This window comes from Ptychodera flava, chromosome 8 (assembly GCF_041260155.1).
Source record: "Ptychodera flava strain L36383 chromosome 8, AS_Pfla_20210202, whole genome shotgun sequence".
Lineage (NCBI taxonomy): Eukaryota > Metazoa > Hemichordata > Enteropneusta > Ptychoderidae > Ptychodera > Ptychodera flava.
The window spans coordinates 39,871,398-39,932,345 of NC_091935.1; the positions used below are offsets into that span (position 1 = coordinate 39,871,398).

General features: G+C 37.3%; 2 protein-coding genes across 2 annotated transcripts; both read left to right on the forward strand.

Moving 5' to 3' along the window:
- Nucleotides 1–24,668: 24,668 nt before the first annotated feature.
- Nucleotides 24,669–28,985, forward strand: LOC139139324 (arenicin-2-like). The gene is made up of 5 exons (XM_070708202.1): nucleotides 24,669–24,790; nucleotides 25,150–25,290; nucleotides 25,853–25,969; nucleotides 26,170–26,317; nucleotides 27,719–28,985. The coding sequence occupies exons 1-5, from the start codon at nucleotides 24,728–24,730 to the stop codon at nucleotides 27,790–27,792; spliced, it is 543 nt and encodes a 180-aa protein (XP_070564303.1). The 5' UTR covers nucleotides 24,669–24,727; the 3' UTR covers nucleotides 27,793–28,985.
- Nucleotides 28,986–49,040: 20,055 nt separating this feature from the next.
- On the forward strand, nucleotides 49,041–59,618 carry LOC139139325 (leptin receptor gene-related protein-like). The gene is made up of 4 exons (XM_070708203.1): nucleotides 49,041–49,555; nucleotides 50,179–50,254; nucleotides 50,797–50,986; nucleotides 54,797–59,618. The coding sequence occupies exons 1-4, from the start codon at nucleotides 49,525–49,527 to the stop codon at nucleotides 54,911–54,913; spliced, it is 414 nt and encodes a 137-aa protein (XP_070564304.1). The 5' UTR covers nucleotides 49,041–49,524; the 3' UTR covers nucleotides 54,914–59,618.
- Nucleotides 59,619–60,948: the final 1,330 nt, after the last annotated feature.

Sequence of the window (60,948 nt, forward strand, 5' to 3'; positions counted from 1 at the left end):
TCTACTTCCAGCTCGACGTCAGAGAATTTTCTGTCCAGAATTTTCAACGAACATAAAGAAATTAATTACTCCACGCACATAGTACAGTTTTAAATGTCTGCTGTGATGATATTATAAAGATATTCTTCTTTTTGAGAATGATGTTGTATCCCTCGCTCAAATAACATCCGCCTTTCCGTCCTTTGTAATTTACGATAGGGAATCAAGCAAGAGAATGGATACAATGAGTATTACACTCTGGCAGGTGGTCCTATCAAGAACTCAATGATAGTCGGAGAAACTATCGAACAGGAGTGTGAAGGCAAGGCTATCTATTGGTTGAAATCTGGACAGGCCACTGATACCGGTAAGCAATAGTCTACCTTATGGCATAGCGACGTGTGAGGTCAACTTTAGCTTTGTAAAATGACTCAGGAGAGTTGACAGGTTAGAGAGAAATTAGACGAGGTGATAAAACTACTCATCGATCTGGGATAAAATTATACTTGTAACTTTTGGGAAAGTCTTCTGATACTTCGGATATGAGGAGATATTTTTCAATTTAGTGTCAAATTATTTTGGTGACAAGAGCAACAACAAAGACAGGCTGAACAAAGATGGCTGAACAAAGAGATGGGCAAATAAAGGCTGTCCTTCGCTTAGCTATCCAACGGATTGGAATTGAAAAGAACATACCAGGGGAGGCGAGGGGGCACAAAGCAGTGACGGCAGAGGGTGCCAAGCTGGCCTCAGAGATAACGATTTGCTTTTGTGAGAGAGCTTTGCAAGTTCGTCAGAAGAATAAGATTTACTATGGGGAGGGATGATGAACTTAGTCTGCACGAGAAACGAAAAGCTTACTTTAGGTAAGATCACGAAGCTAAGCTCGAAAATATGAAAGTTTCCTCAAGGTAGTGCGCTGTATTAGAACTTTAAGTTTGCTTTAGGAAGAGCAAAGAGTTTGCCGTTGAGATATAAATAAAAAACTTCATTTTAGCAAGTGATGCCAAGTCAGCTTTTATGATAAATGAAAAGTTAAGTCTTGTCATTGAAAATAAAACTGTTTTTGGGAGATCTAGAAGTGTAGAGAAAAATTAAGCCAAGGAAAATCTTACAAGATTTTCGTCATGGATATAGTCACTACGGTTATTAAGGTTGGTGACCCTATTTGGTGACAGTGACAAACACAAGACTACATACGAAGTTCAAATAGGCTATCATTTCAAATATACATTTCAAGAGTCATTTCTGCATTACAAAGCACAGTAGGCGCAGTATTTGTCAATGTTGGTATAAATTTGAGTCAAATGAATACTTTCCTGTATCATTTTGGTCAACTTAAACCTTACTTGAATTGCACCTGATCAGAAGACAACGTGATCATGTAGATGTCTTAGTATGTAAACAGTAGTTGGTTTTATACATGAGAACTTAAAACACAATTAATGCGTATTTTATTCCAGTTTCACCTGCCAAAAGGGCTACTTGCTGGGCTGTATGCATCGCGTTTGTCTGTGGAGTATTTGTGTCTAGCTCAAAGAAGACCGGCATTCTTCCTGAAAATCTTCCTAGCAATCTCCATTTTAATTGACTTCATTAAGATGTCATGTAACTTATGATTTGAAGGTAATGATTTAAAGGTAAATACAAGATATATTATAGCATAATGAATTGTGTGTTTGATTGTTACTTGGTTCTTTCACAGATGAAAGCTTCATACTGATAGAATGACGGGGTGGATTTCAACATGAAAACATCACATATGACAGCATATTCTACACAATATACTTTCGATCTTGAGAAAAAGGACAATGATATAACTTGCCCATCAGTTGTCAATATACTTAGAATGCTTATACATGATCATTTAACGTATGATAAAGAGTAAAAATATCGCATAATATTCAGCTGTGTCAGTACACTAATCTTGGGTTTAATCTGATCAGTTGCTATAAAATATAGTAAAATTCTATTCATCGGAAGAAATAGATGCTGCGAACGAGGATTAAGGTAGTCTGATCACCAGAAGGAAAAACTTGTTTTAAGCAGTGCCTCATAAACATACGCGGCGTGGCATGTAAAAGGTATCCGAGAAGAAATGAAGAGGATATCGCAAAAAGTACTTTCAAGTCCCCCTCCAAACGTGTCCTCTTCCCGTACAGATATACAGTCAGCAGCAAGCTCGTATGAAATTTAAACATAAAGTTTGGCCGAATGACAGATCAATTTTTAGACACGTCAACGAAAGACGATGGATATGATTTCTCCAGAAGAAGACAATATGGATATCTTTGCAGCATTAAATTCTTGATCCCCTTACCATCATGACGTCAGAGCAGCCTGAATGCGGATCGTCATTTCTTGGTTGTGGATGTCCGTGTCCTGCCCCAATCTTTCACTTGAGCGTATGTGTGACAAAAGTGCGAAATTTCAAAGATAAATTTTCTCAAGTTTGTCTTGAATCGGGGATACGGGTTACTGGCTTCCGAGATGGCTGCATGCTGTTGATCCCCCAACCAAATAAATCGAACGACCCATATCCCCCCACGGCAACCAACTGTCTTGTCAGTATTTCTCAGCGTCTCCATATTCCTTCGATAGACCATTTTCATCGTTAGTGGATGCGATGTTCTGAGATATTATCAAGTATTCCTATCAAAACTGGTTAAGGTGGACTTTGCTTTCAAGACAGATTTTTTTAGACAATGAAAAATAGTCAAAATATTTTTTATTTTTCTTTTGGTAATACTTGCTCAGAGTCATATTCGGAAAATCAGGGAGGACAGTCATGGCATGGTATGTCAGTAAAATCACCGTGTTAGGCTATGGCCAGTTTGAATTTCAAGTTTTCATAGTCTTAGCGATTTTGTAAGTGTCATCAAAGTTGGCAATCTACTCTCTGCATAATGTAAGAGAAAAGAATCAATTGTATTCAGAGATTTATTAAAAATAAGAACTCCAAATTTAAAGTCTTTGCTACATTCATTTGAAACGTTTAGACAGATTTCCTTCAACACGTAACGATATTGCTTGACAAGCACTCCCCAAAGGGTTACAACATGATATTCAGTGGCAGAGATTGGTAACTCTTTATTGGTTTTCCATGATTAAAAAGTGTTAACTTGAGAAAAGCTTCTCATTATTTTTTTCGTATTGCGCTACACACTGTACTGACTCTGGGCGCGAGCCGACGTGTATTGCGTTATTCTGCAAGTGAACCTTTGAGGTCTGACTTTCTCTTAACATACCGGGTTTGCCCAGAGAGAAAAATACAGTCCCTTGTGAATCCATACACAATGCCCGCCGTGTGGTATGCATTAGAAAATTAGGAAGGTGAGAAACGGAATGGCCGCTTTGCGTAACGTATAGCCAAGTTCGGAGACGGATTTTCCTCACAAACAGGCAATTTATTCTATAAACCACAGGTGCCACCAACTGGTAAAGTTTGTCACTATCACTATAACCGGGGTTATGATGGTATTGTCGGTCACATGGTAGCGTGTCGGGGCCGGCCAGGCTAGCATTCCGATGTTCAAGGGATGTCAGGAAGACTTGAGGCAGCGAGTACTGTAATCTAAAGATACTACGGTGCATGTATAGCTATAGGTGAGCTGGAGACCAGTGTTCACGTTGGCCAAGACGTATATGCATGCCCTCATGAATAGTAATGACAGCTCATGAATAATAATGACATGACACTTTGTCACACGAAGGCTGATACACGGATTTTACATATTTTCTGACCTTAAGCAAAAAATTTGGAGGGAAAGTAGAGCTGTTCGTAACTGCCCTCCCATTGGTACATGCTGAAAATATGCCCACCCACTAAATTGCGTTGCCGAATGCCCCTCCCCGCCCACTAACTATGGTCTGCCCACTCCCCATAACAGTTCAGGCTCCTTACTGGCCTCTCCCTATCTCAAAACTCCCTCTGCCCACTAAATGTACATAGTCCAATATATGTGAGCTATATTGGACCACAGTACCTCTCTAGAGGGACTGGGATTGGACAGATCAGGATCAAGCGTGTGTGTGTGTGGTAACCTAGACTTGCTCCAAGTATGTTGGCATATAAGTATCAAAACATACTAAATTGAAATGAAGGACTTAACTTCAGCAGAGTGTCGCGCTAAGTGGTAGACTGTTGCGTAGATTGTGGGTTGAACGCCTCTGCCCACAGAACTTCTTGCCAAAAAAAGCCAGCCACTGGGATCAGTCTAGTCATATCACCTCTTAAACGATGAATTGTTCCAGGCAGTTAATTCGAGTGAAGATAACCTTTCAAACTATGATTTGCCTCTACATTAACGGATAGACTTGGTAAAACGAGCCTGAACTTTCTCCAATAAACGTATATCCTTTAATTAACCAAGGAGACCACGCTTGAACAGCATACCCCAGGTGAGGCCTCACAAATTGCTTATAAAGCCTGAGCATGATATCTCTTGTGTGTGAAGGGAATATCTTGATCGTATACCAATTACACGATTTGCCTTTTTAACTGCCTCTGAACACTGACGACTGGGTTTTAAACTTCTTCGCACTATAACTCCAATATCTTTTTCTTCATCTACTTCTTCCAGAGGGACTTTCCATGACATAATTACACTTAGGATTATTTTTATGTGCAACATGGATTATTTTGCATTTGTCAACATTGAATTTCGCTAACCATTTGTCAGACCAGTCAACAAGACGATGCTAACCGTACATGGTCATTGGAGCTCTGAATGTCTCTATAAACTTTTGTTTCATCATCAAATTTCTTGAGATGCGCTTGGATACTGTTATCAATATCATTTATAAAGATTACGAAAAGAGCAGGCCCCAGTACGGATCCTTGCAGTACACCACTGGATACTGTGTTGATGGTCAGTGAGCCATGTTGCTGTATCCATCCAGAGATGTCCTCCACTATGCCGTGTACAATCATGTAATTTGTGCATCAGCTTCTTTATTTATGTGGAACCTTATTGAATGCCTTGGTAAAATCTAAATATATGAAGTCAACTAGAGACTCTTTTATCAGCAAACTTTGTTATATCCTCAAAAACTCAAGCAAGTTGATCAGGCATGATTTGCCAGATACAAATCCTTGTTGAGATGTATTAGAGAACGATGAATTTTTGAAAGGTTAAAGATACTGTCTCTTAAAAATGATTCCATTAGCTTGCAGACAACTTATGTCAAAATCGCTGGTCTGTAGTTACCCGCTTTTTTTCTTCCCCTTTTTGAACATTGGACATGCATTAGCCATCTTCCAATCTACTGATATGTATCTTTCCTTTACAGATCTGCTGAATAGTATTGACAGTGGGTGTGTTAATTGTTCCTTACACTCAAACAGTATTCTGGTGCTTATTTAGTCTGGACCTGCAGCTTTTTTTGCCTCCATGCTCCTAATCTTTGACCATAACATACTCTCTTCAATTACGATGGTAGAACCTGTTTCTGAGCTGCATCTACCATTTATGCACTCATATTTTCTTGAGAGGGTGAATCACTTTCACGGGTGTACACTGATGAGAAGATACCATGCAACAGTTCTGCTTTCTCAATGCTTGAAGAAATCACTTCTCCATTATCCTTTGTTAATGGTCCAAAGGTTTCTTTTGTCTTTTGCTTTGAACATACATATGAATAAATTAATCTGGGATTCTCCTTGACATCAGACACCAGCCTCTGTTCAAATGTAACCTTTGCCTCTTTCACTGTTCTTGTCGTTACATTCCTGTAAAAATAATCAGCAGGCGGGAAGAAAAAATCAAATGATATTTTCTGTGGGCGGGAAGAAATTTCAGGGTTTTTTTTATCATATGCTCGGACAAAAATACTGGTGTTTTTGAATAACGTTTAATTATTTCAAACTTGGCACATTGCTTTCTTGTAAGTTAAGAGCTTAATCTCTCCTGAAGTTCTAGACATAATATGCGGACATCATTAAGTAAGGCTGTGTTCACAAATAACGGTTAAGGGGGGGGAGGGCCTGGAGGAATTGCGATTGAAATATCATTTTTTTCAGATCTCCCCCTCAATACCCTCACACATTTTCAAGTCCCCCCTCTATATGATCAAAACTTTTCAAGTCCCCCCCCCCAATTATCATCAATGTTCTTCCTAGGATTTTCTCGTAGAGTGGAGACCAATTTGCATTGCAATACATGTAATTGTTATGGTAATGAGTTTCTATTGTTTACCAAAAATTAAAGAGTGGTGGCCACCACTCTATGCTCAGGGGTTAACACTGATCATATAGCTGCATATGTATTAGGGATGCACACAAAGAAAATATAAACATCTATTGGGCTGTTCTTCTTGGAAATGTTCAACACTACCTGTTATTGGCAGTTTGTAGCGCCATATTCCAAGGCAAGTTCTTAAATTGATTCATTTTTAAAGACATCAATAGACTTTTTTGATTTATCTGCCAAAGTCGACTTAAGTTAATCCGACTCGATCTGGCCACAATGGCACCTGCTGAAGAGCACACAACATGATGACCATGAAAGAGTATGCAAATTGTGAATTCCTGGCTACATTAAATGCTTATTGTAAGTTGTACAAAATTGACAATACCAATAAGGAAGGATGAAATATTCAATCAAATAAACGTTTCATCACTGAAATTTTTGGTGAAATAATGGTAAATTTGGTAAATTAAAATAATTCCATCTAGTCACGAATTTTTCATTTAAGTTAGAGTCTTTACTGTGCAAAGTTAGTGTTATTTTAAAATGAGAATATGAAAATTTAGAAATAGACATCAAATCAGGTCCAATAATCGTTATCATTCAAGGTAACTAAGAAAGTTACCAGGTCCAGGAACATATTGAAAATGACAAAGGCAATCTCAGATAACTTTCATGTCTCCTGGTCTTACATGTGTTGCTTTCTGGCCTGATCTTGTGTACAAGTATGTTTCACCGTCATGAGCGTCACATTACCCGAACTCTTCTTCAGCTACTTCATAGTCAGTCACTATTGCTCTAGTATACATTAACAGTGACACTGCCTGTAGGCAGTAGCAGGGCAGTAGCTGTATTAACTTTGATAATTTTGACAATAATTTTGTTCAGTTTATACAACTGCATTCTTGTTCTACTCCCTACAGTATGTTGAACTATCCAGTATTCAGCTTGCCAACACAGCCTGTGAATATGTATCCCGCATTTGTATCATTGACAAATGACTTTCAGTCTGGACTCTGATTCAATTATCACCGGGGTTTTGTCGACAAACTGAATAATATGTGTTTCAGCATACTGTAGGGAGACAGCAAGCAACTGTATTTGATATATTGCATAGAACTATTGAAAACTTATCAACAGTTCCAGCTTCTGCCCCGATACTAGGCCTACTTGTTTGCTTTTTAACGGAAATTCATACATTTTAAAATTTTTTTGAGACAAAAGTAATGAAATGATACGAAATGGTTCTAGATCTTTTATAATTATTACTAACATTAAAACAATTGAATTACATTAAAATGTTATTAAATTTCATTGAATTTCCAACCAAACCTTGGAATCGTAAAAAACGTGAACCAAAACATTTTCAAGTCCCCCCCTCTCCTACCCCCAAAATTTTCGAATCCCCCCTGAATTCCTCCAGCCCACCCCTAACTGTTTTTTGTGAACGCAGCCTAAGTACTGTAGTAGTAGTAGTAGTAGTAGTAGTAGTAGTAGTAGTAGTAGTAGTAGTAGTAGTAGTAGTAGTAGTAGTAGTAGTAGTAGTAGAAGATGAAGTTTCAGATTTCATAAACAAATTTAAGACTAAAATTTAGTTCCGAACTGACAGTTTATCTTTGACTGGACAAAGACTTGATGGATTTCCGAACTTTGATTCGGGTTTATTGCATTGGCTACTACAACGAGTAACGAAGCACGAATGTGCACTCTGAGATATGAGTAATGCCATCACCACAAGTATAATCGAGGAGGAAGTAAATATGGAGACTGCGCAAGAGCGTGTTCGTAAGAGACAACTTTTTTTTCGCCACGAAACACACAACAAGACAGGAAGCCTCTCCTCTTAACGACTTATTTTTACCCGTCCTATCCGCTGCCAATTTACTTTGATTCCAAAATTCACTGCAGAGGCCAATTTCACATTTTATATTCGAAATTTCCAATTTCCTCTTTTGCATACATTTAATCATGTTCTTTGTAGAAGTCAATATGGTATACGGTATAAGGTCTACTATTTCTTAGATCAGTAGCTTCGATCCCATGGAAATGCATGTAACAGTATCAAAACTGAACGGGACCAATATTATAGGGGACGTTCGTGTTACGGGAATGGTCTAATTAACCTATCTCACCCTGTGTCAATAACCAGGCTAGACCCAGTGACAAATTTGTTGATAGTGACGGGTGTGTCGATCACTCAATGACACGTTCGAGGAACTGTTAGCAAATTTGTAAATACTCAGTTGCACTTTGTGGGCAATGCAAGTACTCAGATATGCCAGTAACTGATCAATAGCCGCAGATGGCAGATGCGTGATGTGCTAGTATATGAAGTGGCATTCACCGGCATATCTGATATCATTTTCTTGTCTCCTTCCCCATTTCTACCGTTGGCTGCGCTGTTCACAAAAAATATAATTTCTCTCGGTTCGATAGTATAGAGAGAAATTGATATCTTCAAGTTGCGAGAATTTAATACTTGGCATTGACAAATCAGGGCTCGAAATTAACTTTTTTCCCTGGTCGTCCGATTGGGCTACCCTTTTCTGAAGATGGTAGCCCAGCGACAAGGTCTGGTAGCCCATGCATGAATACAGGGGTTTCTTTTTGTAAAGGATATTTTTATTTATATCTAGACAATGAATGATTTATTTTGCATGATTCTATCCATGAAGTGAATTTTCTAGTCATTTGACATCAATACCTGCAGATCATAGCCTCAGGAGTATACCATGTGCAGTGGATAACGGTGACGCCTCAAAGTTGAAACGCATGAGGGGAGTGGACGCGATGAGTGGGGTGAACGCTATACAGGAGAGTTTCACCCGGAATCACAGACTTGGCTTTCTTGCTAGGTCTGCGTTGCTATAAATTATTCATGAGATGAAGTTTTTTTTTTACGTACATATTATTCATAAGATGACATCTCTGTACTGGGTGAATCCGGCAGAAACTAATTCACTACTGCGCAGTCTAAACTTAACGCGTTCAATCGCTTGGAAAACCTGGCCAGGCCTGCCAAATTCGGAATAGGTTGTACGAAATTGGAGAGACACAAGAGAAACTAATATAAATGAGTTTCTTTTTTAAAAATTCACCGACTTGAACCAAGTCTAGTAGAGCAGTCTCTGTACTGTGAAACTTTCTGTGTTTAGATTACAAGTTTCCAGTAGCAACTTGGAAGTGAGGAGTGACAGTGTTTGCCATTATTTTATGAAAAATGACAAATTTCATACGATAGCTTTTTAGGCCATTGCTTACTTGAATAACGTAATAAAGGTACTTTTCCAATACGTGACAAAACGCGGCCAATCTGTTTAACGCAACGAAATTTTAATAAAGAAATTTGAAAATAGATTTTTTGTTGATTTTTCTTGTTCGCTAAAATCTATTGAATATTGAATATACTCATATTTCTATTTCCTATTTCTAATATAAGCGTATGATTTAGAAATAAGCATAATGGTAATTCCGGCTAGCAGATTGCGGCCAACGCGAAGCCTAGTTCACTCACCAGCCCGACGTAAATTGAAAATAGGAAATGCAGGCTATTTCCTATTTCCAATTTGGTGCAGACATGCGCAGTGGCATGCTGTGTCGCTCACGCAGACGTCAGAGACGGTGCGGCGTCGCAAATTGTTACACTGTAACACAGCCCCTCGGAGGGACTGTGACTGTAAATTACATTCATCGAATCATCAGCCCGGAAGTGGATTCGTATTTGGTGCCAGATTTGCTCTTCACCTGATGTGGTTCTCTAGTGGAAATTTGGATGTTTACCCACGCGTATTCTCAAAATCATCAGTGGAAAAGCGGAAGTTTTTTGTTCACCATCTAGGCCCGTGAAAACACGTACTTTTAGCAAAGGTTTATCGATGAAGGATTAGAATAACACTTTGAATCTGGTAAACAATGTTCTTACACGTACAACCATTTCAGCGCTAAGGTGAAAATGTGACTATTTTAATAAGGGCATCATCATGAACATTTTTTTCCGTAAGTTGTCTTGTTGCCCCAGACTGTAATAGTGGTGGTCAGCTGTCAGACAACAACAAAGATTACACTGATGTGTCAAGACAATGTTATTGGTCTTGACATGGTTGTAACTGTATCTGCAATTATTTCACTGACTCTTAATTAATTAGGTACTTTTTTCTGGTTCATATTTCTCCTATATTTCGCACTATTATAAGGGCGTCTTTTTCTTGAGAACCCCAGATCCAAGTAAGGAGTGTTTGAAATTTTGCGTAACAAGCATAGCTACCCAGCTTTTCCTGTGAGCGCAAAGACATCCAACGCGTATGCCAAAATGGTCTGCTATGTACAAGTCAATAAATCTTTCAAACCAAACAAATGCCGGTAGAGATGTTTTCTTCTTGGTACAGTTTGTCAAAGCGCCCACCTGTTGCCAGGGCCTGGTTGGGACGGGGCAAACAAAACTTAGACTATCGACAGCCCATTGTGCCTTTCCTTTTCTATTATTGTTGTCTCTCGCACATACGGGTCTGGGTGGGGCCCGGGACTGGGGCCGCAAGCGTAGCGCCGAAGGCGCGAGTCAGGAATGCACCCGGTGGTGTCACTGTCGGGGGAAAAGGGTAAGCTTATCCATGCGTGGTCTAAAATCACGGGAGAGGAGTCACTGTTTTTATTCCCTATCATTTGTCCGTGAAATAGAGAAAAAAGGGGTACGAAATGGCGCAAACGACTATCGACGGTCTCAGACTTAAGGAAACGTTGTTTCGTTCAAGAATGTCCGATTTTGGGGTCCATTTTTTAGTGTGTAGCGTAATTATTACTTTTCGTGCATGCAATGCCTGTACGAAATTTAGTTTGGCGGTCCATTAAGGGGAAAAGATCACGTGCCCTAGACGGTCATTCAAGTTAGAATAGTAGATCTGCCTTCTCTCGTTTCAAGCTAATTACGCCATCAAATACCACAAGGGTCCATCTTGACGTCAAAATCTGTTCAATTCGCGGAATACATTTTTGTTACAATGTAATCATTATTTAATTACGTCGGACTCCCTCTGCTGTCTGGGTTGGCGCCACTAAATGTCATTGCGCATGTCTGCACCAAATTGAAAATAGGAAATAGCCTGCATTTCCTATTTTCAATTTACGCCAGCCGGATAATAAACTGGATAGGGCGATTGGCCGCTTTCTGCCACGCAGTAGCACCATAATGCTTATTTCGAAATGGTAAATTGATATTGAAGATAGAAAAAAGAAATAGGGTATGTTTCAATATACGACAGATTTTAGCCTAGCATGAAAATCAACAAAAAATCTATTTTCGAATTCCTTTATTGAAATTTCGTTCCGGTAAACAGATTGGCCGCGTTTTGTCACGGATTTTTTCCAGACTGTGGGGAGCGATTAACGTTTGTGTACAGAATTAAATTATTCAAGCATTTCTACAGCAAGGCTGTGGGAAGGGGATCAAGACAGCTTGTTTGACTGTATGATGAGAGATAGTTCTTCGGCTCTGGTCGTATGGAAAGACAAGAAACTGAATTTACCAACGATATGAAAATTTAAGAACTAAGAATCTAGTCTATACAAGGATTTATATTTATCTTTCTTGCACACTACAAAGATTGAGGTACAAGTGAGATTACTGTATTTTCTGGTTGGCAGTTTCACTTGTTGTCGTTGTTATACTCATTTTAACACTTCCTTTGTTGTGTTTCGCACCTCCTGCACCTTTTTGTTCTCCTGTGTACATACCTTTTTACAGTGAATAATGTTGTGGGTACGTTTGTTTTGGGCCACAGTCCTGTGATTCAGTTTTTGCACGGAGCACGGTTACCGTACCCATGGATGTAAGTCTATTTTTTACATCCATGCCGTACCCAAACGTGCATGGGGATACAAGCAAGATGGTCTTTGCTTAGATTTCTAGTTTTCGAAAACTGATACTAAATACCACTGATCGAATTTAGGAATACAATCTATTCTTGTAATGTTAACCATTGAAAATGAAAACGGCGGCTACTGTCTTGCAGTACCGACACTGATAGTTGCAAAGGCGCCTGATATATTCATGGAAGCAATAATACATTACATTTTGTGCAACAACTTCTTTAGGGCTCAATGTGTTCAACTTGAATTGTGACAAATCAAAGACTTTTCCATCATCATACCGTATGGTTGGAATAGTGGAATCAAATGTAAGCATTAATTTGTCAAAATTGGTTAAATTGTGAATGATTAAGGGTGGAGGTGGGCTGAACCATCTTGGCGCAGTGGTAGAGTCCAAGCCTTTGGAACCATAGTAACTAGAAATCAGGCCCAATGAATAGAGTTCAATACCCCCACAGGTCCACCTTGATGCAGAGACACTTGGCACACCTCTACTTGTACAAGCTACCAAAGACAGAGCAAGGCGAAAACCAGGCCCGAATACGGCCCCGAGTCTGCAAAGCAGTCTGCAGTCATTTATTTTTATTAAAATGGAGACAGTGGTTTCCATGGTTGGTATAGTGTATTTTTTTTCTTTAAAAATATAACTTTAATAAAAACTTTTGCTTTTATTCTTTGGAGGTAGAAAGTCATAATATATACTTTGTTCTGCTTTCATGACCCATTATCATTATAACATTGAAAATGTGATGGAAAAAATGTGTGCAAAAGTTGGAACAACCAGGAAAACTCTTTCCATGTAGGATATCCCTATCTAGGCTAGCTATTGATTAAACAAGAAAGTACTGTTACTGTATTACTGACATCAAAGACATATTTTCAAAAAAGCAACATTTGAAAATATGACCAAAAAATATACCAACATCACTAGTACTGTTGTGTAAATCAAAGTCTTGAAATGTAACAAATAAGTCTACTTGTATGACTTCAACAGGACTGTCTGTACATTAATTGCCGTGCCTGTTAATTGAACTAAGAGCGATATATGTGGAGAGTGAAAACACTTCATTATACAAGATATTTAGGGCTACAGTTCAACTTGGGAAAAAGTCTCTGCGATAGTGTAGTCCAGGCATGCAGTGAAACAGAAAGTGTGACACGGTGATATATTCAATTACATCATATGCCATCATCAGTTCGTATAGAACTTGAAGATGAATTCCAACCTATGATTAGGTTGGCCCTGTTACCATGTCCTAATATCTATCCAACAGTAGTAACAAAAATGAATAAAGATAGAAACATCAAAGTAAGACTAAATTAAGCTTCATTAAACCAAGGTAAGTTTACTTCAAGTTGAGATCGATGCGGTCGTTGAAAGTAATGCTTGAGTCAAGGACGATGTTAAAATCCCTGATAAGTTAAGCGTCTAATTTTCGTTGTCATTTCTGTTAATTGCCCTCCCTGATCCCCTTCATTAATTTGTCCTACCGATCACCGATGTGGGGACGTATAGCCTTGACCAAATAACTCGTTAGCAGCTCTTATGATATGCTAACGAGCGATAACGAGAACATATTTGGTCAGAGCGATAAGCCCCACGTTAATGAAGGGGAACGGGAAGGATATAAACGGTTTTCTTTGAAATACTATGACGAGTTAGCGATGGTAAATGTGACACAGGTAAGGCTTATATAATGAAAAAAGGTCAAATACACGACATTTATTGATCATATTCATGACTTCTAGACGAATAATGCCTGCAGTACCCTGTGGTCTATGTGAGTGTTTTGCTTACGCCGCTGGCGTACGTAAGGGAATCATACACAAGTAAACTTAGTGAACAGTTTGACTTTTGACCATATGTTGATCATTTACGTGAGGGTATGGAGGTCGTAAACTGTACTAGCTCCATGGGTAGCTCAAACCTCATTACATATCTTACACCGCAAACTTGATAGACTTGGGATTGGTCCCATTGCATTTCTTAGATGTAAGTGTAACCTTTCTGAAAGAACATAGTGCAACTAAATATTCTTGTTAAAAGTGTTTGCACTGTGACCAAAAGGTGATAAGCACTTCATCGGTCAGTCTGCACAATTCAGCGTCCGACGGTGTGAATGACGCCTCCAACGACGTGTAAAAGTTGACGTCATTTGTCAGCCGTCGCAAGTGACGCTTTGATAGGATGCAGTAACGATATCCATGAGACGTATAGTGCATTTAAACTACAACAACATGTATAAAATAAAAGTAACATTAACGATCGTAATACGTTGTTTCAAAATTATTTTTACAAAATAATATTCACTGCGATATTTTTCCATGGATGAACCTACTATACCAGTAGGTTCATACTTTAGATTAAAACTTGCGGACCTGACATCAGAACAGTAACTGAACACTTTTGATTTAGATCAGGGTATGTCAAAAAACGTAAGTCAACTTTTCATTTGCAATCAATTGCAAAACTGTATGATAATATTGTTGAAGCTTGAAGGATGCTGGTTTGCAAAGCATTCCTTCTAATATCCAGTGTAATAATGGGGCTAAATCAATTCCAGGTTGGAATCAACATGTTAAAGATTATCATGCCATTGCTCGTGATGCTTTCCTGTTGTGGCGGGACTCTGGCAGTCCCAGACAAGGGCCGCTTTTTGATCTTATGAGGACATCACGTGCTAAGTTAAGTTTACATATGTTTTTAAGATCTGTAAAAATAGTGAGTCTCAAATGAGAACTAACGCCTTAGCCGACAACCTCTCTAACAAAAATGACAAGCAGTTTTGGAAGCGTGTTAAAAGTAAAAAGAAGTCACCTTTATCATCAACCATTGATGGCTGTAATGGGCAACATGACATTGCAAATTTGTGACGTGACCATTTTGCAAGTCTGCTTTCCTCTGTCACCAACAACAGTAGTGAGTGTTGTGAAAGATATTATTTCGATTCTTTCATTCGATGAGGATATGATTGTCACTCCAACTGCCATTAGAAATTCCATTGCAAAATTAGCCATTGGTAAATGCTGGTCCAGATGACATTACAGCTGAGCATCTAAAGTTTGCCCGTTAACGCCTGCATGTTCTTCTCTCAGTGATGTTTCCTGCATATTCATGGTTACTTGCCATCTGCCATCTCGCATGATGGACACCACCTTGGTTCCACTTGTAAAGAATAAAAATGGTGATGTTACTAATTCTGGGAATTATCGCCCCATTGCTATTGCCACTGCCATTTCTAAGATGTATGAAATACTCATTCTTGATAAGTGTGCTCGGATAGGCTACTATACACAAGTGATCATCAATTTGGTTTTAAAGAAAGTCACTCAACTGATATGTGTGTTTTTATTAAAAGAAATAATTGATTTTTATAAGCGTCATAATACCCCTGTTTTCCTTTGTTTTCTTGATGAGACAAAAGCCTTCGATAAAGTGAATCACTGGACACTATTTCGCAAATTGATTGATAGAGGTTTGGGTTATCGATCTGCGGATAATGAGATCTGCATAATGATCTGCGCTCCCATTCTGCACTGTCTATCTTTCTACACTATAGGAAAAAATTGCGAGACTGGAGCGAGAAAGGGACGCTTTCTCGCATTGGTGAGAATCTCTTGTCATTCTCACTGCAGTGAGAAATGCACTCCTTGGTGAGAATGGAAATTCTCACCAAGCACTGTGAGAATGGTGATTTTCATGGTGAGAATGAATTCACCGGTGAGAATCAACCAGACTCGTTGTTCAGTGGTAACTTAAAATGGTGCACGTGTGAAGGCGGACTTATTAGTGGAAGGTTTGGAAATAGATTCAATTTTAGCCAGATACTTCAGCAACCTACAGACGAGTACATCCAAGTTATTATCGATAATCGGAATCGATTTGGAGCGTCTACTACTTCAATGAGATTGCATTGTTGTGTGAAAAAAGTGTACATGCCCCTGATGACATATAGAAGGTACGTTAGAAAGAATCCATATTGTACCATTAAATAAACATAGGGCCAAAGTCCCTGAAGCTACTATAGACATGGATACATGACTGTATGAAATTATCTCACTAAAGTCATCCTAGGGACCTGTAAACCAAATATTAAAGCTGTCTGACCAGCGGTTTTGAAAAAACAAGCGACTCAACAGTTGACAGAGCTCTGCTGTGTTATGTAGAGAATAACCTTTTGTGACACATGTATTGATGAAGAAATTGGATATCTTTGATAGCTCATTTCAGGATGGCCTCACCAAAAATGGAAAAAAAAATTCCGTAAAAATACAGAATTAAATACAGAGTTAATTACATTCGAATTAAAGTAAACAAGACTTGCTTAAATCAAGAGTTACGTCATAAAAAAACAGCATATATGTATCTGTCAGGTTATAAAGAATCTTAAGCTGGTTATCTTTATCAGTATTTCCATCCTATTCACAAAGCACATTTTAACTTTCAAATTAACATTGTGAGTAAGTTCTGTTGAATAAGTTGAGACTGTATGTACTCAGAGAAAGCACACTGAAGAGACAAATGTTTGAAACTTAAGAAGTTCAAGGTCATCAAAGCATTATAAGGAATCATGTAACACTTTCATTGCACTGTTTACACAGATTGCATAATTGCTATAAATAGCACATGAGGAATCTTACAGCCCAGCTTTACCATAAAAACCCTATCACTTTGACCACTCTTTTAATTGACCACTCTATTTTTTTCCTCAAAAAGTAATTTTATTTTATCCTTACCAAGTCAACCATAAATGGAAATTAGAACTTTCTCTATCTCTATTTATTTGACCACCCTATCATGACAAACTACTATGAGCAATTTCTTTTAGATAACATACAGGGCACAATAAATGACGGTTCAGAATATGTCAAAGTTGGGATTCAGGAAAGTTGCCTTTACATGTTTAATCCTCCAAGATGGTAGGCATTTCACTATGAACTGTCAAAAAAAGTTGAACTTTCTGATAATTCTACACTAAAATTATCTTGGCTTTGATGATTTCCCAATTAATTCAATTATTTAAAATCATATTAATTATTTTTTCCGGGGTGAATTGATAGGGTTTATACAGTACAAGACTTACATACAATGTAAGTCAAATTTCGACCAAAAATGACAAAAAAATTCCTTAAAATACACCTTTGCATATTTCATCACAATTTGAACAAATCTAAGTTTGGTTATCCCTAGGGACCTGTGTACCAAATAACAAAGCTGTCTAACCAGCGGTTATGAAGAAGAAGATTTTTACCAAAACGCCTTTTTTGGCATTAATTTGCCTATTTTCAACAATATCAAAAAATTAAAAAAAAACAGTTTCTCAAAATCCTATTTTTCATCTACACAACAAATATCAAATCAGTAAGTACTGCGGTTCTCAAGATATTTGAGTGGACGGACGCCTCACAAACGGACATACATTCATACATACATACATACATACATACATACATACATACAGACTGACGACGGACGCCGGACGGATACCCATCCCAATAGCTTCTATAGACTATAGTCTACAGTAGCTAAAAAATCATTACTCAATGCAGATGTTGAGTACGATTGTGCAAATACCCATAAGTATTGTAAGCACGATTTTTGATAATTTTTTATTGCGATGCAAATGTTTGAGAAATAACTCCACATATTTAATCATGGTTCTGCCAGTATGGTAGGTTTTTCGCTTGAATTCTCATTCTTTATGTAAGCATAATAAACGCCTTTCAACAATAACGCTTACTGCTTTATTCCAAATCATATTGAATAATCCAATTTTAGAAAAAGTTGAACATGGCAAAAACTCGCATTTCTAGTGTCAGATTTCATCGTAAAATGAACTACAAATATCTAACATGGCAAATGTCTGTGGATATTTTTATTTAAAGTTTTATCATAAGATGAAATAAAAACATGAATTCATCCAACTTTTCAAAGATTTTCTTAAATTTGTAACTCTTGTTGATACTTCGGTTTGTAGGTTCCTGGGGGCAAAAGAAGTAATAAATTTGTCATGCATTATGATGATTAAACAATAATGCACCCCCTCCCGGCCCATAATGGACGAAAGCAAACTTTGTACGACATAATGTACGAGGCGAAGCCGAGTACATTATGGAGTGCAAAGTTTGCTTGAGTCCATTATGGGCCGGGAGGGTGTGCATTATTGCTATTATTTTATAGTTTTGGCAATGCCAGTGAATTTGTAGTTATAGAAAACGAATAAAAAAGGAAATTTAAACTGAGTTTGAAGCCAGTGAGCGTCCTGACTCTGCACACATCACATGCACTCCACACTGCACTGCACTGAACACGCACGTTCAGCACAAAAAATGACCAACACTTTCACGGTTCAATTTTGAATTGAAAAACGATGTATTTTCGAAGGAAATGAAAAGGAACTGCATCCCTACCGTCTATATCAAACTTGAAACATCACCTTTAAATATCATGCCATTCAAAAAGTCGACACGGTGAAATGCCAGAGATGAGGAAAACGGAATGTTCATGCATCCACATCAGCATGATCAGCTAGCTGCATGCCATGGTATCAGCTGATCAATACGATCATTATTATGTCGCTAGTAGTACAGCATTCATTGCAACGATATCAACAGAGTTCAACATTGTTATTCAAATGTTTATATTTCAATAATAATGGTGTCTATAAATTTAATTTTCGATGGCTTCTTGAGAAGAGCTATTTTATTTCGGCGAACGAGAAAACTTGACGTAAACGGGTGCTTGAAAGGTACAGTTGACAAACATACTGGAGGGTTTCCGTACCGTCGCGATATCGAGAACAAGGCAAGGTAAAACCACAGACAAGGAGAAAAAAACGATGAATGAAAGTTGTCTCCGATTACAGTCAGTGCATCAGAATAAGGTGGCCGAGATGTTAGATCAACGGAGAGTCCACGGTCGTCATGATTGTTGGTAGTAGCTGACCTTGGACCGAGACTTTGAATGGCTCCGTAGTAATTTCCGTAGACACTTCCGGTCAAGGTTGATGACAGCAATGTTGGCCCGTTTACGGCTGGTTCGAGTAGCCTTTCACGCTTGCATCGTTTACATGGCCACTGACATACATAATATGCCATGTGTCAAACCCAGTATCGTCTAGGAGTTTGCAAACGTACTGAGTTCTGTTTCACCTGTACGGCAACGAAGCGAACCATGTTGTAGTAAACAAACGTAGTAGTAGCGTATCGGAAGGGGACTGCATGCTGAGCGCCAGTCAGACAGACGACAAGTGCATGCGTGAGGACTCAAAAAATGTGATAAATCGTACAGTAAGACATTGTTATCAATATTTTGCACCATTATCAAGAATTATAGTTTTGTGTATTACATAGTTAATCCGATACTTTCCCTCCTTTGAAATGCGCAGTCCTTTTTTCGTTTTCAAAAGAAAAACTTGCTCTCTGTGGGGCCACACTGCTGAATAATGGAATACATTATCAGTAATAATGTATGGATATGACGTCACAAAATTCACTGGTATTGACAAAGCTATAATATAATCGTAATATGTGTTTCTAGCGACATTTTGTCATTTTTGTCATGATTCATGACATCAAATATAATATATATATAGTAAAATGTTTCTTCCGAAAGTCTATCATCATTTTTCTGCCTTCATGGAATTTCACTCTCATTAAAATTAAACATTTCAGAGATATGCCGTGTCATTACTGAACTTTGGGACTGCTCATCAAGGCTAATTAAAACTAACGCCAGAAATTCGTGTTTTGATTTGTCGAATCTCTTCAAGAAAATCTGTTTACGTTTGCAATTTAGCGATGAAAGATGGAATGATGACAACAGTTAATTTACTCTTTAAACTTTACCCTCAATTCACAAGGTTGATAAGCTTAGTAGCAATTCAGTGCAACGCATACTAGAGAAGTTGGCGTTGTTCGCTTTAAAAGAACCGACAGTTGATTCGTCCTCGAGTGTATAAATTATGACTCTCAGTCAAACCCTTTCGATTTCACGGCAGCATCAAGCATATACGATAATTTTATTCTGCGGGTTTAAGAAAGAACATACATGTTCTTTCGATTTTAGGACAGTATTTGATGTAAACTATTGTATTGCTTCGATAAAGTCTGTGTGTGCCATGTGTGATAGTGGGTGTACGAGCGTGAGTGCTTCATGAACTCAACGGCGTGCAAAGGGGACGCAGTCAGAGAAGTTGTAGCAACTTCGGCCTGTGGCTTCTCCGCAAGGTGACTGACTGCCGTGTGTTATGAGTTCAAACCCGATAGAATGCATCGTATTTCATTTGGTAGGTTTGAAATATTTTCAACTGCAACACTTCCAGAACTACTTAAATAAAAGTATCATTTCATCATTTCCTTGTAATTTTAGTAACATGGTGGGGAAATGACGCAGTTTTCGTTTTCGATCTTGTCTTTGGCGGTTGCAAGGACACTGACAGTGCTCATTCAAGCTTTTCCAAAAGCGTATAGGTAAAGAGCAAGGCTGCCATACCATTCACCACATACCTTGCAAAAAAAATTCGCGATGACAACATCTTCCCTGAAATGAAACTTTTAACAAACAACAGGGATTAATAGGTTGTGTCAAAATTCTTCAAAAAGATACAAAGCGTATGTTTTTTAATTTAAAAATTATAATACGTTTATTAGTTAGTTTATCAGCCTCAGAAGGTGTGTCTATACATGTATCTGGGGATTTGAAAATAATTAGCTATATTTATTTATTTAGCGGTTCAACAGACTACAAAGCCCGATAACAGACTCCGAAAAATAAACAGAATACAAACAAACAAACAAACGGTATAATAGTAACATACAAAAAATAAATAGAAGAATTTGAAATACAATATATACAGTATACAAAGAGTCGACTCTAAGAATAAAAACGTCTGGACACAAATGTTTTAGAAACAGTATTAAGTAAAAATATATCGACAGAAATGTCGTTACACAGTGTAATAGTCCTAGGGATAAAAGAAAATTTTCTCATATTCAACCTGCAACGTATGGGACAGATGTTCGGCTTTAAAGGTTTTACAATTCTTTTGTGATCAACCGCTTTTTGGGCTCATTTTAAATCTCTTGAAGTAAGAACGTTTGTCAGTGTCTTAGCTGTTCCAAAATCAGAAATTTCATTTCTAGGCTGTATTCACAAACATCTCTAGAGGGTGGGGGAGAGGTGGGAGATTACAGGGGGGGACCTGAAAGAAAATACAACATGCTAGGGGGATCTGAAAAAATTGACATTGGAAAGGGAGACTTGAAAATGTATTGAATATCTATTCCTCTTCAAATATCTTCTGGCACTTTCATTTCCTGCCATTTCCATTTTCGGCGCGCCCTTCGGGCGCAAATTTTTTTAGGGTATACAAAACAATTTTATAATTCATACAGCCACCTTGAGGCAAAAGATTTAGGTTGTCGTGATTTGTACTAACCCAATCCCTCTGTTGCTCAAAACTGTCCTCAATGATGACTAAAATTTTAACTTAACCTTTCAATAACAGTTTGGGAGATAACTTATTTGATAACTTCATCGCTTTGACAATACATTTGATTTCGGTCAGTGTCAAACGTTCATGCTCCGTATGTAAATTTTTATTTCTTTAGGACTTTGACAGAATACAAACTATTTAGAACAGTGCATAGTGTCAACAATAAGAATTGGAAGCTTCAGGTCAAACAAACTTTTAATAACAATTAGGGAGATGATAACCTATATTCGCAGTTTCCTCACAGACTATAGTGAATCAATGTATACCGGTAGTGAATCAAAATTTTCAGTGCAATTCAAAACTCAAATTTCTTGGTCACACATGCACTTGTAATACGTAAGTCTAATCAACCACATTAATATCAATTATCAAACGTCTATAAATACACAGATTTAGCTAGTTTTGTATTGTATTGTAAAAAATATTCACAGTTTTGTCATGACGCCCATGTAAAGTGGATCAACATATTTAGCGAAATTCCAAAATTAAATTTCTTGCACGCATGTGCACTTGTAAATACATGCTAATCAATTACATTAAGATCAGTTATCAAAGTTATAGATGAGCAGATATTGCTAAGTTTATATTGGAAAATACGCGCTCATACTTTTCTCATAGACACAATGTATTGTGAATCAACATTATCGATGAAATCCAAAAATCAAGATTTTTGTAAACACTTTCATTTTTTACCTGCCACTTCAAGCAAAGTAAATTTACACGAATTATCACACACATATAAATGTAGAGATATAGCTTGTTTTTATGGGGAAGATGTTCATATTTTGCCAAATAAACTTCCATGTATTATCATTTGATAGTTTTGGACGATGCACTTTATCGGCAACGTTTTCCCTTCCTTCGAGGGGACTTCAAAATTATATCAAGTCAGAAGGGGGACTTGAACACGTTGTGAGTTTGTAAGGGGTATTTGAAGAAATCTAAGAACTTTTTCATTCATCTCCCGCCCCCTCAAGAGTTGCTTGTGAATGCAGCCTGACACAGAAATGGTGACCATTTTCAATTTCAAATATTGATAATGTTAGTTAATTTTTTTTCTCTCGTGAAAAAGCTTACATGGTGACCCTTGACATTTAGCTCACCGGTTAACACACGTGAGTTAATGTCGCAGCGATGTCTGTCTGTCTGTGTGTTTGTTTGTCTGGATGTTGGCATGAAATTTCAATAATGGCTTATCGGATCAAAATCAAATCTGGTACATAGATTTGGTTTGCAAATTGCAAGAAATGACTAGTTTTTGGTGGGCGTGACTTTGATATTTTAAATTCATTGGCATAATTAATGATTGTAGAAAATCAAAACATTAAAATCAAGACATGGAGTCAGCAACCTATATGTCTCTCAGCTATGCATGTATACCAAAAGGTGTTTATATGTGCACCAGACTTATTTTTCTGAATGGCGAAGCACAGTGCTGTAAATCAAATTCTATTATTACAATAAAAAATGGACTTTTCAGGGACGAAAACCGAGTGTAATTGATTGTAGGCAAAACGTTGTTCCTCGCTTTATGATTCAAATATATGGAGGAGTATGCATTAATTTTCAAAGCCTATTATCAGAACATCATTTATTATTATTCATTTATCATAAGTTTTGATGCTTGTGATAATAACTTTTCTATGAAAGAATAATTTCTTTTCTCGGAAACTCTAATCAATCGTGCTGACAATCGTGCTGTTGATTGTATCATACAACGATGTCCGGATACAATCTCTAAAAGCTTCATTAACTCACACTATAATGCATTTGACATGGTTTGTCTTCTGTCTGTATAATTTATTTTCTTGTCCTACACCAAAATATTGTTTGTTAAAAAGCTCTGTGTTCATCTGAATGTTGAATGCTATTTTGTAGATCACGGAAGTTTTAGCGTTAAGGGGAATTAATTTGCCAACAATAATTTTGCAAAGTTGACACTGTGTGATGATTTTATGAGGCTGAGGTTCTGTATTTTCGCGAAATGCAGGGTGACGGTTTATCTATTTATTTATTTGACGGTTCAACAGACTCAAAGGCCCGAAAGAGACTCCGAGAAAATAGATAGAATAACAAACAAACAAACAAACAAACAAAAAACAAACAACAGAATAATAGCAACAGACAAAACAAAAATAAATAAGCAACAATTTGTAATACAATATGTACAGTTAAGTAAATATTTTAAAAGCAGTATTAAGGAAATATATATCAACAGAAATGTCGTTACACAGTGTAATAGTCTTAGGGATAAAAGCAAATTTTCTTATCTTTAACTTGCAACGAGGAACTGGAACATAAAGACGGAGCCCTAAGCCGTCTGAATGATGCATAAAATGACAATTGAAATAAAATGTAGGGACAAGAAAATCTCCCTGAATTTTCTGCAGAAGCGACTGAGAAGGGAGATTAAAATACATGCAGGACTGTTTGTAATTTCTATTATAGAACCCAGAAAACTTCAAACACATATATTTCAGAACACTTGTTTGATCTTTCTCTTCACAATCACTCAAATATTAGCAATGGGGAGACCAGACCACAGAGCGGTACTCTAATCAGCTTCTTACTAAAGATACATACAAGTATTTCTCTCTTTCTGAAACATGCTTTTTGAATGATAGATCAGAAACTAGGATAACACTCAACAGGCACTCTATTTTACTGACAACCATCGATAGAATATTCATGCAAAATGACATTTCTCTTGTTGGTGTTAAGGACACAACATTGCATTTCAGAATATTGATGTTAATCTTCCACAAAATACACCAATTACCTTAACAAAGCCTCATGTAAGAGAATACGATGTACAATCACGTAATAGATAAAGTTACTAGTAATTTCACGAAATAGTTTAGAGTCAGCATACATACTGATCTGACTGTGAAGAAGGATATTGGGAAGCTCATCAATACATCAGACAAAAAGACAATCAATTACTCACGTATTCCTCATCATGGTTAATGTACCATGTGAAACGAATGTTATTTAATGTTACTTTGTTAATCGAAAAGTTTCTTAAGTATACATTATTAGATACCACACAACCATTGAAGCTTATTTTACGGGAAATCACTCATTTGGTGGCACCCCTCTGTCAATGTATAAATAAGCCTCGCACTGGCTGTTGGGTATCAACTTCTGCAGAAGACAACCCAATACGTACCCAACTGTAAGAAGACTGGCAAAATTCCAAGAATGAAGGATTTCGTCGTTGTATTTTGTCTATTGGTCGTCACTGGCTGTATTGGTCAGACATTGGTAAGCGATTATCAAGAACTATGATTAGAATGTTTAATTTGTAATCAGTACGATGTTTGCAGTTCGTTGGTTTATTTAATGAAAGATAACAGAAATTTGATAGCAAAGATTTTAGATATGTGTGTTGTTCAGTTTATCTATATTTTGTGTAAATGTACGATAGATATTCAAAGAAATTGTGACAATTTTAATACCATTTTGTGTGTTAACTGAGACTGGTTTTGTATCGAGGTTCGATTTATATTGAAAGGATCATTTCATTTCAGGCGATGATGATACTAACAAACGATTAAAACACTACTCCAGAGTTTACAACTCAAAATAGACAAAACTTGTTTCGTAAATTACTTCATATCTAGGCGAAGCCATATGCTTTCAAATTGGTAGTTGAACGCAACGGAGAAAAGAAAGAAGAGTTAGTCATTGTGGATGAAGAGAAAAACGTTGAGATATTCAGAGAATATGGATCGGATACAAAAGTCGTGGTCGATTTCGACACGGTAAGACATAGTGCCTTATTTATATTTTTGGATGTGATCTCTTTAAATCTGCCGAGCAAGATGAGTGCTTAATGTTAGTAAAAACAAAACGTACAGAAAACAATTGTATTCATTTGTTAAAACCTCAGCTCGTGACGTCACGCAGGTTATTTTCCACCATTACTCACCATAGATTACGGCAGACCGAATCTATAGAGGCATTAATTGAAGACATTCGTCATTTTGTTAAATCCATTTTTTCTTTGAAAGACGTTTATATTGCTCTTTTGTGTGCGTGCTGGTGTGGACCGTCTTCATTAGTTCATGCTATCAGCATGATGACGTCAATTTTGAGGAGTGATACGAAACTGATAAAGTTAACGTTTTAATGCCCATTGCATGTCCTACAAACAAACATTGACATATATCATAAGAGACAAAAGCGATCATGATAATTTTAGATATGCCAACGTTGTCTTTTGAAATTGTCTTTTTGCTAGGCTTCCATCTTTCCATGATGCTTCAATCATTCCATAAGTATATATTTCACTACTTATGTCAACATGTACTGTTACATTTCCAGGGACTTGAAGCCTTCGTTCATGAAGAGCGCAATGCTTGTTACATACGACCATTTGACAGTAATAAGTACATGACTCCAAAAGAACTGAAACGTAAACTCAGACTGCAAGCCGGCAAGGTAACGTTATTTCCACTCTCTACTTATATGACGACCACAGAGAATTCTAAAACCAACAGAGAGAAATAAATTAGTCAACATAGTACAGTTTTAAATGTCCGCTGCGATGATATTACAAAGACATTCTTCTGTTTGAGAATGAAGTTGTATCCATTACTCAAAGAATGTCTGTCTGCTCGTCCTTCAATGACTTACAATAGGAAATCAAGCAACAGAGCGAAGACATTGAGTATTACACCGTGGCAGGTGGTCCTATCAAGAACTCAATGATAGTCGGAGAAACTATTGGACAAGAGTGTGAAGGCAAGGCTATCTATTGGTTGAAATGTGGACAGCCCAATGATGCTGGTAAGTGATAGTTTAGTTGATCGCAAAGCGTCATGTGAGGTCAACGTGAGTTTTGTAAAATGACTAAGGAAGGGTAATAGGTTAGCGAGAACTGAGGCGAGGCGATGAAACTACTCATCGATCTGGGATTAAATAATACTGGTAACTTTCAGAAAGGTGTGCAGATACTTCGGATACCAAGGGATGTTTTTCACCTTTTTGTGACAAATGATTTCGATGACAAGAGCAGCATAAAGACACATTGTTTGTACAGAGACGGACGAGTACATAATAAAGGCTGTAAGCTTACTTCGCAGAGTTAAGTTAGGATGCGCTTCGGAGGCAAATATTCGAACTCTCAAATTTTTACAATCTTTTCCGATCTACAACTTTTGGGGACTCATTTTTACGCGCTAGGTGTAAGAAAATGTTTCACCGTCTTAGATTTTCGAAATCAAAAATTTTATTTTTCGCCTTGGACTTTGCGCATTGATGATGGCCATTTTGAATTTAAATATCGGTAAATCTTGGGTAACTCGTTTCTCTGGTACCAAAATTTATATGGTGACCCCGAATTTTATTCTCCATTTTGAAAGAGAATGTTGAAATGATCCTGGAGGTTAGTTTGAGCAAAAGTGTAAGTCTTTCACTTTCGAGGCGCATACTACCTTAAGCTATAGGATTGGAATTGAATATAAAAGGCAGTGACAGCAGGGTGCCAAGCTGGTCTATCAGAGAGAGCGGTTTACTTTTGCGATAGAGCTTTGCAAGATCGTCGCGATCGGAAAGGATAAGAATTACTATGGGGAGGGGTGATAAGCAAGTCTGCACCAGAGAAAAAATACATTAGCTAATGCCTCTAAGCTTGCCTTGGAAATATGAACATTTCCTCAAGGGAGGGCGCTGTGTCAGAACAAAAGTTTGCTTTCGGAAGAGCCAAGAGTTTGCCAGATATCGTTTTTGGAGAGGATGCCAAGCCCGCTAATACGTCGAAAGAATACTTAAGTCTTGTCATGGAGAACCAAACTTTGTCTTAGGAGATCTACAAGTGTAGAAAAGAATTAAGTCAGAGGAAACCTTCCGTGATTCTCATGGTGGATACAGATACTACGATTAATTACACTCAGTAACGCTGTTCAGTGAAAGTCACAAACACAGGAAGCTATTTCTGGTTTATGAAGCGCAGTATCTGTCAATGTTGGTACATTTTTGAGGTAAATGAATCATTGCCTTTATCATTTTGGTCGACTCAATGACTTTACTTGAATTGCAGTTTATCAGAAGACAACTCTTAAACTGTCTAACAGATGCATACGTGATCATGTAAAGTCTTAGTATAGTATACGTACATTGTATAACAGTTCGCGGTTTTATAGTTAGAAAATTAATTTAGAAACACAATTATTGTGTATTTTATTTCAGGTGCATCTGCCAAACCATGGAGTCCTTGCCGGGTTGTCTGTTTTTACTATGACTGTACAGCTCTTTGTGACTAACTGAAAGAGGATCACCATGCTTCCTGAAAGCCTTCCTAGCAATTTCCATTTTATTGACTTAAATGCCATGTCACGTAACTTATGACCTGAAGGTAAATAAAAGATAATGAATTGTGTGTGAACGTCATGTTACTTCCTTTCTGTGACAGATGAAACCTCCACGCCGACAAATTGATGGGCTTTGAACTTCAACATAATAACAACACATTTGACAGTATATTCTACACAGTGGTATCACATAGTTTTCGTCTGGAGAAAAACGACATACGCATCAGTTGTCAATTAATTTAGAAAACTTGTACATGTATGATAAGGATAAAAAATAAAATAAAATAAATGTGCAAATGAGCCACTGTGTCATGCGTGCATGAATCGCAGGTTTAATCTGATCACTTGCCATTAGGCCTAACATACCGATAAATCTACTGACGGGCAGATATAGATGGTGCAAACGAGGATTAAAGTAGTTTGATAACAGCTGAACAACTTGGTGTTTAAACTAGTGTAAACATGTGCAACAGCGCATGTAAGAGATTCCAGAAGAGAAATGAGAAAGACATTGCAAAATCATGAAGTTTTCGCCAACAAGTGCTTTCAAGTCCCCCTCAAAAGGAGAGTGTTGTACATTAAAATAAAAAATGGTGTCAGCAACCTACATGTCTGTCAGTTATGCATATATGCGCCAGACTTATATTTCTGTTTGGTGAAGCACAGTGCTGTAAATCAAATTCTATAATTGCCATCACAAAAAATTGACTTTTCAGAAGCGAAATGTTTACTATAAGTGGAGATAATTTTGGAACAGCAAGTAGCATACCAATAGAAGTTCTAGATCGTTCTTACATTCTCTTATATAATATTTAAAGTATAAATATATACTGGGGCAGCAGGCTTGCAGTCAGACATTTTGGGATCGTGTCTCTTGCGTGTTACTTCAAGTCTTTGGAAACTCCAGCACTATTAATTTCAAGACTTTTCAAGACCTTCACTGCCACGCTGGATTTATACTGTGGACTTTGTGCAACTTCAAGCCTGCAAGCCAAAGGACTGTTCATTCATCCGACTGACTGTTACAACTCTGAGACTGGAGCTTTGCCGTCCCAGCTGAGATAAGTAGTCCGTACACTTTTACAGTTTGTATTCTATCCCTTGACTTAGCGATTAGTTTTATTCTTTGTAATAAAGTTCGTTTTATACGGAAACTGCTGAGTTCACCTTTTTGTTCGTTTTCTATCACGTAACAATGGTGCAGACAATTGTTGATTATGACATAATACAGATGATAACGATGATCGGGTACCATCTCTAAAAGCTTAACTCACACTAAATCATGTAACATGTTTTGTCTTCTGTCCGTATAATTTAGTTTCTTGTCCTACTCCAAAATATTGTGTATTGAAAAGCTCGGTGTTCATCTGAGCGTCGAATGCTATTTTCTAGATCACGGAATTTTTTTGCCAACATTCCAACTTTTCCCCACACAGAAACTGGGCAGTTTGGATTATTCATACATATCTACTGTTCGTAATGTTTATGTCGTAAACACATCTATCGCACACTTTAAACACCTTTCCCGGGTTCTTGAACCCGGTTGGTCAAAATTGGCTGTTCTGGCCTTTTTGATCACCCCTCTTAAAATGCTTGGATAGTTGACTTGCAAAACAATTAACATTAAAAGTTTCCGGACATCATGAGACACGAACAATCGCAACAACACCAATTCAAAGAAAAGTCAAATTGGACTCCACGAACAGCAAAAATACAAAAACCTGAAAGCTATCTAAAGCTCCTAAACTCGCACTTATAGAGATACCCTTTCAAACAAGGAAACAAAACATGTCGCGTGCCCAAAGAATCGCAATAAACCAGCTTGCAAACAGTAGACCAATTACCAGAAAAAAACTTTGACAAGGGTCGGGTTTTGTCTTTGTCAACACAAAAGATTGCGTACACGAATACGAAAGGCAATTACGCAACACTAAGTATTATACACAACTAGCCAGTGACGACACAGAACAAACAATAAACAAAGTACACGAACTATTAAACAAAATGTACGAGAACAAACACATCGATCATGATACTTGTAAGTATCTTGATCCAGAAAACATAAAATCCGTACCCCGCAGTGGTACTTATTGCCTAAAAATTCACAAACCTCGGCAAAATTCTAAAAGACACATTATTCAAAACAAAATTTACTGAAGTAAAGAAACATAGAACAAACAACTGAACAACCAAACGGACTCACAACGAGACCCAAACATTAATATACTTGCCTCGCTACTCGAAGAGCAAGACCATTAAAATGCATTAAAATAATTTTTCACAAACACAAACTAAAGGAAAGAATCTACACTGCGACTGATGAGAAACCACACTCGGGTTTCGAAACGCAAGCGTCAAAGGGCCACTCTATCAACTCTGTAACACAATAGGTCCGGCTGCGTCTCGCCATAAGCTTTCCCCACACAAACAAAACATTACCGTACACACTGATCCAAACTTCCCTACAAATATCCGAGGCGAAACAAACATTTTTGTTAACACAAACAATCGGATAAGAATGTAGGAACACATTTTTGAAACGAATCAAACACAAACTCGACACAAAAACATTTTGGATAGTTAGGTGGGAGCCTCTTTCACACTTTTTACATTCATTGCTCTTGTGTGGGGGGTTGTCAACCTGATGTAATCGCAAATCCTCAGATTTCAATCTGATATAAGTATGTACGTAAACAAGAAAAGTAAACTCATGAATTTTAATAGACGGGGTGGCTAAGACCAATTTCAAGCGAGATTGGTCTCAGCCACCCCGTCTAATATGCCGTTCATACACAGGCCATTGAAACGTCTCTGAAACGGTTCTGGGCCAATACTGACACAGAAAGTTATGTGTGGACACTCCGAAGTGGTTCTGAAGCGTTTCAGATTTGAGACGGTTTAGTCGGCCCGACCAGAGCCGTTGTAGGGATTAACTCTATCCGCAAATCGCTGTGTGGACAGACTGAGCCGCTTCAGAAGCGTTTCAAACGCCCTCACGCGACAGGTATTTGTAACATAAAACAAACAACAACCAATATACAATATTCACTTTTGCCATGGCTGCCGAACACAGTACTACATCTCGCGGTATACTGGTCCGACGAAGAGATAAGCTTGCTACCAAAAACCCTATCAATTCGACCAGAAAAAATAATTACAATTTGAAAAACGTCGAATTAATAGGAAATTAAAACTGCCGAAATAATTTAGTGGTCGAATGAATTTAATTTGGAACGACGAGGATGAAATTTAAGCGAGACATGTTTGCCATGTTGAGACTGCTTCAAAGCATGGACTGAAATTTTGTGAGGTCGACAAATTAAGTAACAAAAAACCTCAAACGCACGTTGGTGTCACATCAAAATCAAAGTGGCCGCGATTACAGACGGAACAATCTGTGACACTGCCACCGGCCGCTCGACGGACGACACGTAAGTTGACATCGTGTGCCAGCCCTTGGAAATATATTGTAACTCCTTGACAGGCAGATGAGATTGTCTTATAGCGTTTGATGCATTGAAAGTTTGTAAAAATAATAAAAAATGACATCACCGATCATAAGAAATGTGGTGTTGAAGATAATAGTTTTTAAAAGAAGACTATGACGACCATATTTCTGTAAGTATTATCTAACTTTAGAAAACCAACATCTAAAGATTTACTTCAACCAACACTTTTGGATTTGTTCTACTCTTTATTATAAGATTAGTCGAATTTCTGGAAAGTAGGTGTACATTTTCGATGTCTGTGTATCGTCTACACCGAAGTCATATCCGAAAGAGTATAATCAGTTCGCGACAGCGTAAACCTCTCTCTCCCTCTCTCTCTCTCTCTCTCTCTCTCTCTCTCTCTCTCCTCTCTCTCTTTCTCTCTCTCTCCGGCATTTCAATGTTTTATATTGTCGACATTTATATATCAGTCTGAAGTTTCAGGTCACTGCTCAATGCAAGTAGTTGATGTCAATTTTTCCGTATCGGGCATGGTCTCTATCGTCACTCTAATCGTTAGTGTTTTCCTGTTATATTCCATATCAAACTCAAAACACAACGTGAACAACGCTGATAATATATTGCATCTTTCGTATCGAAAACCGGTAAAGTTCGTAACTGGTGACATGTCACGGCCTGGAGTGGAGAAAGTTCATCACCATCGATCGAATGTCCGTGACGCTTTTGCTTCCAAATAGACATATTGAAATGCACAGGGAACTTCGCGGTATGGCAATTATATGAATTTTACCGTGAAGAAAGTCTGTGACTTTAAACTGGCCGTACAACCAACAATAAACATGGCAGAGCAATGATACCGATTTCAGAGACTTCGATTTTTTTTTCATTGCGACCTCGACCGCTGGTGAGAGCGAGTCGTCTATTTTTTTCCCACTGGCTATTTGGCTTTGAATTTTCAATTGCCATCATGTGCTAAGTTAAAGCTAAAAACAAGACGGGCGTTCTCTGTAAATCAATAAGCCTTTTGAATATGAAAAAATCGGACATCTGAACCTCAACACGCAGCTTGAAAGTTGTTCTCCGAATCAGGACAGGGACATCGGCCCGGGACATCGGTGAGGCCGGATTTCACGTAGTAGCTATGGAAACCGACGGCTCATTCGTTGTAAGAAACCATGCGATGTACGCTCCCTTGGGCCGTGGAATTTCGCCGTATCGCCTCTACAGACTACACTATTACCTAACCATGCAATAAACAATCACACGATAGTTCAGTAACATGTATAAAGTGTGAAAGAGGCTCCCCACCTAACTATCCAAAATGTTTTTGTGTCGAGTTTGTGTTTGATTTGTTTCAAAAATGTGTTCCTACATTCTTATCCGATTGTTTGTGTTAATAAAAAATGTTTGTTTCGCCTCGGATATTTGTAGGGAAGTTTGGATTAGTGTGTACGGTAATGTATTGTTTGTGTGGGGAAAGCTTATGGCGAGACGCAGCCGGACCTATGGTGTTACAATGTTGATAGAGTGGCCCTTTGACGCTTGCGTTTCGAAACCCGAGTGTGGTTTCTCATCAGTCGCAGTGTAGATTCTTTCCTTAGTTTGTGTTTGTGAAAATTTATTTTAATGCATTTTAGTGGTCTTGCTCTTCGAGTAGCGAGGCAAGTATATTAATTTTTGGATCTCGTTGTGAATCCGTTTGGTGGTTCGGTTTGTTTGTTCTATGTTTCTTTACTTCTGTAAATTTTGTTTTTGACTAGTGTGTCTTTTAGATTTTTCGGAGGTTTGTGATTTTTTGGGCAATAAGTACCACTGCGGGGTACGGATTTTTATGTTTAATGGATCAAGACACTTCTACGTATCATGATCGATGTGTTTGTTGTCGTACATTTTGTTGAATAGTTCGTGTACTTTGTTTATTGTTTGTTCTGTGTCGTCACTGTCTTGTTGTGTGTAATACTGAATGTTTCGTAATTGCCTTTCGCATTCGTGTACGTAATCTTTTGTGTTGACAATGACGATACCCCTACCCTTGTCGAAGGGTTTTTATGGTAATTTGTCTATTGTTTGCAAGCTGGTTTATCGCGATTCTTTGGGCACGCGAAATGATTTGTTTCCTTGTTTGAAAGGGTATCTCTAGAAGTGCGAGTTTAGCAGCTTCAGATAGCTTTCAAGTTTTTGTTTTTGGTGTTGTTCGTGGAGTCCAATTTGACTTTTCTTCGAATGGGTGTTTATTTATTGTTTTTTTCGGTAGTTCTCTTTTTGGAGAATTTGGTGGCCCTGAAAAGGGCCGTTTGGTATGGGTTTTTGTTTAACTCTTGGTGCGTTTGTTTCGGCGATGTGCCTTGTTTATGCTTCTTTTTGCTGATTCGATGTGCTTGGTGAGTAGCTGTTTTGCCTTTTTCTTCTCACCAGCGTCGCTGATTTCGTTGATTGTATCGTTGGCTGCCTGGATCGTGTTGTCGATTCGTGTGTTGTTTTCCTCCTGATGCAGTGGGAGATAGTTGTTGATTGACTCAACAAATTTAAAAACACTGTGTCTATTTTGTTGACGCCACTTTGTTGTAAGAGCTTCGTCTGGTTTATGGCCCGGTAGTTGTGCTCTTACGTTGAATTGCAAGCTTCGTGGGACCACTATTTCTTGCAGACAACTATGGATTGATGCCAGTTGTTGTTCGATGTTGTGTTGGTTTATGTACATTTGTTGAAGCAGGTTTCTTGTTTTTTCATGTGGCTGAAGATTTCGTTGCTGACACGATCTGTGGTGGTACTAGGGTTTGAGAATGTTAAAATTGGTGACTTACTGCTGATGTTTCTGCAGTACAGCTGAGTTGCTGGGATGAGGGTCGGGTCTCCGTTTTTTGTATACACTACTGTTTATGTAGCAGAAAAACGCCTCCACCCTATTATTATGACTGTGCTTCTTGCGATACATTTTTGTATCCTGAGAAGCACAATGTAAAAAGACATGAAAATCAAGAAATTGCACCATTTTAACTCAACTCACTGATCACATTGTCTCAGATTTCATTTAGAAAATATAAATTTTCATGTATAGATCACTGTTTATCTAGAAAAACTCCTTCACCCTTTTTCTATTACGACTGTGCTTCGAATTCTTGTCCTACATATTTTGTATCATTAGAAGCACACTGTAAAAAATCTGAAAATAAAGAAATTGCAACATTTTAACTCAACTCACTTATGAAATGCTCTCAGATTTCATTACAAAAAGTGAATTGTCTTGTATAGACCACTCGAGTGAGTAGTATTCCTCGAGCTCTCAATTTCCAGGTATTCCTTAAGTAATTAGTAATAATAATCCAATATTCCGACGTTTTGCTTTTTAATTTAATTCAGTAATTCATGATGAGCAGATTTGGAGGAACCCGTTTGAGATGTGTTCGTCAACCGCTCAGTTGTCCGGAATTCTTCGAAACGGTTGAGTTATCTGGATAAGAGCTTAGTGTCCGATGTAAACCCATTGTAAATAGAACTGGTAATTACACAAGAGCGCGTTCCACTTCCGGGATGGTGCATTCTTATCTGAATCATGCGATTTCATATTATAGATTAATTAAGGCAGAACACGCCTCTTGGTAGGATATCCGGTCTTCCAAGGTTTTACAATAGTTTTCTGATCTACTGCTTGTGTGGGTTCATTTTGAAACTCTTGATTTAATTAGTTTTTTTATTGAGAAAATCAAAAATTTCACTTTTCCTTCACCATAGAATTAACACCTGGATTGCGGCCATTTTGAATTTCAAATACCGGTTTCTATGACACCGCAATTTGCCCAGTAACCTCCGATTGTTTTGTTGATTTTGAAGGAGTATGGTTGAAAGATTTCTTGAGGAAAGATTGAGCAAAAGTGAGTCTGTCAATTTCGAGGTGATAGACTGTACACTTGGACGTAGTACATGTAATAGTGCTCCACAGACCTGCGCACTGATACGCAATATTAGTGGTTGAGTAAGTACCGTATGACACGCAAGAAGTAGTAGAATTTTTAGATTTCATCAACGACAGAAATTAATAGTTCAAAACTGACAACTTTGAGTGAACAAAGACTTGGTGGACTTGCGAATTTGATTCGGTTTTACTGCGTTGGCTTCTAAAGTGAATGACGAAACCTGAAAGAGCATTCACAGGCCTGTGTAATGCGATCAAAAGGATATTGTAGATATAGTCGAGGAGAGAATAACTATGGGCGCTACGCAAGGAAGGATTTGCGAGAGAACAGTTTTCTTTTTACGACAAGACACAAAAAAGCCTATTTTTTCACCCAATCACTGCATTCAAAAGCCACAATAGAGGCCAATTTTCACATTTCGTATTCGAAACGTTTCTCTTGTGCAGATATTAATAACGTCATTTGTATAAGATAAATACCACTCATGAGCTCAATGCCGCAAACCAAAATCTCACATTCAGAGGCTTTGTACAACAGTTAACGTTTTGAACAAAAACACTGAAACCATGAAACCATCGTCTAAAAATTAATATGCTGCTTTTCACAGCAATTTAATTTAGCTGCGATAATTGTAGCGCTTGGGCCGTGCGCCGGCTTCTTCTGCCGTGTTGGCTGTGTATGGGCTGTGTGGCACTGGCCCTGAATTTCCGCAATTTAGTCCAATTACAAGTACACAGTTCTGCTTAACTTGTTATCGTTATTTATGGTGAATGTCCTCAATTCCTGATTCCCGCAATAGTAATTTTTGTTGACACAGAGAGAGAGGCTGACACATATATTATACAGTCAGCCTTTCGACAGGAGTAGTGGCAGATTGACAAATATTGTAAAAGATCGATTTTGGTTCTTCGGCCCGGTCTGCACTTTAACCGACGGAACTCTGCCCGAGTGTCACTCTAAGGTCTTAACAATTCCACGTGTTCGCTCACAATCTTGTCACTATATTCACCCTCACTTATCTCCGTAAGGAACTGACTCTGTCGAAAAAAATATTTTTCCCCTATATTTCAGAAATGATACTGAGCACTGACTGTCAGACTTTAGTCAGAAAATGGTCACCAATAATTGTAAAACATTGAGGCTAGAAATAATTTAGCCATTTGCTGTGTCGAATCTGCTCAAATCTGCTTGAATTTCAACGATTTGACTGCATGACTTGTGCAGTTCGTATACGATACTCTTTCGATCATTTTGTGAGATGAACATTGATATTAAACAGCAAGCAAACAGAAAGCGTCTAACTGTATTTTAAACGCGATTAATTGTTTTTGCCCTGAATTGATACTGCATTTTTCATAAAATAAAACTATAATTTTGTAAAAGTCTGGAGCAGGCGTTGAAATATTTTCAACTGCTACATTTGGAAAGACCCTCTTCACACTCTTCTGTAATATGTAATATATTAACACTGATGTTGGGGATTTAACACTGTTTTCCTTGTTAGATTTTTGGGGGTCACAAAAATGGCAGTGTTCATTTAAGCTACCATGCCTTACTATTCACTATATATCTTATAGGAAACAAACGACCTCAACGTCTTCCCACAGCAAAAGTTTGAGCAGATAAGAGGGATTTATTGAGATTGTATCGAGATTCTTCAAAAGAGAGAAACGAGTATGGCTTTTTAGTCCTCAAGGATGTCCGGAGGGACCAGTAGTTTTGGTCATGTGCCTGCGGGCGTGCGTGCCTCTGTCACCAAGCATTTCTCAGGCTATTTCTTTCAAGTTGGTACAACAACATTGACCTATGTCATTCATATGCATGTCAATTAGTTTCACAATGTGACGCAATATGGTCATTTTGTTATGATTTTTTCAAGTCCGGAGCCGTAACTCAGACACATTTTTACCAATATCATTTGTGCAATTCAAAAGTTGAACCACCCAATTCCACCGAGGTATTTAGTTGTGTATGGCTGTCACTGACATTACTATTACTATTTGCCATCAATTACTGTCTTCAAATATAGGACTCTGGGGACTGTGTAATCGACGATGACTCGTTAATTTTAAATTACCACACATTTGTGGGTTAGTTTTACAGCTACAAGAGGTATGCATAGCTGTACGTTTACGGCGACTGACAATGAATTAGCTGCTATATCGAGAAATTACTCACGTATTCAACATTATGCTTAATGTACCGAAAGAATGCTATTTCATTTAACTTTGTTAATTTAAAGTTTCTGAATTAAATTATTAATTACTTACCACAAAACCACTGAAGTGTATTTATGGTAATTTCACTCATTTGAGGGCCTCCCTCTGTCGAGTCAAATGTATAAATAAGCCTCGTACTGGCTGTTGGATAGCACCTTCTGCAGAAGACAACTCAGTAAGTACTAAGGTAGTCCTATCAAGAACTCAATGATAGTGGGAGAAACTATCGAGCAAGAATGTGAAGGCAAGGATATCTATTGGTTGAAACCAGGACGGGTCACTAATACCGGTAAGTACCAATCTAGTTTACTTCAATGACATAGCGAAGTGTGAGGTCAACTTCCATTTGGTAAAAGTCAGGTTAAAGAACGGAGACGAGGCGATAAAACTACGCGTCGATCTGGGATTAAATTTTCCTTGTAAACTTTTAGAAAAGTGCCCAGATACTAAGAACATAAAGATACATTTTTCAACTTATATTATAATTGTATTAAATGATTTCGGCGACAAGAGCAGCAACAAAGACGAGCAATTGCTTTGTGCATTGTCTGTACTTCGAAGGGTCAAGGTATTCGGATCGAATTGCAAATACACGTAAAATACGGGGGGGGGGGCACCAAGTGGTTACGACAGAGGGTGTCAAGCTGGCATATCAGAAACAGTTAATGGTTTAAATTTACTTTTTGTGAGAGAGCTTTGCAAGATCGTCAGAAAGGATAATTTTTACTGTGGGGAGAGGTGGTGAGTAAATCTGCACGAGAAACGAAAAGTTCACTTTAGGTAAGTCACTATGCTAGCCTCAGAAAGAAGAAAGTTTATAGGGTGGGCGGTTTGTCAGGACTAAAGTTTTGCTTTCCGAAGAACAAAGAATTTGCCGATGGGATATAAAAACATCATTTTAGTAAAGGATGCCAGGCCAGCTTTTATGACAAAAGGAAAGTTAAGCCTTGCAAGTCATGGAGAAAAGAACTTTGTTTTGGGGATCAAGAGCGCTAAAAGTGTAGCAAAGAATTAACATTCAAAGAATATCCTACGCTTGAAGTAATTCTATGGTTTGGGAGTTCCTTTGGCGAGGACGGTGGGTCTCTGCCAGACAAATGTTTTAGTTTTTTCATTGGGAAGGGGACTGGGCTGACCTATCGATGGAAACCTTACTTTCCGAAAGGTCACAAAGTTCGCTCGTCAGAAAAACGAAGCGTACCTTTACATGAGATTGTTTGGCTGACATTGATGACAAATGTTTTTACTTTACTGAGAATGACGCCCTCTATGTCATAAAAAGTGAGGTTTTACTCCAGAAGGCGTGATGAGCTGTATGATAGAAGGAAGAAAGGTTTCGGGGCTGAATGAGACAGAAAAGACGAGCTTTATATATCTGTGGGAAAGAACGAAAATATTAACCTGCATCAATCAGGGCACTTGTCAATGACTAGATTTACGGACTTGAAGCATGAGTCTACGTTGACTTGTTGGGTACCGCAGTTCATCTTTGATACTTAATCTATTAGAGTTTGCTGTTGAAAACCTTTTAAATTTATCGCCTTGCAGGCAAACTTTTGAAAGTTGTTTTCATATTGATGTAGACACCACGGTTAATTACACTCGGTGACGCTTATTGGTGAGATTGACAAACACAAGAACGGCATGCCAAGTGCCAACAAGTTATCATTGTAATGTATGTTTCAAGAGTCATTCTTACATTATAAACATTACAAATGAAAAATTATTAGAGTTTGGTGTTAACAACCTTTTAAATTTATCGCCTTGCAGGCTTGAAGGGAAACTTTTGAAAGTTGTTTTCATATTGATGTAAACACCACGGTTAATTACACTCGGTGACGCTTATTAGTGAGATTGACAAACACAAGATCGACATGCGAAGTGCCAACAAGTTATCATTTGTAATGTATGTTTCAAGAGTCATTCTTAAATTATAAACAACAGTAGCTCAGTATTTATCTCTGTTGGTACGAGTTTGAGGTAAATGAATACTTGAACAATCACTTGGCCTACTCACACCTATTTTGAATTGCAGCTGATCAGAAGACAATTCTTAAACTGTCTACGCCTATGTTACCATGTAAAATTTCTTCGTACGTTTAACTATTCGTGTTGTTTTTAAATTAGAAATTTAAAAACAATTAATGTTTATCTTATTTCAGGTTCACCTGTCAAACGGGATCGTTGCTGGCAAGTCTGTGTGGCATCTGTCTGTGTACAGTTTGTGACTCACACAAAGAAGACCGGCGTTCTTCCTGAAAGTCTTCCTTGCAATCTCCATTTTATTGAGTTTATTGCGATGTCATGTAACTTATGATGTGAAGGTAAATACAAGATATATTATAGCATAATGAATTGTGTGTGTGTGTGTGATTGTTATCTGTCACAGATTAACCTACCATCGTGACAGCCTGAGAATGACGGGGTTTGGACTTCGACATGAAAACATTACGTCTGACAGCACATTCAACACAGTGGCATCACACACTTTTCCTGGAGAAAAAATGTGCAGTGATATAAAATACCCATCAGTTGTCGGTTGATTTTTAAAAGTTATAAATGATCACGCAATGTATGATAAAGACAAGAAAGTTTAGTAATTATGCCACTGTGTAAGTGCATCAAGCGTATAGGTTCGATCTGATCAGTCGCCGATAAAATACTGGAAGAAATAGATGCTGCGAATGAAGATTATAGCAGTTTAATAACCATGGCAGAAGGACCAACTTGTTTTAAAGCAGTGCGTGGTAAATATGTGCAGCGTGGCATATAAAAGTTTACGAGAAGAGGTGCAGAAGACATGGCAAAATGATGAAGTTTTCGACAACAAGTACTGTCAAGTCCCCCTACAAACATGTTCTCTCCCCGTACAGATATACAGTCAGCAGCAAGGTGTTATGAATTCAAAACTTGCTAACTTTGGTCAAATGACAGATCCGAGTCAATTCTTTGTTATGTCGACGACAGACAATGGATGGGATCTCTCCCGATGAATAAAATATGGACTCGACTTTGCAGTCTTAACTTTTTGATCTCTCTTTCATCATGATGTCAGAGCAGCCTGAATACGAATCATCATTTCTTGCTTGTGAATGTCCGTGTCCTGTCCCAATCTTTCACGTGAACGTATATGTGACAAAAGTGCGAATTTCAAGCTTATGTTTTTCCAAAAGTTTGTTTTGAATGGGGGATACTGGTTACTGGCTTCAGAGATGGTTGCATGCTGTGGATCCCCCAACCAAATGACGCGAATGATCCCTACCCTCTCCCCCTCCCCGCAGCAGCCAGCTACCTTCTCAGCTTATTCCCTCAATAGAGCATTTGAAACATCGTTTATGGATACGGTGTTCTTAGATATAGTCCTATAGACAGTTGTCAAGGTATTCCTATCAACAGTGGTTAGGAAAACTTTGCTTTAAGACAAATTTTTAGAAAATCAAAACAGTCAAGCTATTTTTATTTTTCTTTCGGTAATTGCGCAGAATCAAACAAAAATGGTCAAGGTAGACTTTGCATCCACGACAGATTTTTAGAAAATGAAAATAGTCAAAATATTTTCATTTTTCTTTCGGTAATACTGGCGCAGATTCATATTCGGAAAACAAAGAGGGCAATCATGGCATGGAATGTCATAAAAAATCACTGTTGTATGGCGCACCAGTTTGAATTTCAAGTTTTGGTAGTCTTGGCGACTTTGTAAGTATCATCAAAGTCGGCAACCTACTCTTATATATATATATATATATATATATATATATATATATATATATATATATATATATATATATATATATATGTCGAAGTATACAGGTTGATGCACACTTGTTTGTCTTGGGTATAGTTATAATGGGGTAAAGTAACTGTGTAATGTTGTAGTATCATATCGATAACTCGGGGTCAATAAAACCTGACTTTCGTCCGCGGGGGAAGTTTTGTCGAACGAATGCAACATTTGACCCGAGTTGCGGAACCTTTGACATATGACATGATTTGTACCTTTTTTATCAACATATAGGTGACAAATTGTTATTTTCTACATTGCGGAGCTGTATCTGATGTTATGTTGCTTGTTATAGCCTAACGTTGAATTCTCAAACACCCATCAAACGGGGAGGTCACATGATCAGTGGCAATGTATTAGGAAGATGTGTAAAAGCCGGTAGCCAAAATTCATGAATGTATTTGATAAACTTGATATGTACAAACACATAATTATGGAAATATGATCCATCAAAACGATCACCAGCAAAATAATAAGTCACAAATAAAAATGTAAGTCATGCAGAAGTAATGAACACTGTATAGTCTCTTCTAAGTTATTGCACAGGTACATGTCACTTAATGACATTTGATATCGTGAAATAAAGTTGTGCATTCTTTGATAAGGTATTAGTATACATTGAGGTCACGTGACAAGCGTCAAAGTGACAGGTTACATGTCTGCGTCACTCTGAGAAAAACGCTAGTTTGTACAACTAGTCGGTGAGTATTTTGATTCAAAGTCGTTTGGCAAACTCCATGAAGAATGGGTCTCGACATTGGTGCTTGGAGAATTCGGATAGGCTGTTTTGTCCAACCAAGAAATTGGAGAAACGTATCCGTCGATTTTTACTGCCCAACAACGACATGGGCGTATGCAAATGAGTTGGCGTACCGCCTCATGGCCTGCTTCATGGTATGTACTTTCACTATTGTTGGTGCAGGTCTACTGATCTACACAACAAATCTATACTGGCAGTGGCTGGAAGACAGTGGAAGATTATGGCTTCTACATGTAACAACAAATTTCTGTCAGTCGAGTTTGACAACTGAAAGTTCATTTTGGAAGAGTTCAAGCTGCACTCCTCAAAGACCGACATCGGAATGTTGTGCGATACAGGTGCGGAACATGGCGCTATCCATGTTTACAACCACTGATTGCTCCGATCTTGGCATGCCGTTTGTTGTGCGATTGTTGCAACTGGCGGGTGATATAGAGCTCAATCCCGGGCCAGAAAAGGATATCATCCAAGCAATGGAGTCACTGAAAGAAGATATACTCAGAGAAATGAAGAAAACAGGAAGAGAACTAAGGCAAGAAATGCAGGACTTGAAAAATAACCAATCCGAACTGAAAACTTCGTGTTCTACTTTGAAAAACGAATTCAGTGACGTAAAAAAATCTGTTCAATCAATCCAGTCAGAAATCAACGAACTAAAAGAAGATAACCGTGTTACTGGCTATGACCTTGCTGCAGTATCGCAAAAACTTGACGACATTTGCGAACGGTTAGATAGTCTGGAAGATGATACTGACAGATTAGAGTCTTTTTCGAGAAGAGACAACGCCCGGTTATATGGTGTCAGCGAAGAAGAAGGAGAGACTTTTGAACAGTGCAAGAAGAAAGTTGTTACGATCTTGAATGAAAAGGCAAACGATAAGATATGGGATGACAGGGATGTAGTTCGAGCGCATCGTGTATCGGTGAACTGGAAAGATCAACCTCGTCCAATCGTCGTAAAGTTCCATCATTTTGACGATAAATTAACCGCACTGAGAGCAAGGCAGAAATTGAGAGATATCGGAGTAGGCATTGGCAACGACTTAACGAAGCGACAACGAAAAACTTTGGCAGACCTTAGAAAGCAAGGCAAGTATGGATACTACAAGAACGGCAAATTGAAAATTTCTGACAAGAGGACAAGTGACAATGAAAGTTCGGTACAGAATGAAACGACTGTGAACAGTAATTTGCAACGTCCACAGACAAGACTACGGAGCCGAATGCAAGCTAGAACGGACTAGGGACTCGGCCGCGGCCCAAACTTAGACAAGGTAACATTCTTAACATGGAATGTACAAGGTCTCAAAAATAAATTGTGCTTTGATTTTGCCAACTATGTTCTGAACTTTGATGTTGTATCTTTCATTGAAACATGGTCAGAAAGTGTGTATCAGTTTGATACAAATTTTCCAGTTTTCATGTTTTTAACAAGATACGTAAGAGAACTACAAATATTGGTCGTTATCCGGGTGGTGTATGTACAATAATTAGAAACAATCTAGTTCCATACGTTAAACATATTGAATCAAAGCTTCATGACTGTGTTTTCTTATTGTTTAATGGCAATATTTTTGCCCTTGAAAAAGATGTATTGTTTTGTTGTGTGTATATCTCACCACGCTATTCAAAAGTTTATGACAATTTGTCTTCTACAGATGTCATCGAATTACTTAAAATGAATTGTCTGATATTCTTACAAATCTTCCAGAAGTGTACATTTATTGTTACTGGTGATTTCAATGCCAGAACTGGTGAAGAACCTGATTATATTATGAATGACAATCCAGAGTATGTAATAAATTCCACATATGGTTATGACAATGACCCTTTCAATATGGTACGAGTGTCAAAAGACAAAGATGTAAATTTGTATGGACGTTCACTGTTGTCATTATGTTGTACCTACAATTTGCATATTTTGAATGGTAGAGTTGGTTTCGATGCAAACAAAGGAGAATTCACTTGTGTTGCCAATGCTGGAACAAGTGTGGTTGATTACACATTGGCGTCTTCAGATCTTTTCACAAATGTCAAAAACTTTCCATTGAACTACGTAGCGAATCAGACCATTTTCCTATGTCATTTTCTTTAGCAGCAACCTTTATGCCATTGAAACCAAATACAAGGAGTGTAGTACATATGGGTGGCCATGTTTTACAAAAATGCACCTGGCGTCCTGAGAAAAGTTGGGAATTTTCAAGCCAATTACAAATATATATGAAAAATCATCATTTGGAAGATAAATTTTTAGATCTTTCTGTTGATGTAAACAATTTAATTGAAAATGTACATGATGCTCTTATGAGTGTAGCAGAACAATGCAATATGGTTAAGGAGGCTTCGTTTCCCATGTCAAATCAGAGGCAGCAACTCCTTGGTTTGATAAAGAGTGTGCTTTTTTGAAGAAAAAGAAGTATGGTTTACTGAGAAAATTTAGAAACAAGAGTGATACAACGGAGTTGAATCTTTACAAAGACGCTAGGGATGAGTTCAGAAATACCTGCCGAAACAAAAGACGTAATTTCTTTAGTGAGCAGAAGGCAAAACTGGGTGTTCTTGCCTTCACAGATTCAAAACAATTCTGGATGACTGTGAGACGTGCTACGTCTATTCGTATTTTTCAAAAGACTTGTAATATTACACCAGAAGTATTTATGATTATTTTAGAAACCTTTTTGTAGAAAATGTATCTGTTGAAGATGATTTTCCTCTGTCTGACGACTTTAGAAGTACCTTGAGTTCAGCAGATGAGCCTGTAAATGATATAGATTGGGATATTCTCAATGGGCCGATTACTAATGATGAAATAGAAAAGGCAATCAGAAAACTGAAAAATGGTAAAGCAGCGGGTCCTGATTTGCTCTTAGGGGAGTTTTTTAAATCTACAAGTTCTTTTTTGATACCTTACTTAAATGTCCTGTTTAATAGACTTTTTGAAGCAAGTATTTTTCCAAAAGATTGGTCGAAAGCAATTATTGTCCCCTATATAAAAGCGGTTCAGCCGACTCTCCCGAAAACTACAGAGGTATATCCCTGTTAAGTGTTTTTAGTAAAATTTCACTTCTATTTTGAATAGTCGTCTCACATTTTGGGCTGAAGCATTGGGAAAGATTGATGAAACTCAGGCAGGTTTTCGACACGGTTATTCTACGATAGATAACATCTTATCTTACAGTCTGTTATTCAGAAATATCTATCAAGAAAACGTGGAAAATTTTATTGTGCCTTCGTTGATTTTTCTAAAGCCTTTGATACTATTGAACGTCAAAGACTGTGGTTTATACTCTTACAGGGTGGTGTAAAGGGAAAAATGTTCAAAATGTTGAATGCTGTCTATAAAGAAGTCAAATTTTGTTTACGTACAAATATGCAATATTCAGAGTACTTTAGTTGCCCTGTCGGTGTCAGACAAGGATGTTTGCTCAGTCCATTTTTGTTTTCCTTTTTCATTAACGAGTTGACACATGAGATACAAAACAGTGGACAGCGTGGTATTCAACTCTCGCCTGATTTGACTGAAATATTGTGTTTACTTTTCGCTGATGATGTAGTTCTCTTTTCAGACACAATTATTGGCTTACAACTTCTTCTTAACTGTTTGAGTAGTTATTGTAGTAAATGGAAAATGACAGTCAATCTGAAAAAGACGAAAATTGTTGTTTTTAAAGCTGGAGGATATCTTTCAAAACACGAAAAGTGGTTTTTCAATGGTGATAGTGTTAATGTTGTATCCTATTACAAGTACCTGGGTGTTATGTTTTCTTGTAGACTTTATTGGTCTGTGGCTACGAAAACACTAGCACAACAAGCTAAAAAAGTGCTTATGAGTATACATAGAGCGAGTAAAAAGACAGGCTCTTTCTCATGTGATGTATATTTTAAGATTTTTGATGCTATGGTCTTACCAATCCTTACATACGGTTCAGAAGTATGGGGATACACACAATACGATTACCTAGAAAGAATCCAGTATCTAGCATGTAAGCTATTCTTAGGAGTCTCATGTAACACACCAAATGTTGCCATTTTAGGTGAGTGTGGCAGATATCCTATTTATCTGCATATAGCGAAAAATGTGTGAAATATTAGTGCAGGCTTTTAAGAATGCCAAACGATCGCTATCCAAAGAAATGTTACCAGATGCTTTATTATATTGACAAGTCTGGTACGAGGTTAAAACCCACATGGGTACATCATGTGAAAAATCTACTTTATCTGTGTAATCTACATGATGTATGGGATAACCAGGAAGTTCTTGATGAGAGCATTTTTATGAGTACTTTTATAGAGAATTTTAAAAGTTATTTGTATAATACCTGGTACAGTGAAATATGTACTCTCGACAAACTTTCATGTTATCGGGAATTTAAGAGCTCTCTTGTACCGGAAAAGTATCTTTCCACTGTGAAAATTAAGATACATATGGTTATGCTAGCCCGTTTAAGATGCTCTTCTCATCACTTACGAATTGAAACAGATAGGAAACTAAAAATGATGTACATGAACGAATATGTTTGTTATGCGATAGGAACGAGGTTGAAAACGAGTACCACTTTGTTTTACTGTGTAACTTTTTCGATAGTTTAAGGGTGAAATATATTCCCCGTTATTATTTCAATCCTCCGACAGAGAGAAAATTCATATCTCTGATGCAATCACTTGATCCTAATATAATTCAGCGTCTAGCAGCATTTACATTTCATGCTATGAAATTAAGAAAAGAGACTACTGAACAGTACTAAGATTGTTGAGTACGTTTTTGTACTATGTACCTGTCAATTTATGTACTTTCCTTCATGTAATGTTAGAGTGTATTGGGCCGATGGCCTTAAATCACTGAATAAAAGACCTTATAGTATACATTGAATATTCTAAAGGTTTGTCGTTTTCTAAATGAACCTTTGTAAAATTATAGCAAGATAAGTGCCGATTTGCTATGGGCACCCATTGATAGCAGAATGCACTAAGGTCAGTTGGCCATTCACGTCAATTGGAAGGCGCCCTGTAGTAGCACTGTGGGACTGCAATTTCTGCAAAATGATGGCAACAGAATTACTATAATGGTCAAAAACGAAAAAATGGGAGGGGTGTCAATAGTCAAATAGAGGACCCCTAATGACACCCATTGGTGTTGGCCGCCTGCACTATGGGACTGCAAAATGATGACTTGTGAAGCAGGTGAAGCTATAGAATTGTTTTGGTTTTCTAGGTAGAATATATGTTGTGAAGAATAACTGAGCTAAGTTTGGATGAATTTGGAGGCGAAACAACGGGAGGGGTGTCAATAGCCAAATAGAGGTCCAGTTTGCTATTTACACCCGGATGTCGATAGACTGGCCATAAACCAACAACAACGTCGATAACATTCTTCAATTCATCCCTGAATTCATTTAAGCTTAACGATCTTCTGTGCATTGCTGAGTGCGATTTCCGACGGAACCTTTGCTTTCGCATTTTGTGAGGAAAATTAAATGCATACCGCACAGCGGCCGTCGGGTATCGATTCTACAAGCGGCTGCGGAAAAATGCAGAAGCCACGGATACTCTTCAGCCTGGCCTTCGCCTGTGAACTGGGATCCCGGTATGAGATACGCATCTACCGTGATCTACCGGGCGCAGCCCAGCTCCAGTTGTGCACACAGGCGCCAGTGGGCTAAGTAGTTTGCTCGATCGATCGATTTTCTGCTCTATCTATCGATCCCGTACTCGATCTATCCGCCACTGTATTAAACCTTAGCTGCCTAAAGTTGCCTGTGGTTGTGCGTCTTATCAAATTCGTTTAGCTGAAGCTGGAGGGAGCAGCTTGTCAGCTGGTGGACTGTGAACTCTTCGGAGGTCACCGGGCATGCTCACTGGATCATACATTACACCGGTCAAGATTCCAAGATGGCGGGCATCAAAAGTAAGAATGAGATGTTTACGTTTTGTGTCGTTAGCTCGTTTACCTTCAAAACCCGATTCTGAAATTACGTGGCTGGAATCAATGTTATTTTCAGTCGATATTGAATTACATGAAAACATTATCACGCGTCAACGATGTCCACTTGATGATATTAATGTTTGGATGTGATAAATAGTGGTTCAGCTAAAACAGTGACTCATTTTGATTTTCTCTGCTGATTGTTTTTCACAGTATGTTAGTTTAGAGTAAAATCGAGACAGACTACGTCTGTCCCAATTTAATTTTTCGCTGAAGAAATTCGAAAGAATGTCGCGATACGACAAAGTGTCTTTGATACTATCATCAAAGTGGTATAGATTGCAACAGATGATCGTCGACAAATAAAACAGACACTTCACAGTCTAATAATGAGCCAGTCGTATGACTCATAGTCATTCAATACGCGGTCTCCAAGTACCATTTTCTCAAGGCGTAATTTAAATAAATTGAAAATAAAAACTATCTCTATTTTACTTGTAGATATTTATTGGCTTGTATAATTAAACCGGGGAAACTGCTAATTTGTATTGAAAGCGTGCAGGAAGTAGTATGAAATGTAGCCCTGCGTACGATGCTGTGTGTTCCGCTACAGCTAATACCCCGCTCACCACAAGCGGGGCTATTAGCTGTAGCGGAACACACAGCATCGTACGCAGGGCTATATGAAATGTTATGTTACCAGTCTATATCGAAGCTGGGTTAGGTTAACTTAGGGTCAGGTAACGGTAATTTATTATCAGATCATATCATTTTGACATTAATGTTATATTAATGTTGAGCATCTAACTGGATCACAAATATTAGAAAATTCATGGATATGTTGAACAGGGTAGTGGAATTTTACTTCAGTGGATATGCATTGCCCCAGACTATGATTCGGCAAGACTTCCTACAGCCTTTCAGGGGAACTGTCCTTGGAGGAAGCACATCAAATCCAACCTTGAAAGGATTTCGAATCGAGGTTATGGTTAGTTAAAGGGTTGATTAAAAACGTTGTGCATCCCACCAAAAGAAAGAGGATTGGGCAGGGAAGAAGCTTGTTCTATCATGTAGGACATATTCTGGCTCATTTGATGGTTTCAATTTGGAAATGTGGATAATTTTCCTTTGCTGAATCAGTGTTATTAATTGTTGCAATGTACATCATATCACACTCAGTGAGTGCCTTGTATGAGTGCCTTTGTCCTAATAGTGAACTCTAAACATGCATATTCATGAGCCAAAGTGACACTATTTATGTGCCAAATGCATGTATCATTGTGATACTAAAGATGAGTGAAAATTTAAAAAAATCAAACCGGGGATCATAAAAAAGGGAAAGATATTTCAAAAAACCTTGCAAAAGTGGCTCATTTGACATTTCCAATGCATGATTAAAACAGGGTTTGATGTTTTCAATACTATGTGAGTGACACTGTGATAGTTGTTCATTTCAATGTGTTTGAGCCTTTGTTGTACCACCCCTTTCCTGAAATGGATTCTGCTGTATGCAAAGGTTGTTACCTACACGCTGTGACATGAAACAATGAATATTCAGTAGATTCAACTAGGCCTGAGCCAGACTTGCAGGTTAAAACCAGACTGAGAGAAAGTACAGTACAGCTGGTATGATCCGCCATGTGTGAGGCAGATAAGAACACTGTCTGTGGTAAATGAAATGTACTTTCCATGTTCAAAATTAATTTGATATGTTTGCTAATTATCTTAATATCATGTCATTTCAACTGGACATCTACAAATTTGGCATACAATGATACATTAATGACATTCATCACCATGATTGATTAGAAACTATTTCTAACCGTCATATCAAAACTGTGTCACTAATTTAGCACTCTCCTGGTTTTGTTTCTCTTTCATGTTCAATTACAACTTTCTACTGCAATATATGAATAGGGTAAGTTGTAATTTTTCCCTCGTTGTATATTTTTGTTGAATTTATTGATTTACTCTGCCAATAGTGTTTTGCATTTGCTTATTCTGTTCTTAATTTAGCACATTTCATGAAAACGACCAGCAAAAGCTAACCAGCAGTAGTGAGGCTGTGTTACACTGGTGGTGGAGAGAATGTTGTTACAAATTAGAATCAACAAAATAGGTCATACCATTGTCGTTTGAAGTCACATGAATCAACAGTTTTTACAAGTGGCAAAGGAGCTTGACTGTTTGGATACACCCTCTATGCTATATGTCTGTGTAGAATTAGATCAGTTTTACAGTATTACACTTCAAATCACAGTATTAAGACATCTATTCAATGCATTTATTACAGTTTGATAGTGTTGGCATTCAGTCTTTCCTGTGGTTTAACACTGGTAGTACTTGGATGTGCTCTGAAGCCATACGGGTATGTAATATATATTTCATATCATTGACTTTCCATTCGATGTAGTCAATGCATGGTTCATGAACATCTACTGAAATTTGCGATATCACCTTCCCTGTTTTTACAATTAAAATAAATTACTGGTTTTGCTGGTAGGTACATGTAGCGTTTGTTGTAGGGTTTGCAATGAAGTTCTATCAAGTTCAGTTCTCAACTATTCAATTTGATTCATTTACTTCAGATCAACATGCAGGCCATTGAAAATGACTTGATAATGAATACACACGTTATCTAACATTTCCATTGAAAGTCATCAGCAATTGAAATTATCTGACTGTAATTTGCATGATTGTTGTATATGTGAGTGAAAGGTTTTGATAACATGGAAAAAAATAATTCACCCATTTTGTTACTTTCTGTGCGCCTCAAATATGAGAGAGGCAACAGTGTCAAGTTCATGTATGATTCCATTGTTTTGTAGATTCCATGCTGTGATTAGGCTTTATATATATGTATGTATAGCACTTCTATATATAACACATATTATATATGATTATTTACAGACAATGGTGGCCACTATTTGTCCTATTCTTCTACGTATTGTGTCCAGTACCGACTGTTATAGCAAGAAAATACTCCCCTGATCTGTCAGGTGGCGCTAGCAGTGCACTTATTGAATACTGTATCTTTCTGACTACTGGTATTGTAGTTTCTGCCTATGGACTTCCACTAGTATTGGCCCATACAGGCGCTGTAAGTTGTTTATAATGTACATTTTTGATGTCATCAACTTTTCCCATGGTTTTCCACATATTAACAATTACTGAGATAGCACATTATGTTTGTAAATAAGTACATGTAGATTTTGGTTTCAAGCTATGTTTTATGGTAATAGGATAAGATCCCCTTTGATCATCAGTCAATAGTGGTGCCACACTATAATAATAATAATAATAATGTTTTATTCCCATTCCAAAATGTGAAAAAATACTTATAAAAACATTCATATAAAGAAAGTATCACGACATGTCTGGGAAAACGAGAGTGAAAAATAGTTGTCTAGCAACTAATCTGGTTCACTCCCAAGTATCTGATTGTTTGACAAATTCCCAGTACAGGCTGACTATTATGGCTGAAATTACATGAATGTGCAGATTAACCTTTAAATCAGTAGCTCAGTATCGAGACGTACAGTTCTCAGGAAGACAAAATAGCAGATGTATATGACATATACTTGGACAGTTATTATAAACAGAAATCATTTCAAAATTTGCTAAATCGAAATATATGTGAAAATGAAAACCATGGGACCAAACTATGTTGGTGCCATGACTGGTAGTATGATCATTTAATACCACTTCATACATCCAAACTGTTTGTTCATTGTTTGTTGCCATGTACACATTAAGGAAATAAGAATACTGGTACACATGGTTTTAAACCACATTGGTTACTGCCTAGTGCAATGTTGAAAACAATTGTACTGACCTCAACATGTTTGTCTTATATGCCAAAGTTTCAAACCATAGGCATAACTTTACTCATAGCTGTGAAGAGTCATAGCAATGCATATACCAATACTGAAAAATCCTCAATGAAAATTTATGTAATTTACTGGTATGCTTGAAAGAATTCTGCTTTTATGTGAGTGTTCAAGATGGCATAGTTTGTTATCTTGTGCGGTGACCATAGAGTGACTTTGTTGACAGTAGTGAAACTCAAAACAATTGAATATACAACAATAAGTTGAAAGAAATCCATCATACATGAGTATGGTCATAAACGTTACTACACCTACATAGGATTAATTGAAAACATGAGTTTTAGGGAAGTCTTTGCAGCCTCAATGAGGAAATGAAGTGACAGAGGTCAAATATGTTAGTGAATGGTACTCAACATTGTTCCTCTGTGTCTCAGGGTTTTGTTGTGTATAACTGTGTAGCTAGATTGTATTACATGTTAGTGAAAACAATTTTTTTTGTAGCTCCCATAGCCATATGTATATATGGCAATGGAAGGTATTCTTATAGGCTAGGGAAATGTCTGTATGTCTGTATGTCTGTATGTCTGTATGTCTGTCCGTCAACATCAAAAACTCCAAAACCGCTGTACATTTCATCTTGATATTTGGTGTGTACATGGATGATGGGCTGTAGATGAGATTTTGTTCAAATGAAGTTGTCATTGCCAAAAATATGCAAATTAAGTGAAAAAATGTAAAAACAGTCAAAATTGAAAAAACTCAATAACCACTGAGCAGATTACATGAAAAATTAGCATGTAAGTACTTTGGGCTGACATGAAATGATTGTGCACATCTTGGGTCAGTATCTTGGACTTGCTATTTTCATGAATTTTTTGTAATTTTCTCCCATTTTTGGTCAAAAAATCTCCTGCTCTGAAACCACAAGTCCGATTGATTTGAAACTTGGTATGGAAGTGCATAGGAGTGACCTTTCCCAAATTTGGGCAAATCGTGGTGAAATTTGCATATTTTTAGTTTACACGTCCATAGACTCCCATGTATAAGGCAGATCTCCATAGACTCCCATGTATAAGGCCATGAAAAATAAAAATTTAGTTTCTCATCGTATTCATGTTGCAAAAAGGATGCAGTGCCACAATTTTTAGTCCCCATGGATGAAGTCCAGTGAGCTTATAGATTGGATCATGTCCGTCTGTTCGTCCATCCGTGAGTCCATCCGTTCACGCAGATATCTCGGATATTTTGACAAAATGTCATGTGACCTTGATGACCTTTGATCTCAAATATACATATTTGTCCATAACTCAGTAACCACAAGTGCTACCACCCTTCATATATGGTATGATGGGACAGCTTATGACGCCACATATTGTACCTCATTAATTATGCACATATCTAATTTTGAGCGAGCCAATAGAGCTAGAGGTATGATTTTTGGTATATAGGGATAACTTAGCAAAACAATTTTTTTGACAAAATGTCACGTGACCTCAGTGACCTTTGACCTCAAATATACATATTTGTCCATAACTCAGTAACCACAAGTGCTACAGCCTTCATGTATGGTATGATGGGACAGCTTATGACGCCACATATTGTACCTCATTAATTATGCACATATCTAATTTTGAGCGAGCCAATAGAGCTAGAGGTCTGATTTTTGGTATATAGGGATAACTTAGCAAAACAATTTTTTGACAAAATGTCATGTGACCTTGGTGACTTTGACCTCAAATATACACATTTGTCCATAACTCAGTAACCACAAGTGCTACACACCTTCATGTATGGTATGATGGGACAGCTTATGACGCCACATATTGTACCTCATTAATTATGCACATATCTAATTTTGAGCGAGCCAATAGAGCTAGAGGTCTGATTTTTGGTATATAGGGATAACTTAGCAAAACAATTTTTTTGACAAAATGTCACGTGACCTCGGTGACCTTTGACCTCAAATATACATATTTGTCCATAACTCGGTAACCACAAGTGCTACACCCTTCATGTTTGGTATGATTGGACACCTTATGACGCCACATAGTGTACCTCAATAATTATGCGCATATCTTATTCTGAGCGAGCCAATAGAGCTGGATGTCTGATTTTTGGTATATAGGGATAACTATAGGAGAGAAATTTTTTGACCAAATGTCATGTGACCTCGATGACCTTTTACCTAAAATATATGTTTATGTCAATAAATAAGTAACCACAAGTGCTATGTCCTTTGTATTTAGTAGGATGGGAGACCTTATGACAACACACGCTTTACCTCATAAATTATGTACACATCTAATTCTGGGCAAGCGAATAGAGCTAGAGATCTGATTTTTTGGCATATAGGGATTAATTAGCAATATAATTTTTTTTTTCAAAATGTCATGTGACCTCGATGACCTTTGACCTTGATTATACATATAATGCATATTTCAGTAACCACAAGTTCTATACCCTCCAATTTTGATAGGATATTAGACCTTAAGATGTCACATCTTGTACCGCATTTATAATGCGCATATGTATTTCTTGGCTGGCCAATACTGCTAGAGGTCTGATCTTTTTTCCCGATTTAGAACCATAACTTAGACATGCCTCATGTGTTTCAAATTGGGAACAACGACATAGACCTATGTGCCCATAGATCTCAACATATACACTCCAGTGATACTCCTTAATGACCACATTTTCCTGCCCCATCAAGACTAATACTCCTATTACAAGTGGGGACTATGTCATTGTAAATGACTTGTTGAGTTAATGGTTGTATCACAGTATTCGATATATCTAATTTTGTATTTTTTCCATTTTATATTCTGAATAATTACATTAAACATATTTCACTGTCTCCAGTACATTTCATTTAAGTATTTTCACTTCATGCACTTTATCCCTTTCACACATGTTCAAATATCTGACCAGAGAACAAACACTAAATAGTCCAGGATGGGAGCTACAGTGTCATTGACACAATTTTTTTTGTATATTACAGGGCCTACCCATACTATGTAGTTGCAACTTAACATGGGCATTTTACTATCAAAGTAACAAACTGATATTTGTTTTCATTTCAGATTCAATGGGGAGCAGCAGGATTGACACTTGCCGGCAATACTGTATGTTTCTTCACAATCCTTGCTTACTTTGTTATCTTTAGAGGAGATGATGAATTTGAATTCTCAGTTTTCTAATATTCAGCTGATTCTGAAACAAACCGAGTTTGATATTCTCATGCACTCTCTGGTGTTCCACAAGATGGCTGTCCAACCCACAATGCAATGCGTGGGTCTTGAGACATGGGAACAAGCCCTCGGGAAACATTGCATTATGGGAAATGAGAATAATCCATTGAACTGACACCATTGTGTGCATAAGAATATTAAACTCAGTGTAGTTGTAGGAGTACACAATGTACATGTTTTTGTTGCATGGCGAAGTGTGTCCATGTATATCTATCTTATTTCATGCCATTATAGTGCATACCTCATCTGCCAAATCACTTCAGTGTACAGTTAGTTTGTAATTTGAAATTTTTCTCAAGACTCAGTCATTGTCAAGTTTAAACAGAAGCTACAGCAGCTCACGAATTCTGTGCAAATCACATGATCTGTATGAAAGACATAAGTGATAATGTTAACAAAATAGAAGTAGCTAATATCATTGGCTGTAATCTGTAGTCTTGCTTTGAAACATTATCATAATTTCCTGTCAAATCTTTGCCGTTCCCTTCAGTTATAAGTAGTAGTATGCCACTCAATGATACCAGCTTTATAAGCCATGAAAGTGTGCACTTTGTGCAGCCTTTCAAAAAAACTTTATTAAACAAAAAGTTACTACCATGAAATATAATTGCAGGAGAATAAAAAGACTAAGCGTGCAGAGTACATTGAACAGAGATTGGTTTGTACATTATTCTAGAGTTGTTGTAACTTGATGAAATCTCTGTCTTGCCGTCACTGATAGCGCATTCTTCATTTTCATTCAACCAGATTGACAAGCGAGAGCGTTGTTGCTAGTCATGGCTACAGATTAACATGACTGGATTTTTAGAGCTAGAGTTCATAGATAGATTTTTGCTAATAAATCTGTTGCTTTTGTAATTGTACATGTCACTGAGATAATCTGGTTTTATTGTGCTTTATAAACACAAAGTCATTCCTTTGTGACCCTCTTTTGATGTTAGAAGGAAAAAAAGAAAAGAAAAAAAGGTGAAATACTTAATGTTGGTCAGTTACGGGAATAATGTCAGTGCATGAGTTGAAGAGTGTCAAAAATCAGGTTTTTGTGCTTTGCAAGGAGTAGCTTTTCTTGAAATGTTGTGACCTCAAGATGGAATGAGCTACTTATCATTTTTACATTGTCACTTACAGACTAAAATTGCTACATCAAGCAAATTTTAACCAAAATCTCTTTCACTTTGTTGGAAACTTGTTCTCTGTATTTATGTGAAAAGCACTGCTTATTTCAAATCTTGTTACACTGTGTCAAGTCATGGATGATGTCAGTGTAAATTATCCACTTTGCTTCTCATTGAAATTTCTGGTATTGATCACAAAAAATATTTCATTCAGTGCTTTATCTGGTCTGTCTGCAATCAGGGTTGATGTTTTGTATGGCTGACTGGTATTTCAGCATATTTCAATAAGTCAAAGAAAGTAAATTACTGATCAAAAGATATCAAATAAAAGAAGCTTTGATCCTTTAAATATGGAAAGTCAAACTGTTATCTGGAAATAATTAATATAGCTTCTGTTTCTATATATGGCTTTGAGAAGTCTTGTGTAATGTTAAGTAGTTAAGTACATATTTGAATTTTTGAAGTCAAACTTTTTAACTTGTATTATCTATCTTAGAATTGGGAGACTGTCAAGTGGTCCACCACACTTAGTCTATTAATATGCATATGGGAGACAAGTTGATTATGTGATGTGGAAATTGATAGTTTTATCGTTGCAGGAAAAAAGCTAGGTGAATGTTGTCTTACCAGGTCACAGAGTAGAAAAATGTTCTGTACCCATGCCGTCAATTCATTTTCAAATTTATTTGCCCTAGTAAGAAAATTAACAGGTCAGAAGTTTTGTCTTACTGTGTGCTTTAAAATTCTTCTACCTCTCTGCCATCGTGGATATGTTGTCAACTGTCACTAATTTCAGAAATAACAGTACCTTTCTAGAATGTATAATCGCACTGTTGATTGGAAGAATTATTTCATTCTGATATTGTAAGTTGACATCAATATCATCAACAGTGGCCAGTTCACAAAATAGTTGGATCATCCCATCGGAGTATGATGCATCTTGATTTGAATCAACTAGTCTGCAGTAGAAGGTAACGTAATTGTGTAATGTCAGGGGTCATTTGATAGTAGAGTTCATTTATTTGAAGGTAGATCTACTTGACAAACTAATCTCATTCAACTGAGATGTAGACATTGGCTTTGTCTTCACCACTAGAAGCTTCATTGCTGTGCAGTGGTGACAGTCCCCAAACAAGGGGAGCAAAAGAACCAGTACAGAGGAGCCAGTCTCTACATCTGATATTAATAAAAATGTTGGACAGATAAATAGACAGCAGTGCCTAGGAATAACATTACACTGACTGCATACCAGCATCTTGTACTTTGCTGTAATTTGAATCGCCAGAAAGGTCAACAATTATTTCACAATTGAAACATGGTTGACACTTACAATACATGTTTGTCATATTATTCAGTGTGTACTTTCTGTGTGAATTTTCAAACACAAAAATATATCAACTTTATAAGACAAACGTCATGTTTTATAAAAGTGTAGGCTGCTTATATTTGTATCTTGTCATCAAAAAAAGTGATGTACATTTTGAATTGAGACATTTTAGCAAAATGTATTGCAGCTCAGTGAAAGATATCCTACACTTTATGTCTGAGTTTATACAAGATAACATTATTGTAATGATTGTTATTTTATAGTTAGTAATGATGGCAGTTATGGTAAAAATATAACTTTGTATAACTAATAGATGGTTGTAGTAAAATATGAAAATAATGTGCAATGTAATCATAATCATTATTATGACTGCTATAATGTCCATTCCTCATTTTTTGTAGTTGTTCCGAGTTCTACATTTTCCAAATATTAAAACAATTACCAGTTGAACCTGATGGAATAACTTCCAAGTTGTGTGATAAGAATTGTCAACTGTATGATGACATGTCTGTCATATTCTAAATACTGAGTTCTTTTTAAATCATGGACTCTTTTCAATAATGGATCATATTTCTCCATGCCCTCTGAGGGACAATATTATTGTTAGAATTCAACTCCTGTAATATACCAGATTCTCTTTATCTACTTCACAGTGTATAGTGTCTCCAGGAGCTAAATTTAACCCCAATACATCATTTGGACTTTTATTTGCTATGGCTTATATTTAAGTAATTTTTTTTGTTACTTTATTTTACAAATTTTTCACAAATGTTAATAATGATGTAAACTGATAATATACTTTATTCTTTGAGATATGTAGTAGAGATGACAGACCTGGATGTTTGTCATCTCCATAGAAACAGATGTTCTACAAAACCTAGAACTACCTGTATTTTATGATGATTTCTCACACACAGTATTTACAAAGCAGGCCAGCAAGTACACAATATGGACTTCAAAGTATTCATTGAATGAAGTTGTAATTTTCCAGACACTCATAGTTTTCAACTGTTCAAGCAGTGTTAGATTAATTCTGCTGAGAAAATGGACTCCATCTTGCTAAGTAGTGTTGAGTACTGGCTGTTAATGTACATTTCCACCCCTAGTAACCAGTGTTACATGGAGCCAGCCCGCCTATCTGTCACTTCTCCCTGTGCAAGGCTGCAACATATAATGACTGTGATTGATACATTCAACAACAGCAGTACCAGTACTCAGAGTTCTCATTATCATATTTATGAAACGGGCAACAATGCCTATAATATAATACTAGTATATTGATGGCAAATACAGCAATCTGATTGGTCAAGATATGAAAATAAGAGTGCTATATTTGTGATATAGCATGGTTGGACACGTGAGGCCTTTCAATTAGAGAAAAAAATCCCTTTTTAAATGTTTCATGCCAGAATTTTAATGTACTGATATGATATGGTAGCAATAAACCACCTTAGCAATGGTATACCACTGGACTTTGACCAGTTCACTCCATGTATGTACTGGCTGTTGCTCATGCTTTGATGTAGTGATTTGGTCAAATTATCATGGTATAGTCATCACCTGATGAGGTTTATTGCTTGTCTTGCCTTCATTCAACACCCCTTTTGGTTTACTTATCAAGATGTTTATCAGACAATGTAATTTGTAATATACCAATAAATTGTAATTTAGATGTACTGGTATTTCTTAAAAGGGAAAAAAAATATTAGCCAAGACTGACATTCTTTATCACCGAGTTGTAGCTTCTACGAGATATGTGTGTCATTGCCTTAGAGCTGGGACTAATAATAGAACAGGTACACTAGTCCCAGCGTAGACTCAGATTGTCTGTGAATCCATCGTGCTGCCTCAACTGAGACAATTTTGAATATTCTTAGTTGAGTAGAATGTTTACCATACTATGTGATTTCAAAAAGAAATTACAAGAAATGTCCTATTCCTATTTTACTGAACAGTTGATAAGATAATCTCTTGCCTTGATGAAAACAAAACAGACTGGTACAAGGTTTGTGGATGAGTAATGCAATTCAGTAAAATCAATTACAATGATATAAAAATTGTTATTATTTTCATCTTTATGAGATGTTATGCCATATCTTGGTATCAGAAAATATCTTTACTATCTTCTTGTATACATGAACCTTTGTTGAGTGTTTCCATTGTACAATATTCATTGTTTATGTAAATTAAAATAAACTATGAATGTATACAATCTTGTCACATGGTGTGAATATGCAAACGATCTTGTCACATGGTGTGAATATGCAATAGCAGTAAAGGGGCTTGGGTAATTACTGTACGATCAGCTGTCTGAGAACTGAAATGCAGTCCACTGTATACATGGTGACATTCAGAATTTTTCTCTCGTCTATAACAAAATGTTTTCGGAAAGATTGTACGATTGGCCATGATTGGCAGACAGGAACATGGAAATATGTGCAGTCATAGGGCAGGGTTAGGTAATGGGTGATTGGACACACTGCACCGGAAAGGGTATGGGGAAAGACAATTGAAGAGAAAAAATCCAGGAGTATTCCCTGAAATTCCAATGCAAAGGCAATCATGTCAGTATGACCATTCTATGATCAGCTGTTATGGCCAAAAATTGACATCAGAGGAAGGCATATTTCAATACTCGTCCAAGGAACAAATGTTATCAGCTGAAGATACAGTGGATATTCCACAGATCAGGTAGATATACAGTGGTAGAAACCAGCCAATTTAGAATGGTTAATAGTGTGTCAGCTAAGGGAACCACATGTGGTAATTATTGAAACAATTGATTAAATTTCAATGTTTTAAAATATTGATTCCACCTCTCTACCCTATCCAGTCACATTACTATCATAGTATGCTATGGTAAAGACAATGCACATTTTAAGTCTAAATCTTCTTTACTAGTCAATGCTAATTATATTACCAATATCGGTGATTATTTTGCTGACCCAAATTTCGAATGTAATGCTCAGTTTGTGCAAAGCATCCCCTGAATGTTAATACCGATATCACTGTGCCAAGAAGGTGCCATTCCACTAATTATGCATAGCTCTCTGATTTTGAAGACTCTCTTGGCATCTTTTTCAATACAATCACAGACAGTTCCCTGGAATTGCGTTTCAGGACAAGCCATGAGAAGCAACACATTTCTTCCAAGTGCATCATTTTTCCTTTGTCTGAAAAGAATTTCACAGTTTTGACCACGTTAGATGAACTGGCATAAGAGTCTATTTCCCTCAATGAGTGTTGCCAACAGTGCAGCTGAAAGCTTCAGACTCCACTTTCAACGTCACTGTCATGAACAACTTGATAGTAAAGTGAATCAATATTTTGAAGTGATACAGACTAAATCAACTATAAAACTTGATTGTATTATCTCCCTGATGACTATCTATCACCGAATAGAGATGACCGTTAACACAATGTGATGTATTCAAAGTTGACTGTTCAGATATGCTGTGTCTCCATAGCTGATCTTGCATCAGACTTCATCTATATATTGTTGTCAACATGCCCATACTGCCAGAGTGACAAAAACCTTCATC

Coding starts and splice junctions, on each gene's coding strand:
- LOC139139324 (XM_070708202.1), top strand. CDS start 24,728: ATGAAGGATTTCGTCGTTGTATTTTGTCTATTGGTCGTCACTGGCTGT. Junction 25,291..25,852: donor TCGTGGTCGATTTCGACACG/GTAAGACATAGT, acceptor TTACATTTCCAG/GGACTTGAAGCCTTCGTTCA. Junction 25,970..26,169: donor TCAGACTGCAAGCCGGCAAG/GTAACGTTATTT, acceptor GACTTACAATAG/GAAATCAAGCAACAGAGCGA.
- LOC139139325 (XM_070708203.1), top strand. CDS start 49,525: ATGTGTGAGGCAGATAAGAACACTGTCTGTG. Junction 50,255..50,796: donor TGTGCTCTGAAGCCATACGG/GTATGTAATATA, acceptor GATTATTTACAG/ACAATGGTGGCCACTATTTG. Junction 50,987..54,796: donor TATTGGCCCATACAGGCGCT/GTAAGTTGTTTA, acceptor TTTTCATTTCAG/ATTCAATGGGGAGCAGCAGG.